This window comes from Clarias gariepinus, chromosome 23 (assembly GCF_024256425.1).
Source record: "Clarias gariepinus isolate MV-2021 ecotype Netherlands chromosome 23, CGAR_prim_01v2, whole genome shotgun sequence".
Lineage (NCBI taxonomy): Eukaryota > Metazoa > Chordata > Actinopteri > Siluriformes > Clariidae > Clarias > Clarias gariepinus.
This window is the reverse complement of record NC_071122.1, coordinates 15917440-15989528: the sequence shown is the minus strand read 5'-3', so window position 1 is coordinate 15989528 and position 72089 is coordinate 15917440. Positions and strand designations below refer to the sequence as shown.

General features: G+C 37.6%; 2 protein-coding genes across 3 annotated transcripts in view; one reads left to right on the top strand and one right to left on the bottom strand.

The window, feature by feature from the left end:
• Nucleotides 1-7465, top strand: part of cxxc1b (CXXC finger protein 1b) — an 8048-nt gene extending 583 nt beyond the window's left edge. The window contains exons 2-14 of the mRNA XM_053483594.1: nt 1220-1335; nt 1435-1535; nt 1906-2033; nt 2196-2351; nt 2831-2968; nt 3120-3227; nt 3326-3504; nt 3608-3815; nt 5429-5539; nt 5654-5703; nt 5801-5897; nt 6864-7016; nt 7151-7465. Coding sequence (XP_053339569.1) covers nt 1220-1335; nt 1435-1535; nt 1906-2033; nt 2196-2351; nt 2831-2968; nt 3120-3227; nt 3326-3504; nt 3608-3815; nt 5429-5539; nt 5654-5703; nt 5801-5897; nt 6864-7016; nt 7151-7297 — 1692 coding nt within the window. The 3' untranslated portion in view covers nt 7298-7465. The remainder of the gene's footprint in view (nt 1-1219; nt 1336-1434; nt 1536-1905; nt 2034-2195; nt 2352-2830; nt 2969-3119; nt 3228-3325; nt 3505-3607; nt 3816-5428; nt 5540-5653; nt 5704-5800; nt 5898-6863; nt 7017-7150) is intronic.
• Nucleotides 7466-13682: 6217 nt separating this feature from the next.
• Nucleotides 13683-61249, bottom strand: kaznb (kazrin, periplakin interacting protein b). Of its 2 annotated transcripts, none has more exons than XM_053484263.1 (8): nt 60803-61248; nt 28073-28177; nt 26735-26923; nt 24104-24240; nt 19623-19793; nt 17262-17433; nt 15249-15382; nt 13683-14370 (listed from the first exon to the last, which is right to left on the bottom strand). In XM_053484263.1, exons 1-8 carry the CDS (start codon nt 60945-60947, stop codon nt 14197-14199), a joined length of 1227 nt encoding a protein of 408 aa, XP_053340238.1. In that variant the 5' UTR covers nt 60948-61248; the 3' UTR covers nt 13683-14196. The 2 variants fall into 2 exon arrangements, with proteins under 2 accessions (XP_053340238.1, XP_053340239.1); XM_053484264.1 differs by having other exon boundaries at nt 14199-14370; nt 15221-15382; nt 60803-61249.
• Nucleotides 61250-72089: the final 10840 nt, after the last annotated feature.

Sequence of the window (72089 nt, the reverse complement as noted above, 5' to 3'; positions counted from 1 at the left end):
ATCATCATCATCAAAGGCTCTATATTATTAATGTTACATAATAGCCATTTGTAAGTCTACATGGCCATGGAAATTACTAAAATCATTAATATAACATAGGCATAGCTAAATACATAAATAGTTTTCAGAATAGTGTATAAGAAATTTTATGTATAACACTGTCCATGTAGTAAAAATAATTATTATTAATAATAATTATTATATTTATTTACATTTTATATCCATTTCAGTAGTGCATTTTTTGTAACGGTATAAGATTTTGTCTCAAAAGATTTCAGAGGACTAATATTTACACGAGAGCTGCAACAGGTATCAGAGATGTTTACTAGGGTCACTAGGGTAACACTGACTGCGTTGGTGACGTCTTCCGAATTGAGGAATTTTGTTGCTGGTTGTTCCCTTAATTTATATTCCCTGAACAGGGAGTAATATTCATGTACACTGTAGTATTTATGTATGAACCTCTAATGTAGCTCAGATATTTTAGCTTATATAATCACCACTAGGTGGCATGTGGTTTAGTGGTGGGCACTGTCTCCTCTCACTTATAAGAGTCTGTATATGCAGAGTTTGAATGTTCTTCCCGTACGTGGGTTTCATTAGTGTACCCCGGTGTTCTCCCACAGTCCAAAGACATGCAGATTAACAGTTCTAATTGGAGTTCCCAAATTAGCCATAGCTTGTGGGTGTGTGTGCCCTGGGATGGACTGTCACCCCGTCCAGGGTGTACCTCTACAAGGTCTCCTGGATAGTTTCTGCTTACAAAATAAGTGGTATAGAAGAGAAATGAATGAAAAACCACCAGTGATAATAATTAGAAGGGCTGAAAATAAACTGCCTATTATACAGCTTATAAAGATTAAGGCTCAGAATCAAATAAAATATTCTTTACACACTCTTCTTACCAGGAGTCCTCAAGGCTGGTTAGATGATTCTGCTATTGTAATGTCAGTTACATCTCACTTGTTTTACATCCAAAAATCTGTTCGTAAATAAATGATAAAAGACATTTAAAGTTTTTAAGTCTAGTGAAAGAAAGAGCTTTATGCATTTTTTTCATCCAGACAAAATCCTTAGCCAATGCTTCTTTTTTTTTCTTCATTTTATTCAATTATGTCTAGAGTGTAAATAGTATACATTTTGTTTATAATATTTAAACTAATGTGTGAAAGCATCCAAAATAAACCTGTTTGCTTGTATTATGTATTTCAACCATAAGGATAGTGAAATGTCAGATATGGACCAAGTGCCAGCAATGGACAACAGCAGTGCAGAAGATGAGAAGGCACCACTGTACTGCATCTGTAGGAAACCAGACATCAACTGTTTCATGATGTAAGATCTATATGCAGTATATCTTAAACGAATTTACACTCTTTGTACATGTGTATTTTTGGCTTTTGCTGTAGTTTAATCAGTTTTTTTTCTCTACAGTGGCTGTGATAACTGTAACGAATGGTTCCATGGACATTGCATAAATGTGACTGAGAAGATGGCCAAGGGGATTAGAGAGTGGTATTGCCGGCAGTGTCAGGGTAAGTAGCCCATCATCATCTGTTTATTCAGAAAGATCACAACAGAGAAAATTTTTGAATGATTGCTACTTTTTAAAATATCTGGAAAAACTGAAATTGTGATTAATTGTTCCCTTTCTTTTTTGTGCTGGAATGCCAGGCCCTTCCAAAACTTTTAAATGTACTTAATGGATCATGTTCTGTCAAACAGCCATTCTATCCTTAAATCTTAGCACTTCATATGCATATACAACCTCGGGAGCCATCTGCTAATGTTGCATCATCATGCACAAAAAAGCATTCTTCCAGTCTAGAATGCTTCTTGGCTATCCATTGGATTACCCATGGTAAATAGAACTACATTCATAATTAGTGTTTCTCTTTCTAACAGAAATGGATCCCTCCCTTGAAGTGAAATACCGGATAAAAAAATCACGTGAGAAAGAAATGGAACCAGAGAGAACTGAAAAACGATCAAGTACTCCAGACTTCAAACTGGATAAACGCCGTGGATCTAAAGTAAGTGTTTACAGCTTTTACCCCTGGACGTGGCCCCACACGCACATGCACACATCATTATTTTTGTGATCTGTCCGATAATAAGGTTTTTCTGCTGTAGAAAGGCATAGTTTAAAATACCTGTTAAATACTCATATGTGCATTTATAAAAATTTGTTACAGGTGAAACGTTCTGCACGCATGTGTGGCGAGTGTGAACCCTGCAGACGTACTGAAGACTGTGCGCAGTGTGACTTCTGCAAGGACATGAAAAAATTTGGGGGCCCAAACAAAATCCGGCAAAAATGTCGACAGCGACAGTGTGTAGTTCGTGCAAGGGTAATTGTATACATTTCTATTTAAAGTTGGTCATTAATGATGAGGGAAGATGTGACGCACCTTGTGTAACTGGCAAGGTTACGGCCAAATATTCTTACTTGACTCTTAGACACAGACTGTGGAATCAACTGGATTTGAATTTGCACTCTTTTAATGTTAGGGCAGCTAGGATTTTTTTCTCTTGTCATCAGGATCCAAAATGAGGGACAGTGGGTACGATCAGCATACATACTTGCATGCTGGGATGGTGCAAGGTGGGAAGATAATTGCTTGGTTGTGTTGACGTACAGTAGCAAGCCCATGTGGAAGACACTAATGTTCAAGATTTTTCTTATTTGTTACTCAGCTATAGTTAATGTAATCCTGATGACTAAAGACAAAGCAGAAAAGGTGTTTCATGAAGTGGTGCTTTACATCACTTTTCATATTTGTACTTTGTAGGTTTTAAATGCTGTGTCTTTAAATGTGTTCTTTTTAAGAAAATGCTGCGTGTCAGAGATGAGGAGTTTTCCTTGCACGAAAGAACCGAAAATAGGATGCACAGAGACAGACGATATTCAGATGACTATAATGATAGTGAGGTTGAGCTGTACTCACGATACAAGGACCAGAACATGGTAATGTAATTGCAAAATTCTTCAAATTACTCTTAGTTATTGATTAAAGCATTATTTATTTATCTGTCTATCTATTTGTTTATTTATATTTTAGAAAAGTGTCATGTATTATGTAACATTTTAACTTGCTGCTTTTGTCACTCTTGTGTAGCCATGGAGCAGGGAGGAGAAGGAAAGTCCAGTTTACAGCTCTGGCCAGTGCAAGAAAGCTATAAAAGTCAAACATGTTAAGCATCGAGAGAAGAAATTTGACAAAAAGGTACAAAAACCAAGTGTTGTGACAGAGCATGCATGTGGTAATTTTTTTTTTTTGTGTCATGATATATAGTGCATTGGTTTGGTGTTGTCTCTTTGCAGAAGGAGGCTCGTAGGCATAAGCAGAAACAGAAGCATAAAGACCGTGTGAGGCACAGTGACAGAAGTGATGTTCATTACACTGGAGGCTTGCACCAGTGCTTGGGCCCTACCTGTACTGAAATGGCACGTCCCAACTCAAAATACTGTTCAGAAGAATGTGGCATGAAGCTCGCAGCCAAGTGGGTCTTGTCTCGCTTTTTAAATTTTTGAATGTTTAAATTTGACTTAAAAAATGAATCCCTTCATCATATAAGCTTGTTTCTGTGCTTTTTAATCCGGCAGCCGGATTTACGAGATCCTTCCACAGCGTATACAGCAGTGGCAACAGAGTCCGTGCATCGCTGAGGAGATGGGCAGGAAACAACTGGAGCGAATTCGTAAGGAACAGCAGGCTGCTCGCATGCGTCTCACTGAAATGGAGCGACGCTTTCATGAGCTGGAAGGAATCATTGCTAAAGCCAAGCAGCACGTTGTTCAGCAAGATGAAGATGTAGGAATTCACTGGCCCAGAGGCCATTTGTTTGTTTAAGAAAGTGTTAGTGATGATGCTAATATTCTATAATTTAATTTTATTTATGTAGAGCTTTTAACAGTGGATGTTGTCCCACAGCTCTAATATTAATTAATTAAATAAAATTCCAGGAATAAACTTGCGTTCCAAATTTATAGCTTCATCAATGTTTCCTTAATGAGCAAGGCAGAGTACAGGAACTCATCCCCTTTTGGGTGATAACATGTAGGGCAGTTATAAAAGGGATTTATCAAAAAGAAATCCCTTCTATAACTGTTAAATGGTCAAAGGTGCAAACCATATTACAAAAATCCCTTTCATTGAAGTTGGTAACTAGAGATGAGCGGCGGGAAATCAATTCATTTATGAATCGCGATTCTTTTCTGTGGTGATTCATTACATAAATATTTGATATTTTTATGTTTTTAATAGTGATTAACCAGTTGATCAGCCAGGAGCCAGAATTGCCCGTTTTCAGTTTAATTGGCTTTGACTGATGAATGGGCGATCGGCCTTAGATATAAATCATCCTGTACCAAGTGCAGCAGGTTCCGAGTGGAACAACAAAAACACAATTTTATGGCCAGCATTAAAAGCTTCCGATCTGCCTCGTTTTTCAAACTCTATCACAAACCCACTTATTACACATGGTTACACAAATCTTAATACACAATCCGAATGCTAATTTGTCAAAATATATATTTTGGAGTCAGCGTGGTGATGCATGAATCGTGAGTAATAACTGAAGCAGTTTTCCCCCATTCCTAGTGTCCAGAATACTAATTGGAAAGCTATTTCATAACTATAAGGCTTTATAAGAAAAGGCTCTGGCCCCTGTAGTCTTCTTTATACAAGGTAAACACAAATATCCAGCACCTTCTAATCCAGCAGTTCACAGTTTCCTCCGAGCCAGCCAACCGCATGTTTTCAAACTGTTCGCTCACGCCTGCGCCACACTCGGAAGACTGTGCTATCTGTTCCTTCCACTTGCATGAGTTCACACCCGCCCATTATTTGGCTTAGAATTGGAATTGATGTGAGAGCGCTAGAGTGCCTACCTCTCAGCCAGTCAGCTCTCTCCAGGTCCCTGGCTTTGAGAGGTGACAGCATCATCTAGGATTCAAACTTGCGACTTCTGGATGATGGAGCAAGCTTATTACAGATGCGCCACTAAGAGGGTATAACAGTAGTATTTTAAAATTTCACTGGGAACTAGTAAAGTGTGGGTAAAATTGTGGTGATTTCATAATTTCTGGTTCTATAAAATATTCTTTTTTTATAATAAATAAATTACACTTTCAGTTTGCACTGAAAAATGCAATTGTAATAAGAAATAAAATGAAATATACGCTGGAAATTAACTTAGACTTATATAAAAAAAAACAGGAATATAAATTGCACGAATATAAACTGAGAGTACTTGTCTAAAATGGTATGAGGTTAGTTATCAGCAGATATGAGACAGTCTAGTGCTTATTATTATTTTTATTGATATTAATATTGATATTTTATGCCCAGATGGATCCAGGTGGATGACTTCTGATTGCTGTCTTTAGACCACAAACAAACATGTATTCTGTGTCTCTTTGTAGGTAAATGAAACTGAGAGTGAAGACATGGATCTTCAAATCTTTTGCATATCTTGCAGTCACCCCATCAACCCTAAAGTGGCAATGAGACACATGGAGAGGTGTTACGCTAAGGTAAATATATAGAGCCTTTAATTTTACTCTGATATTCGTTTACCTCAGTCTTTTGTTGGTTCTCTAGATATCTTGAGTATACAACTTTTTGTTGTTTATTTTATTTACGTACAGTATGAAAGCCAGACGTCGTTTGGCTCAATTTTCCCTACACGAATAGAGGGGTAAGAAGGATTTAAGCATTAAAAACTGATTTTTAGGAAATACCTTTAAATGTTTTGTCAATTGCGTTTACAAATAATATCTCTGTTGTGTTACCAGGGCGACAAGACTCTTTTGTGATGTGTATAACCCTCAGAGTAAAACGTACTGCAAGAGGCTTCAGGTGTTGTGTCCAGAACATTCCAGAGACCCTAAGGTGAAAACCTAGTCCCATAGCTGGATAATTGTGTGTGTGTGTGTGTGTGTGTGTGTGTGTGTGTGTGTGTGTGTGTGTGTGTGTGTGTGTGTATGTGTTGCACCACATCATTTTGTTTATAAATGAAAATTCTGCACCACCAAACAGCACTTCTAACAAAAGTGGACTTTCTGCAAAGATGATGATGATGATGATAAATAATTCTGTCTGTATTTTGTACAAAACAAAAGCCAGTGAAGCACTTTAAGGGGGGAAAAAGGAGCTGGAATAAAATAGAACAGATAATTGTCTGCTAAATGTTTGTCCTTATCCATGTATGTAATGATAAGATGGCTAATTATGTCCTAACACAAAGGAAGATAATGATGTAACATTGTTGGCTAACATAATGCTGATTTAGATTCAGCTTTGGCAGTAAGAAAAAAATTAATTAAAGGCTTACACAAGTAAAGCATTGAGCCAAAATTAACAAGAAAAAAGCAATAATATATGGTTGGATGTCACTATAAAACACTAACACAGAAAACCTTAATCTCTTTAGTTTGCAGTATAGAAAATTTAATCAATTAATGAATAATTTACTAACAAAGAAAATATACTACTAATTTGCAGTAGCCTACGAAATCTGGTTTCTGTCTAGTGAACACAGCCTTTCATCTGTCTCTCCGCATTTCCCTCTTACCCAAATATTCATTAGAAACTTTATTTATTTATAAAAAAAAAAAATTAATGTTGTGTCCACCTGAAAGATAAGTAGTTATCAGAGTATTCAAACTGTGAAACTCTTCAAACTCTTGCTACAGAGCCAGCTGCATTATCACTGCAAAGCTTGAGTTGGGATGTTTACAATGTATGTATCAGTGGTTACATTTTGGGTTTTTACCATAGTGTTCCTTATGAGTAGCCTTGCATTATTTGTCGTTTTCTCTCTCTCTCTCTCTCTCTCTCTCTCCCTTTCTCTCTCAGGTGCCAGTAGATGAAGTGTGTGGATGTCCTCTAGTGCGTAATGTCTTTGAGCCAACAGGAGAGTACTGCAGAATGTCGAAGCGCAAATGCAACAGACACTACTGCTGGGAGAAACTCAGACGAGCAGAAGTAGACCTTGAGCGTGTGCGAGTGGTGGGTCAAATGTTAAACCAATTTACATTTAACTTGTACTCCGTACATGTTACAGAACCTGTGTATTGCTTTTAAAAATATACCAAGTCATCTTAAGGGTTTTGATTTTATTATTATATATATTTTTTTTACAGTGGTACAAGTTGGATGAGCTGTTTGAACAGGAACGTAACGTAAGAACAGCGATGACTAACCGAGCGGGACTGTTGGCCCTCATGTTGCACCAAACAATACAGCATGATCCTCTGACCACCGATTTACGCAGCAACAAGGACAGATAGTGATGCGCCATGTTACACCTTCTCTTTAACCTTTGTATTCTTATTGATAAAATTTATTTTGTGTTGTGTATTCATTTCCTCTTGTGGGTGGAATTGTTTGGACAAAACGTTGTAGGTCTCACTTGTCTTCTGTACAAATACAAATTTGCTTAAAATTATCTAAATTTCTTTTGGATGTCACGTGTTAATTTCTTTAGTGTTAGAGGCTACCTGAATAAGCATACCTTTTGTGCCAGGGGATGCGATAAAATATTTTCAGTTGGCTACAAAATGAACAGTTTTGGGGAAAAATGCTTTTTTTTTTTTTCTGAGCATTTGTTGTTGCAAGCCAAACTTTAGTGGTTCTTATTCACCGTTTCATACTACCTGGGGTGTAATAATTAACTAGAAGTTAAGAGTTCAGCTGAGCTTTGCTGAAACAAATCCCCAATAAGTATAAAAGTGGGTTTATGTTAAAGTAATGCAATATGTTTGTCATCTATTGGTCCAGGGTATGAAGGAGTCTAGAGAAGGCACGATTCACTCTCAATAGGGTTTCTTTAAAGCCAGTGGCGAACTGTGTCTTTAATACAGTCAGTGCCCTGCGTAAAAAAAAAAATCTTAAACTAGTCAATTGTACTTCAATAATAGTCAGACATTCTGTAGTCCATGTTTTGCAGCATAGGCAGGCTCTGAAATATGTTATTCACAAACAGTGGATGTTGTGTAAGTGTATGTTATTCACAAACAAATTGTAGTCATAGATGTGGTGTTTACAGAGTGCAGCGGAATGATGCTCTGCCCCTTTATTCATCAAATGCAACGAAAGAATATGCTCAACATGACATTCATAAGCATTTAAAGATCCAGTTTCCAGTGATTGTTAAATAACACTCAAAAAAATATTCCACCTTAAAATTGCTGGTAAACGTAATTACAAGAAATTTTAAATCTGAAAATTCACTTTTTCACCTAGGTGAGATACTTTAGCACCAATTCCCTCATTTTGCCCTTAGTTAGTGAAATAATGAGGTAACCTCGCAAATGAAATGCATCACATGGTCATAGAACTAATAAGCAGCTGATCTGGTCCTTAAAAGAGTAGGGAAATCAGTTATTTAGCTCTAAATATAGGTGCTTATTTCTTTTTTTAAATAATAATTTTATGACAAAAGCTTTTCACAGCTTGCCAGTGAAGATGGTGCTGTATTAGCAGAATATGTCATGAATAGTACAAGCTCCATATGGCAAAACACCAATAAATGAAACAGGCCATCACTCCAGGGGTAAGTACATGCCAAAAATAAACAATTTTCGGTGTTCACTCTATGCCAAAACCTAAAAAAAAAAAAAAAAAACACTTACACAACATCCACTGTCCTCTCTCCTTACCTAGTTTAAAATCAGTATGAAATAATACAATCATAAAAAAGGCACTCATCCCTCAACTCAAAAGCAAACATTTTAACACATTATTACCCAATTCTGCTTCTCAAGATTATGTAAAATTTAGGTACCAGTTTTAGACAGGAGGTCACAAACAAGTCAGCCTCATGATATGAAAACTAGGCAAGGACTTTTTCTTGCTTTTGGTTTATTTATATACTGCAACAGTTTCCCTCAGGTGGCTTAGTGGTTAGCATTCCGGGTTCGATTCCTGTCTGTACATAAAGTTTGCATGTCCAATGATCAAGAAGGTTTAATCTTAATTAAACTGCTAACAGTGATAAGTTAATGTGCATGCGTCTGAGCATGTTTCTTGGCTCTCCTGTGGGTTTAAGTGAGTTGATTAGTAGGCAGCACAGTGGCTTAGTGGTTAGCACTGTCGCCTTGCACCTCCAGGTCCTGGGTTCAATTCCCATCCTGTGTTTGTGTGCATTCAGTTTGTATGTTCTCCCAAAAGGCGTTCCCAAATTGGCCATAGTGTGTGAATGTTGACCGGAAGTCCTACCACGGTCATACAAAATGGGAATAAATACAATAGTGACCATTGGTCTCCACTGTCCCTAGTTGGACTACAGAGTGTCCTAGATGGAGGTCACACATGAAGAGCTTAGGGATATTTCTAAAGGGCAGAAATCTACGCACACACAAATCTTTCTGTTGCAGTATTTCCGAAATGATTATTTTTATTTTATTTTTTTTTAAATGGAAACATTTGTGGTGAGCTCATTAATCATTTGGTACTATCATATTTCAGTGGTTTGGTCCTTTTTGGGGTTCCCAAATACATGTACAAATCATACACACGTACAATCAGGATCAAAGGCAATAAGAAGTTGGACATGGGCGTCAGATTGTTTTATTTTAAAATACTGTATACAAGCTGCCCTGAAAGTAATGCAAATGTGGACACAACTTTATCAACTGACAGGTCATTCCAATCGCATATGATGATAGAGTAACTCCTCTAATACACAAAGTAATACTCAAGATGCACCCAAGACGAAAGCCATAAGACACTGGATACAGATGTGCTTGGTGTTTCATGTGCATGCAGCATCAATTGATTAAAATTCTTCAGGGTCTACTGCATGAAAGATTTTCCCAAGTGTATTTCACATTGATCTGATTTTGGAGAGATTATCAACATTTTTTGGCTCCAGATTCGCATGAAATCTGCTGTTAAACCAAGATAAAGACCTTCCTCATAGGACCGGTACATTCTTGATCTTGGGTATGTAAGGAATGACATCATTATATTTATTTCTAGGAGGATCTCAGTTTCCTGTGATGTCATTGCCAGATGCCATTATTTATTTATTTTCGGCATGTATTGTGCACTATTTCATGCAATAGATAGGTGTATCATTCACACTTGGCTACACTATCATACAATTAAAAAAAATGCACAAAATAAAAATAAAATGTTTTTACAGTAAATACCATGCAATGTGTGCAATGGTAACATAAGTAAACCAATTTAAAACCAACAAAATATTTCCAAAACTATGAATTTGCAATAATAGTATGACTGAAAAGTAGCTGGTGATGCATAATGTCCAATTTAGTGGACAAATGAGTAACCCAAATTTGCTACTTACATGAAATCAAATATTGGGGGAAAAAAAAACAATAATATTATTCCTTAGAAGTTGTTTTTTGTCATCTTTTTTTACAAGAAAAAAAATTATGAATGCAAGAGCCTTTAACCTGCTCAATTATTTTTGTTGGGACAGGATATAGTTGATTCGGATGCGGTGTTCACCACTGGGAGATGTCCTTGCAGCTTTGGTGGTTGAAAGAATGTTTGGTTGTTGGTCTCCGTAATCATCAGATCTAAATCCAATTCAGATGGTTTGGAAAAGCAGGCAACAATTACTCAATACTTCTTTAGAACTCCTTCAAGATTTTTGGAAAAGCATTCAGGTGACTAGCTCATGAGGCTGACAGCAAGACTACCAACAGTGTGCAAAGCTGTCATCAAAGCAAAAGAGGTCTACTTTAAAGAATCGTTAACATATAATATGTAACTGGGTTACTTTATACTATCTACATTAAAAGAAATTAAAATTATGATACAAATATGAAATTAGTATCATTTTGTTTTCAGTATTAATATACAATTTGTTATAATGTTTTCAGTATTAATATACAATTCTGAAAACAATAGAATTAATTTTTTATGTGTATCCAAAATTCTGACATATATACTTTTTATTTGTGTCATTATCAGTAATCTTACTTACAACTTACAAACAAATTGGAACAACAGAAGAAGTGCTTCAAAGAAAAATCAAAGAAAAATGATGTTTGATGTAACATGAGAGAAGCATGGTGTCATTGGTTTCTTTAATAAATAAATTCAATTCATGGTATGAAACCACTCCAACTTTTTTTTTCATGTCATTTATTAGATCTGTTTGAAAAAGCAGTCCTACACAAGTTAAACATGGCAATTCTCCTGAAGTTTTGGAACCTCTCGCACACGCTTGAGGTTTAGCAGTCATTGTCAGGAGAAACTTAGTAGTGTACAAACTCGTCAGTGCTTCAATATGTATTCCATTTGAGCTCATGAATCAAAACACAAGTCCCAATTAAGACATTTCATAATAATTTGTTCTGTTTGAGTGACAAGTACTGCTTATAATAAAATGTAATAAAATTAAAAGTAGAGAAGACTTTTTTGTTGGTACTGCACCAAGTTACAAACTGACAGTCTGATCCAGCCATCCACCCTCCAAAAGAGTGCTGTATTGTTTAAATTCTTGTTACATCTGTACATCTTGTTAAGAAAAATTGTAATATAATTTTTTTATATGATATGTTCCCAGACTTCAGTGTGACTTCGTGAAGGGATTTAATACACTTAATTTGTCCCTATTGAATATCAACTTAGCACGGATACATAAGGTAATAAATAACAGATTTGTGTTTTTAAAAAAAAGGATACAACACCAATTCCAAAAAATTGGTGATCATGTGATACACATGTGATCATGTGTATCTGTGCTATATATTTGCCAATGCGACCTATTTTTTATTTTTATTTTTTAAATTTTTGCTCAGTCATGGTTGGGAAGATGGTTAAAATGAACTAAAATTCAATCCTATTGCCTATTTTGTGCAAAAAAAAAAAAAAAAAAAAAAGATGCACTCTATACTACACAATCCTGAGCTCTATATATGTTTATTAAAAAAAGAAAAAACAGCAAAACAAGTAATATTAACCTAAAATGCTTAAGGGCTAATTTATTTTAATTGTAAACATGCACTCATTTCAAATCTGGCGGCTGCAACATCCTCCAAAAAAAGTTGTGATAGGTGAAACAATAGTACAAGAAGCTTCAAAGAAATGCCTAGTCCTTCTAGAGCAAGGATAGGGTGAAGCTTGCCGATTTGTCAAAAGATGCACCAGCAATGTGCATCTTTCCAAAACTTTCAGGTTCCCTCAAATTTAAGAAAACCCATCAAATCTTAATGTGTAAAGGGCTGAAAGGGATCACTTCTGATTTCACATGCAACTGTGCAGCTAAAGACCTTTATAATGAAAGAATGGGGGAAACTCACACTAGCTAAACTTAACCATCAGATGTCTTTATAGCCCAAATGCTTAAAAAGTGTTATTAGCAGAAATAATAATATTACACGTTGGTAAAATTAGTATATATCAATTGACCCAATTTTTTGGAGGATGTTTGCAGCCACAAGATTTGAAATAAGAGCATATTTTCAATAAACAAATAAATTCACATGGTAAATCAAATAATGAGTTGTTGTAAAGGTTTCAACATAGTACAAAGTGAAAATCACAAAGTGACTTCACAGATGACTCCCTCTTTGTGTCCATACTGTCCTAACTAATTTTGGAATTGGGTTTGTAAATAGCAACTTGGCGATGATGGCATGGCTCTGGACCTTGGGGGGATCTATTAACAGAGTCTATGAACTCCAGATCATTAAAAATATGAATTTAGGACGGATGTAAAACGAAGATAAGGTGCACAAAACTGTTATTACCAGCACAGCAGTAATTAAAGTGTCCAGTTTATAAAAAGAAACATACGTTACGACAAGTTAACACGCAAATGAGCTTATATAATATATTACACAGTACTGTGCAAAAGCCACACTTTAAATCAAACCTGTCTAAAAGTCATTAAATCAATCATTTCTACATAAAAATGTAATATAGAAGATTTTCTTTTACTGTTTACTATTAAATAAACAGCTAACAAAAATCAAATAGAAGAAATCAAATTTAGATGTTTTAAATACTGTGTGAGTTCTTGTATGTTAACCATTGCACAGTTTTCTAAGGAAATCAGATGGGTGGATTTTTCCAAGAGTTAAAAAGAAAAACTTTCACAGTTTTTATGGAAACTTTACTAGATCTAATGTTTCTGTATATATTACCAGACTCCCTCTCCCATGGTTTAATGGCTTATCATTTATCACTATTAGCAGCTTATAATTTGTTATTACTTTCTTTAATGCTATACAGATGATTCTCTCTAAAACATTTTTTATATTTTTTAATGAATAATTGGAAACCTACAGTTTACTCTTTTTGACAAAGTGATGCAGAAAATACGTTTTAATGCAGAAATAAACATCTAATACAAAATGTATGAAAATAATCTCGGGTGCTAAACACTTGCGCAGTACTGTATAAATTATTTGCATGTAAACATACATACATATGCCTACATATATAAATATATATATATATATATATATATATATATATATATATATATATTTCATTTACATACAATATTTTTAGTGGTTTATTTACATTTCGATGAGGCAGCAGGTCTTTCTCTGAATTTTTGAACAAATATATATCATACAAACAGAGCCATCCCATCAGAAACCCTAATGTTGGATGACCGTTGACTTTGATAAAATTACACTGAGATAACGTTAAATGAATGACCCAAACACAACTAAATAAAAAAGAATTTATGCTAATTAACATGTATTTTTACAACATCTGACCACATGATGGTCCATTGAGTTTCGAATTCCAGAATTCTGTATCTTTTAGAGCTTTAATGGTAACTCTTTTCATTTTCTTTAGGGAAATATAACTGTGAGGTGTCCCACATTATTATACTGTAATATGGTATTTTTTACACCCATTTACTGGCCTTAGCAGCATGTTCATTAGTGGTCCACTGGTAATCATGGAGTTCTCTCATAGTGAATCCTGCTCAGATTGTTAGTTTAGTATTAATGTAATTTTTGCAGCATTGTGTTAGGGGCATTCATTCAACGTTATTCCATCTCATATAGTCAACATTGTTCTGATTTTATTTCATCAAAATAATTCCAACTTTCAAAAACAGCCTAATTCCAGCGTTGTCTTAATGTCCATGACAAATGCCGAAAATCCTCTCATGATGTACTCAGACATGAATTTATACATACATACATACAGTACATGCTCAATCATGCAAACCCACAAGAGCTTCCAATCACCAGTCGACGTCCTCCTCAATATAATAATCAGTGGTAAAAGTACCATCGAACAAGCCAGGGTCCAGAACCTTCTGTTGGGATTTTCCCCGGGTGAACACTCGAGAGAGCGAGCCCAGGCTCATTTTTTCCTTCTTCTTCTTACGCTTCTGGTCCTCGAGGTCCTCCATGGACTGAGCCGACAAAAGCAAAACAAATAAGTAGAGTTTGAGTTAGTCAGAGTTTATGTGTAGATTAGCAAAAACTGGCTCTTATCAGCCTCATCTTGTCTTTTACTTTTGTTAATGCTACATAAAGGTTGTGTTCAAGGAGTTAAATAACGCCTGCAGCAATAAGATGAAGAAACCATATCCTGTAGTATCATTCACAACATTTTGGAGAAACTTTGGCCTGTTTAACTTTGCTCCTGTTTACTGACGGTTGGGCCATTCCTTTTATCTTCTTTAAGATTCTGACACAAGCATTTAAATTAAGTTGGAATCTTTACTTTGTGTTAGTCATTCCAACGCCTTGATGTTTATTGGCCATTCAATTTTCACTTTGCTGGTTGTTGCATGACTCCGTTTCAGCCAAACTTATATAACTTATCCAAATTCAGCCAAATATAAATCATCAGCCCTCCATGCTTTATAGTTATTATGAAGTGTTTCTAAATGTTGGTAGACTTTTTGGAAATAAAAAAAAGACTACATACTGAAAAAAAAAAAACTGAAATTTGTTGTTTGTTTGTTGATAGAAGTTGGAGAGGACCACCCAAGTGGTTATTCAAGCCATGATGAATAAAAACAGAATTAAAATAAGATATCCTTTCCTTTTCCTACAACTCTATATAAGTTGTCATGCAGGACGTATGCACTGTAGGTGTCATGTAGATATATGAGCGCTGGCTCCTAAGTAGTGCCTTTCCACATTTTTCGAATAGCCATTTTTTAACTCAAGGCTGAACCCTAAACACTGCTGCTGTGCAGAGATCAAAAAAAAAAAAAAAGGAGAAAAAAAAGAGAATTTGGGAGGGATGATTACTTGGTCGAGGGTGCCAGGCAGCTCTTACATTGCAGAGAGAGTGAGTCCGGTGGCGAGGAGAATTCATGTCACTGAGGGTAGATGAGTGGTCACCATCAGCTGCTGATGTGTCTGAGAGTATCGAGGGCTGACGTGAGTGACATGGGCTGATTCGTAATGCAGCTGTAAGAAACAGACAGACAGCTAAATCATCATGTCAAGCTTAGGACTGTCTACTCAATGTCTAGCATTCGGATATGGTCTCCAGTTTAAATCATTTTAAATCAAAACCGAGAGAATGTGATGTTGCATGAGATCTCTTTATGAACAGCATTAATGATAACATTTTTGAGAGAACTGACACATAACTGCAATCTCCAGAAATGTATTTTCAGATTGCTCCACGTTTTTTCTTTCTTTCTGTACACCACCACAATGGATCTGAAATAAAGCAATCAAGTTAAGACTAAAAGTTTAGCTTTAATTTAAGAGCTTTTAACAAAAATATTTAATATATTTAATAAGCTCAAATCCATGTTCAAGGGCTCAAATTTAATTGGACCATCTAACACATTCAGTTTTAATACTTGGATAAAAAAAAAGCATTGCATTGAAAAGGAAATTGTTAACGATTTCCTGAAGTCTGAGACCCATGGACATCACCAAACGGTGAGTTTCCTTCCTTGAGCTGTTTTGGCCTTCACCGCTGCACTTTCCTGTTCCTGCTGGTTTGTGGTTCTTTCTGTTTAACTTTCCTCTTTAGTAAGGGAAAAGCAGGCTTATTTGGCTTTAGATCAGGTGACTGACTTGTTTTTCTGTTTTATCTACAGCATTTTATTTAAAGCAAAGCCTTATCTTGACTTTCTATCCTAAGTGTTATTAGCGGTTTGCATATTAACATTAACCATTTCTATTCACATTCCTTTAAGGCATGTATCTATTGTAGACTTTAACAATAATACACCTACCACCTACACCTAGATGTTCTGGAAGGGATTTCTCTTTACCAAAAAAAAAAAAAAATGTCTTTCAGGCTTTTTGATGTTATTGAGTCCTGAAGGCATTCCTTCGTTTTAAGAATGTACCAAATTGATTTGATCTCTCCTTTAGCTTCTGTTAGGTCGGTGACATCTCTGTTTGTTTGCTTGTTTTCAGGCTGGTGACGGCCTTCTTCACCTACATCAGTACCAGTTTGGACCACCTACTAAGAATTTCTATGAACAGCTACTATTTACCTCAACAATTCATCACTGACTACGACTTGCCATTATGCTGATTTGAGTGGGGTGTCCAATTTTTTTGGGGGCCTGTGAAAATAAAGGAACCTGTAATAAAGGGGAAAAATGGTTAAAACACCTAAAATTTCGAATGTAGTATTTCCCCCTTAACTTTAAAAATATCAGGCTGACTGCTAAATAGTGGCCCTTCCTTTTTGTGTTTTCACTGACCACACTCCCACCCACTTGTTTTAACTGGTCACAAGATGAGTCCCATGATTTCCCATGTTAACGTTTATCTAGATAAACACAGATAAACTGCAATTGTGTAACTGTAAGCAAAAACAAATGTCTTTCACATCCTGTATTCCTTTATCCTTTACCGAACTGGCTTATGCAACCATATTCACATGTGTTCTTAATACATTTTCAACGAGAATTAGTAAGGACAAATACATACACAGAAACACACACTACATACATACACACACACACATTATATATACAGTATGTTGTATCAGCTCCGGCTATTATACCTTTGTGCATCAGCCCACCCTAATACTAGCTATCATCCCATTAACCATCACCTTTTAATTCTCTTGAAATACCACTTACACAGTGCAGGAAAAGTACTGAAAGTGATATCAATCTCAACTGAAAAATGTAAAAACCGTACACAGGAATGTGCTGGGTGATACATTTCCACATGGTCAGTGGCAATTTGGCTTCAGTTTTGAACATTTCTGTTTTAATACCCACTTATGCACACGGGCTAAACGAGAAGCAAACTTGGCAACATTGGTACAGCATATGTTCTGTGTAAGTGTGTTTGTGTTTGTGATTACCCTGTCTGTCTGCATGGTACAGGGACTGTTGGCTCTGCCTGATGGCTGCAGTGAGAGGAAGCTCGGCCTGAATCACCCACTCCTGACTCCCGTTCACCAGTGGCTCGGAGGGCATGGCCACCGAGTGCCGTTTTGGAACATCTTTAGTGAGGGTGGCCAGAGATTGTTTGGCCTTGTGAAGAGCAGACATTTCATTAACAATGTGACCATTTTCGATTACGATGATAACAATTCTGCTGGCTTCATATTGGCCTCCAAATAAAAACATTTCATGATATAATAATTCATAAATCCCAATGAACACACCTAGCCCAATTAACACATGTTGGTAATAGGTCCATTCGTATCTGAGAAAATCCATACCTTAAATGTTTCTTAAGTCGGGGATTTACTGTATAGTGTTTATAAAGATATAGTTTTAGTATAGTACTGTAGTATTGGTTTCAATACAGCCATGATTAAAAATATGCGCATCTGATAGATTGTATAAAGCATTTTTTTTTTGGGTACAAAGTAAAACTTGACATAGAATTATGTGAGAGATACTCTGTTTGATCAAGTAAGTGCTCTATGTATCTCTGAGTGCAATTTGGTTCAAAGCAGCAACGACCATGTGTCTAGAGTGGAGTACTGTAGACTGCCTTCCATTTAAAAACCCAGGAGTCATTTCATTTGTCTCGTTCTCTCTGCCATGTCTCCCAGCACAGGTTTCTCAAAGACCTGTTAGGGTGTGCGCACGTGCTTGTGTGTGTGTGTGTGTATATCAAGGGACAACGCTAAAGATGTGAAACTCTGATAGACTGTAAAGTTATCAGTGTACAGCTTGTATAATGGTGTAAAGCTGATGTCCCCTCAAAATAACTCAACACACAAATTGTGCCCAATTAGCCCCTTTCCCTTCCCGTTGTCATTTCACTTGTTAGTGTTACAAGGTCTCTGGTGTCCTTGGGGAGCAGGTGTGTTACATTTGGTGTTATCGCTCTCACACTCTCATACTGGTCACTAGACGTTTAACATGGCACCTCATGGCAAAGAATTCTCTGAGGATCTGAAAGAAAGAATTATTGCTCTACACAAAAATGGCCTAGGCTATAAGAAGATTGCTAACACTCTGAAACTGAGCTGCAACACGGTGGCTAAGACCATACAGCGCTTTAAAAGGACCGGTTCCACTCAGAACAGGCCCCGCCATGGTAGACCAAAGAAGTTGAGTGCACGTGCTCAGCATCATGTCCAGAGGTTGTCCTTTGAAAATAGACGTGTGAGTGCTGCCAGCATTGCTGCAGAGGTTGAAGGGATGGGGAGCCAGCCTGTCAGTGCTCAAACCATATGCCGCACACTGCATCAAATTGGTCTGCATGGCTGTCGTCCCAGAAGAAAGCCTCTTCTAAAGATGGTGCACAAGAAAGCCCGCAAACAGTTTGCTGAAGACAAGCGGACTAAGGACATGAAATACTGGAACCACATCCTGTGGTCTGATGAGACCAAGGTAAACGTATTTGGTTCAGATGGTGTCAAGCGTGTGTGGCGGCGACCAGGTGAGGAGTACAAAGACAGATGTGTCTTGCCTACAGTCAAGCATGGTGGTGGGAGTGTCTTGGTTTGGGGCTGCATGAGTGCTGCCAGCACTGGGGAACTACAGTTCATTGAGGGAACCATGAATGCCAACATGTACTGTGCCATACTGAAGAAGAGCATGATCCCCTGCCTTCAGGAACTGGGCCATAGAGCAGTATTCCAACATGATAATGACCCCAAACACACTTTCAAGACAGCCACTGCTTTGCTGAAGAAACTGAGAGTAAAGGTGCTGGACTGGCCAAGCATGTCTTCAGACCTAAACCCTATTGAGCATCTGTGGGGCATCCTCAAACGGAAGGTGGAGAAGTGCAAGGTGTCTTACATCCATCAGCTTCGTGACGTGGTCAAGAAGGAGTGGAAGAGGATTCCCGTGGCAACCTGTAAAGCTCTAGTGAACTCCATGCCCAAGAGAGTTAAGGCAGTGCTGGAAAATAATGGTGGCCACACAAAATATTGACACTGGGCACAGTTTGAACATTTTCATTTAGGGGTGTACTCACTTTTGTTGCCAGCAGTTCAGACATTAATGGCTGTGTGTTGAGTTATTTTGAGGGGACATCAACTTTACACCATTATACAAGCTGTACACTGATTACTTTACATTCTATCAGAGTTTTATATCTTTAGTGTTGTCCCTTGAAAAGATATGATAAAATATTTACAAAAATGTGAGGGGTGTACTCACTTTTGTGAGATACTGTATATATATATATATATATATATATATATATATATATATATATATATATGTGTGTGTGTGTGTGCGTGTGTGTATCTTACCATGGTTAGCTCAGCTTCCAGCTCTTTAATTCGGTTCTCCTTCACGTCGATCTGTGAGCGCAGGAGGCCGGCCTGCTCCGTGGCCTCTTTGGTCTGCCTGCGCAGGTCCCACTTCTCCCTCTCCAGCAGATCCTTCTCTTTTGCCAGAGACTTCACCGCATCCTCGCTCTCCTACAAACACACACACAAATCACTTTTATAATGACTGAGAAATTTACACAAACACTAAAGAGACTTTAACAGCAGGAAATTCGTCCCAGCTTCACGAAAATGCAAAAAGTAAATAAATAAATAAATTGTATAATTCGACAAAACCCTGTCATAAATGAAAAACATAAAAACTAATGCCTGCAACAAATCAGTTTTTTTTTTATTATGATCTAATGTGACATTGCTGCAGACAGGTGTTGAGAATAATTCAGTTCCCCGGTTCCCCTTCAGTGCAAGCAGCTTACGTGTTAGTTTATAGCTTTATTATTTTATTTTCATAAGCATAAGGTTATGCATTCATAGCATGAACATTTCAGGGTGTTTGTTAGTAGTTTGCATTTTAAAGACTAAAATATACTGTCAGAGGTTTCGCAGCTCAATCGTTAGTCAGATACAATTCTTTCACTTTCGCCCTGTTTTAGAGTATCTTTGTAACAGCCAGAATTAACTCGCCATGTTTAACTAATCTGTCTCAGGTATAGCTGTAAATGCCCTTCCGGGGACATTCCCTTGTTTAGAACTTGTGAAAAAAAAAAACATTACACTGTCACCTCTGGAACACCTGTTGTACAGCAATACTAGTACAGTACTGTGTAAAATTGGTCTCCCTGCACAACACAGAGTGAAGATTTATAATGCATTTAAGTGATGTTTTTGAGTGTTGTCACACAGTCTACCAACAGGTACAAATAAGCATTTCATTTAATAAGCATTATTTTTATTGTCAAGAATTAAGACAACTTACACGTGTAGTATAATTATGCAAATACATAGTAAATACGGTATGGTGTGCACCAAAATATACAGTACTGAAACTCGCGCTTCTCGGTTAGGCATAGCTCCAGACACACATGTTCCCAGTAGTGAAAAGGAAGTTGTGTTTGGGTGGAAGTGCCTCATCTGATTTGTTATTACATCGAAACAGAAAGCACATATTGAGGCAGGGGACACCAAATGTTGGATAAGACCTTCATACTTAACACTTCAATGCTTTTGCACTTTTTCACAATTTTTTTAGAAAGTGTTGATTTCAAGACAAGGTCCTCTGAGAGATACCTGTTTGGCATTTTAACATCTGCTAGTAAAAAAGCGCGTACAAGACGTTGGTTTCTTTTTGAACGCCCACAATACAAGACTGGATGGATATAGTAAAGATGAATGTCTTTAGAAAAATCTGGTCAAATATAAAAAGCCATTACAGCCAGACTTTGTGGAGGTATAAAACAATTGATTTTGCCTTTCTGAATGAAAAATGACTATCTCTGTAATCTCTGTGGTTTACCTTTTCCACATCGGAAACCAATGGATTTTCTCCCATAGTGTCCATTATAGACCAAAAACAAACAGTTCACATTATTCAGTACAGAGTATGATTATTAAGTTTATAGTCGACCTCCCCCGAATTGTACAAAGATTATTGTTAACAATATTATTTGAATGTTATTTTATTTTGTTTATTCAATTTTTTTGTATTATGTTATAAAAGCAAAATTGTTTGGCAGAGAAAAATGTAATTACATCTGTTTGGAAACAATATACTGTTTAGGCTGCTACATTAAAATATAAAAAAAGGTAAATGTAAAAGAAAAAAAAAAAAGCATTCGCTCTAGCAAGTAAGTTCTTTGAATCTTAAATCTTGAATCTATTACCAGGAGATCGCTGGTTCGATTCCCGGGTGATGCTGTGACCTCTCACAGCCGGAGGTCTAGAGAGAGCTGATTGGCCGAGCTCTCCCAGAGGGGAGGGATGAGAGGTACTTAGTGCTCCCGCATATATCACGGCTCTACAGTCAATCAGGGGCGTCTACGCAAGCGGAAGGAGCGGATAGCGCTGTCCTCTGAGAGTGTTACGCTGCCCCCAACGGTGCGTGAGCGATCAAACAGATGCGGTCGGCTGGCGTCACATGGTTTGGAGGAAACACGTGATAGTCTTCAGCCCTCCCGACTGACTGACTGGTAGTAGTAGCCTTACTGTGGGAGCCCCCTAGTGACGGGGAGGAATTGGACACGACTAAATTAGGGAGAAAAATCGGGGGAAAAAAAATTATAATAAGATAAGTTGTGTTGTGCATTTGTTGTTGGAAATGGGTCTCTGAACGAAGGAAAAAGTGTTCATAGTTGAGTATTATTTCCGCTCATACGGCAGTGGTTGTGAATGGGTTGAAAAAATAATTCCTTCGTTGAGAGACCCATTCCTCCGATCATACACCACCTGATGCCTGCGTGTTCCGCATGTTCCAGGAGAGTGTGTTCAACTGTGAAGGTCTGCGAAGAACCTTTCCTGCATTATGCAAGCAAATGATCTCCTTTTGCAGGAGTCTGGAGCAACATTTGTTCTAGGAATCCGTGTTGAATGGGAATTGCGTGAACGATATGAACCCTGTCTACAGCGAGGCGGCGCACACACAATTCGAACACTTAAACTACACATACCACGGTAAATCAACATTCTAATAGTGTGTACAGTATGTTAGTGTCTTTCGGGAGAAATAAACTCACAGATGACAACAAGGTATTATTTTTCATTTATTCATTTCGGTACTGTATCTTTTGGTGCGTACTGTAAAACTGTACTGTCTTAAAACATTAAAAATTAATATTGTAGTAAAAACAAATAAAGTAATAATTAAACATGACTTAATTAGCAAATGTATGTGTGCATGGTGACCTGTAATTGACCAGCAGCCCATCCACCATGAGGACCATGACATCATTATATGTCAAAATTATTTTATATTTAGCAGACGCTCTTATCCAGAGTGACTTACATTTTTATCTCATTACACATCTGAGCAGTTGAGGGTTAAGGGCCTTGCTAAAGGGCCCAACAGTGGCAACTTGGTGGTCGTGGGGTTTGAACCTGGGATCTTCCAAACCATAGTCCAACGCCTTAACCACTGAGCTATATATCTATATGGATGAAACTGGCTGAATGAAGCCACTTCACTAGTTGCAGTAGTAAAACACTTCTGAATAACACAGCCAAGTGCAAAACTGAGATTCAGATCATTGTTCTGTTTGATGACCCAATTAAAGCTGTGAAACAGATGGTCCCATATTTGCCCTTTAAAATACATTATTACATAGAGGAATTCATGGTAAACTCATTGACTGCAAGGTGCCCACGTCCCTTGGCTGCAAAATGTGACCAAATCATCACCCCTCTGCCACCATGCTTGACAGTTGGTATGAGGTGTTTCTGCTGAAATTGCTGTTTGGTTTCTCCTTTGGTTAATTCTTAATTTAGTCTTATAAAAGTCTATTAAATTCAAACACCACCCCTTTGGTCTTATCTATCCATACATTATTCCCAAAAGTCTTGTGCTTTGTTCAGAGGCAGTTTTTTTAACCTCAGTCATTCTTTTGTGTCCTTTTTAGACAGTTTTAACATTTAACATGCTTACTGTTGAATGAGCTCAATGTTGACCCATGTAGGGTCTAAGATGTAGCTCTTGTGTTTTTTTTTATTATTTGTATTATTTGTCTGAGCATTGCACAGACTGACCTTGGGTTGAATGTGTTGTGACATCAACTCCAGCAAAGATTGGCAAACTATCTTTATTGCTTTCCACTAGAGAAATAATCTTTCTTATTGTAGAATGTGGAACTTCAAACAGTTTGGAAACGGTTTTATAACCTCTTGCAGCATAAGATGCTTCTCTAGGACCATTGCTCTTTTTTTCTTACATACCTCAATGCGGCAGACAAGCAAACCATCAAAGCTTTTATAGAAGGTCTGAACACCTGCTGATGATCAATTAATTAGGGGCTGATGATTAGAAGCACCTGGCTGCAACTTACCCTTTTAAATCCTGTGGATTTCATTATTAGTTAAATAATTAACTGCAAAGTGAAAAAAAAAGTTTTATATGCTATTGATTGTCTGAGGTTGTATTTGCCCAATACTAAAACACACACTATGATCAGATGATTTTTATAGTTTTTCCACAAAATATACATAAAACACACACACACACACACACACACACATATATATATATATATATATATATATATATATAAGAAAGAGAGTGACTAACATGACTGAATAGTCTAGTTGGCATACTACCTGCATAGACATGATGGAGAACTTTACTGACAGCTTTTATGACAATTTCCAGGCTGACAAATACTATATCACCGCAACAAATGACTGTATAGCTCAGGGTTTTATCAGTACAGTATAAATAATGTGAGGGTAACAGGATGGGTTTGGAGCTTCTTTTTTTTTTTTTACTAACAGGTGTAATGAGTGACAGTGATGATACTGACCTTTCTGTGCTGGTCATAGTTCCGGATGAAGTCTCTGAGCTGGTTCTCGCGACTCTCTAATGTAGTGTAGAGATCCTGCATCTGGTTCACTAAGTCTGCTTTCTCTGCCTTCAACCTTGTACGGTCGCATTTCATAGCTACAGTACACACCAACACACGCACATTTTATTTTGTAAAACCATTTTTCACTGTTTTTTATTTTAACAAAAAACAAGAGCCATTTATAGAGGTTTACACTTTATTTTTATGTTGAAAATGACTTGATGCTTTATTTTAATTGTAGATTGCACTGCGAACCAAGCCCTATAATCTATCAGTAAATTGTACCATAAGTAAACTCTAGTACTGCTAGAGGTCTATATGTACAGTAGTCCATCCTTAAGGATGTCCTACATACGAAGCATCATAACATCGGTCAACGTAATAACAGCTCACAAGCATAAACAACGGCAAGTGTAATACAAATCCTGTATGCAGCTTTTAATGTAATAGTCCTACAAATGTATTCAAATTTAAAAACCTTCAACTTTCAAAACTGTAATAAATTCTCAAAAATGTAATATGAAATTTATTATGTTTGTAGACTAATTGAATTATAAGCCTCAGAACCTAGAACCCAGAACCTAGAGCTACAAGGCGACACTGCTAAGCCACCGTGCTGCATGGAAGAACAGGGGTAAAATTCCTCAAAGCAAAACCTGAAAATTCAATGTAAAAATACTGACTTTACTGATTTGCTGAATTGTTTGCCACATTTGTTACTGAACGTGACTGTGTCACATTACCGAGCAGAGGAAAGAACAACCATCCGTATCACGTTTGAATGAAAAAAAAAAAGAGTGCATAGCACCGTTTTATTTTTCTGCCCGTCAGTTAGTTAGAAGTGCTGCGTTCCGACTGGATAAAATAGTGGGACCTTGGATTGCGAGTACCTTGGTCTGCGAGTGTTTCGTAAGACCAGCAAAAATTTAGAATAAATTTTAACTCAGTAAACGAGTGAGGTCATAAAATACAAGGAGTATTGTGGGTAAAATGGGAGGGTTGCATCATTAATGTATCGGGCATAAAACCTGTGTCAAGCTTGTACTGTATGTGCAGACTGGCTGGTCCACTGTGGCAACCCCTTGCTGGAAGCAGCCGAAAGACCAACAACAAAGTGTGTGTGCATTTGTGTGAGTAAGAGTGTCTGTCCATAAACCTTTGTGTGTGTGTGTGTGTGTGTGTGTGTGTGTGTGTGTGTGTGTGAAAGAGAGAAAGTTGACCTACACAGTAGCCCCCTTCCTCCTCCTCTCTTTTCTCTGGTTCTATTGGCAAGTTGGTGTGTGCGTGTGTCCATGTGTCTGTGTGTGTGCATGCGTGATTGTGTAAGTAAGAGTCACTATTAGTAAACTGGTGTGAGTCTGTGTGTGTGTGGGGGTGTGTGTGTGAAAGTTGACCTACACAGTACACATATTGACTGGAGTCTACCTAAACCTCCAATAATAAACTAGACTCCATATTAAGTTAAACACACCTCCTGTTATATTGAACTTCCAGCCACCTAAAACACACAGTATGACTGCACTACAATTCCTGCTATCTGTTATCACCCAGATGAGGATGGGTTCCCTGTTAAGTCTGGTTCCTTTCAAGGTTTCTTCCTACTGCCATCTCAGAGAGTTTTTCCTTGCCACTGTCGCCGCTGTGCTCGGCTTGCTCATCAGGGACTATCTTATCATTTTAATTTATACACAATCAAATTTCATACAAACTTCCATAATTCTTTTGATTGTGTTAAGCTGCTTTGTGACAATGTAAATTGTTAAAAGCACTATACAAATAAAATTGAATAGAATTAATTATTGATAATGCCTGAAATCCTTGCACTCACATCAGTCATAACCAAGGACCTTTGGACACTTTAAAGTTCTGCTAATTAATAGAACCAGTTATAAATTACATAGTGGTAGCCACAATGTTTAAAAATCATATATTTAAATTTACATTTACTTCATATTCGTACTTATTCTGCTTTAGAATATCAGCTAATTTCTGGGTTCCAGGATTAAATTCCAAATAGTGTTAAATGGAAAACTAGTACACTAAGATGTAAGTAGTGGCCTTAGAGAAGGGTTAGAGAATTCTAATTAAAATTTAATTTGTCACATTTGACATGTGAAATGTTTAAACAACCGCCCGTAACCTAAAAAAATAAAAAGTTAAATTACATTTTTTAAGATTTAAGATCTGGAAAAAAGTGTAGATAGTCCTCTGTTAACTTAAAATGTCAATCTGTCTTGTCCCAGCTAGCCGACTAATTAGGTCTCTAATTTAGCTAGTACGTTTTTTGTTAATTTATGATGTTGATTTATGTTGTCATGTCAATCTGGCTTGCTTTAGGGGCCACAAATCACTTTATAAAACTAGAATTGCATTTAAAGCTGGGTGCTTATGGACATACAATATTTGTGTAACAGAGTTTTTAAAAGTTGATAACATTTGTACTTCATGCAACATCAAAACCAGTTTAAGAGGTAATTTACACCTCAAGCACATTTGGTTAATAAGAGACAATACTTTGAACTTTAGAGACAACGGAGTGTAATAATGGCACAGGTTTTTGGGTGTCTGACACTAAGGTGAAGTTCAAACCTTGTAAGGACTCTTTGGCACAATTCAGCTCCCGTTCTTTCTCTGCCAGCTGTATGTGGAGTGCAGTAGAGGACAGTGCATTGGCCGAGCAGCTCTGCGTCTCCTGCAGGTCCTTATTTAACATTTCCTTCATTTGTCTGAGCAGTTGCACCTCCTCCTGCAGCTGAGTGACCTCCTCTCTCAGCAGCCCTGCATACAAAGAGAGAGAGAGAGAGAGAGCTTATGGGAATTTTGGACCAGTAATTAGTGGAACTGTCTGTTTGGTTTTGTCCAATCTTATTCATATTTATTCAATTGGCAAACATAACAGAGTGATCTACAGCTCCTGATCTCTGCACCTGATCCCTGGCATAGATCTGAGTACACTGGTTAACTTTAGCATGGCTTAGCGAGCAGTTCTTCTGGCTTTATCACTACTAGAAAGCATATAAGCTGCCTATTGCATATTAACTTTTGAATAGATTTTTTTTAAGTTAGAAGTCACAAACTTTTAGTTTGTCGTGATAATCCCGCCCTCCAGCCCCTGATCTAAGAAGTTCTCCGTTCCAGCCCACCAAAGCGTAGGTGCCGCTATGTAACCGTTTTTTTCTGTCTGAGCGCAGGTGCTCTGGCTGTCTGAAAACAAAGAACTGCTTCCAAATTGGGCACCGGCTCTGAACTAGCTCGAGAACTACCTTGGCGGAAAACAGGTCGCAGATAGTTACATCCACTAGCCTCATCTAAATGGCAGAGCAAGAACTGCTGCAATTTACAGTATAATGTAATAAAAGTGAGTGTGGAAATGGTCTTATTTTTCACTTTTAAACATACAGTAGCTGTGAGTTCTACTAATTGTTTAGGTGATCTTAAAATCCACTTAACACATAAATTTTTTGCTGCACACACACTGCTAGGAAGAATGAATAAAGCGCAGACACACATGATTGTCTATTACCATTATGATATATAGAGAATAGAATAGAACAGAATAGAGATATGGACAGGGGGGCTGACGTAATAATGTAAAGGTGAATTGAATTGAGTTGAAGAAAAAAAGACTAGCCTAGAACAGAATTTTACAGAAATATAAAAACTAAACTAAATAAAATAAAGAGTACAATATATATGAATTAATCAATTTATCCCAACAGTGAATCACAGAGATCATTAGTGGCCAGAAAACAGTTAAAAAGACAGAGATTTCCTCCTAAGCACTGGCAGTAGACTTTACAGTAATGCCCCCCCCCCCCCACCCAAAAAAAAAAAAACTTTGGTTTGATGTATGCTCACCATGGCTCCTTAAATTAAAGTGTAATACCTGTATAAGGCTGTATGTCATGAATGCGAAGGTCTCCTTACCTTTGTCCAATGTCTCGGGTGTGCTAAGGTCCATGAGACTTGACATGCCTGTCTGAAAGAAGATATCAGACACGACTGCCTTCTTTCCGTTGTAAACTGTGGATTCTGTTGAGAAAACAGGACACATTATTCTCAGCGACCTGTACAGATTTTAGCATGTCATGTGGTTAATGTTGATCTCGTAAAATCTACAGTATGTATATAATCAAGTTATTCATCTGAAGATCTAGTATTCATTCCTGGCAATAAACTGTCCCGGAGGTCGGAAGTACCCTAGAATATGAAATGATCAACTGTCTCTTGAGCATCATTGTTCAATTTTGCCACATGGGGTTTTCCCATGTACTGGAAAAACAGCAGAGATAGTTGGAATGCATGAGAGACAATGTGTCACCGTCTCTCTTCTATTATTGGTAATGTGTAATATGTGTTTATGGTGACAGAGAAGAGAATGCTGTACATCCTCTAAATAGCTCTTTTTATATATATAAAAAAAGCAACCAGGAAGCGCATTATTATGAGTCTTCTGACCCATAATAAGCAACCATCTTGTTGGATGTTGGAGGTCAATGAACTTGTCTCCTTAAAAGAAACAACTTTAGGTTGGAGCTGGGGATGGTGGTTTCCCGACATGTGGGCTTCATCACATTTATAAGGAATGTAAAGACAATTTCGTCAAAGAGTATCCAGAAAGACCAGCCTCATGTACAGCTTAAATAACCAGCCTTCTGTACAGGCATTATGTGGTACTTTAACAGGGGATGAGTGATCTTTTTTTTTCTTAAAGCATTAATGCTGCAGTTCTGTACCCACACATCTAAACTGCTATAAGTACAATATGGTTCTCTATTGTTTAAGCATAGTTATTATTTATGAACCGCTCATCTTCCCTCTTCAGATATTGTAATTTAGCAGCTCTTCAATGTTGTCTTATTTCCTTTTGCCTGTTTACAAGAACAATTACAAGGTGTGCTTTGAGAAACTCCTGAACCCGCAGGAAGTACCTCCCTTACAGGATGTAGAACTGAAAGCAACAGGTGAGTCTGAACCCATATCTTGAGATTCACTCAGAAATGCCAAAGGCTTTAAATGTTGTTGGAAGATATAATTTATTATACATCAGTTAGTTCCGACCAAGTAATCTGCTTAGGCCGAGTACTCTGATTAGACCAGCGGCATTCCACAAGTGGTAATATCGAGCATAACAGTACTAGAGTGTTTAACTACAGTATATGTAGTGTATCACACATGTACTGTAAGAGGTGTCCTAACAATCATTAATTACTAGTTGATGTGGTCCGCTGTAATGAAAAGAGTCGATGACATTTGGCTGCAAACACTCGTATTTAAAACCAGTCAAAGTAGCACTTTCAGCAAGGGAAAACACTGCGTCTCTTTAGTATTTGGTCATAATACACTTTTATTAGTATAAATAATTTCAAAATGTATGTGAACCATCTATGTTTTTTTGTCATGGTTAATGCAAGCTACAAAGCTAACTAGCTTCTAACACAAGGCTGAATCCCAAATCCCTCTCTAACCCCTGATCAAGAGCACCACTTGGTGTGTGGAACAAGGGACTGCACACCCTTAATCGTAAGCTAGTTTCCATTTTACACCATTTGGGATTTAAACCCGGAAACTCCGAAGTTCGCTGACATTCTTATAGTAGAGTAAGTGGACATATAAAGTAAGTCTCGTAAGTCTCTCAGCACTAGTCACCACCTCCACTACCACCTTCTTGTTAGATAATAGAGTTAGATCATTTTAAAATATTAAAACTACTTTCAAGTAGTAGTAATTACAGTAACCTTTGGTCACTAGCTATTGCCAGGTCAACAAAAGTTCTGCCAGTGTTGCCAGAGCAAAGTAACTGGCAGAATATAAAAATAAGCATTATCAAAAAAGCACCATCACACTCAATATCTACAGTACAACTGCCATATGGACAATGACCGCATCACAGCCATGCTTATCTTCAGTACAACAGCACTCCCATCAATCTGCACACCATCAAGCTTCAGTTTTGACTCTGCAGACAATGTGGGGAGATGGATGTCAGAGAATTAATGAGAAAAGTTCAAAGCCAGATGCCTAATTCAGAAAAAGAAGAAAGAAGATGATGCGAAATGGCCACATGATAGTTATGCAGCTATGTTATGTTTAGAGTGTAATTATGCTGCATGTAATAAAAATAGGCTTTCATAATTGTTTGCTGTGATCAGTCAGGGGAATACCCAGTGCCATTATGGTGATATTTTTTTTATTATTTTTGGCGATTCCTCATGCTCTCAGAACTACTTGTCCACTTATCCTACATGTCTGCGCCACCAAAAATACAGTACGTTTAGGTTCTCAGCTAACTTCATTTTCTTGGCATATACAATAACATTTCTGCTGAGGATTGTCACATATGGTCTGCTTAAAGATTCATGTGATAACTGAATATTTCAATTAATAACCATAAAAATGGCTTGGATTGCATTAATTCCAGTGTGACGGATTATGACAGCAACCCCTTGAATAGTTTGAGGACAGAAATCGGCAGGCAAAATTTTGTCATTAGTCAGCTACCTAAACAAAGTTTGCCAATCATTTTTCGGGCCAAACAAGTGTGTAGAGTTATAAAAGATTGAAAAGAATGGTTCTTTTGATGTTTTTTGCACAGACACTGAAGGGGATGCCATACATGCTAGAACCACCACTGAAAATGAGCTGGGCGTGCTCAATATCCACTGTGCAAGTTGCATAGAGCCCTGCAAATCAAAAAAGTCTCTTGTAATTGTGTTTCTTGTTCTGCCTTTCTTGCCACTAAAATACAGCTATTTATTACATTTATTACTTGAACATGAATTTACATAAGCATTAACAAAATGCAAAACGCAGCAGCAACCTCTGTGAAGCCCAGCCCAGACAATATATAGTTGCAATGGTACACTTCATAGGGGCACTACATTTCAAAAGACAGTGATTATCTTCATTAATTCATTATATTATAATATAATGTACATTTGGAAATCCAGGGAAATCAGTTTGAATGGCTCTGTTGCAGCCGATAATACAAATATGCACAAACCATTTACACCGGTGGCAGGAGTAATAAATAAACCATAAAAAACAATAAAGGAAACAATGTGTATAAGACAAGCCTGCTTATAAAGCCTTAATCCAATCCATCCATACAAATATAGACATTAACATTAGACATTATGCAAAATGTTTTAAACCGTGGACAGATATAAATATTATAGACCACACATTTCTGTAGTGCGCCGTTACAAACGAGTGCAAACACAAATAGCTTTGATGTGGTTGAAAGGGTACAACATAAACTTCACATTTTGAAAACAGATTGAGCACCAACAAGAGACTGGAGAATAAAATAAAATGTCCAGCCCAATCCCGATCACAGCCCAATCCCTCCTTCTATACAACACGCATTAAATGTTTAAAATTGGCTATAATAATAATATTATAAAGAAGATGAACAAGCAAAAGAAGAAGACAGTGACCATTATTATTATAAGTACTATACAAATAAAATTGAATTGAATTGAATTGAAGGAGTAATAATTGCAACTCAACTTTCAGCCCTATAGATACAGAAGAAAGATGAATCACCACTTTGCCTGAGTAAAACATTGCAAACGGTTTTTGTGGTTTTGGTTATACTCATCTGGAGTTTAAGGAGGTTTAAAGGTGTTACCACTTGGAGGCACTACAGGGGCACAAAGGTGGTGTTCCCCCCAGGCTGAGGTATCATGCTTGCTTTGCAAAGTATGGTGGTCATGAGATTAACCGTCTGGGAGTTATGAAGCATATACAGTAATAATAATAATAATATTTTGGCACCAGCATCAACATTTAGTGGTAATGTATTAGTAGGGGCACCTTACTACCAAATGTTGCTACTGGTGCCAAAATAATAATAATAATAATAAGAAGAAGAAGAAGTAGAAGAAGAAGAAGAAGAATTTTCAAAAGCATCCATCAGAGCATACTGACATAATAGTAAGACTGGAAATTACAAGGTAACCACAGAAGTTAAAGAAGATATCCGAACTGAACCTTAAGAAACTTAAGAAAAGAAATCTTACTTACACTTTGAAACTCACATCTTATGGCCATAAAAAGCCAGAAATGGAAAAAGAAGATTTAGAACACAATACAGACGAATGCTTTAAATCTGCTATCTATTCTGCGTAGAGTAGGAATGATAAAGAAGTCTCCGCTTTTTCTCTATACAGTATGTGGTGATCTTCCAGGGTGATTTCACAATGTCTGAAGATGAGGCAGCCTTCTTCACAGATATGAATATGAATAATAGCCCAGACATACCGGGATCCACCTACTGAATCTGGAGGTATGGCTAAATGCTACAGAGCGCTCAGCTGGATACTAATGATCCACAATACTAATGATCTACTTCATAAGGGCCAGGAGGATAACAGAGAAAGGTCACTTACAGTAGGCTTGACATTTCAGTCACCAAGACATAGTGGTGCGTTGAACACCTGTAGCTTTTATAGCAAGGGAAATAAAAACACTAGGAGCAGACAGTTTGTGCTTAAGATTTTTTAATTAAATATAACATCAGCTTAATAAGCCATTGCATTGTGAGAAAAAGTTATTTGCACTTAGCCCAGCTCCTCCCCATCTGTTTGACCATCACCACAAATTTATACCAACATATTTTCCCAGAATGGTTTCCTGTATAAACCTTTCAGGTTTTGTGCGAATCCATGCAACGAAAGATTAGTTACAGATGTAAAAAAGATGTTTCAGGTCTGCGTGTTAACAAGTTCTCCCAGCGCTTGGTGGGTTTCCTCCATGTACTCTAGTTTTTTTTCCACAATCCAAAAACATGCAGATTAAGCTAATTGGCATTTCCAAGTTGCCCATACTGTGAGTGAGTGTCTTTGTGAGTGTGAGCTCTTTGATGGATTTGCAGCCCAGAGCGGATAGGGTCCAGACCTCCCCATAACCATTTACAGAATCGAGAGAATGAGTGAGTAAATAAACATTTACCTGAGTAGTTTGACACTAATATCGATTTTATAAAGATCCGTCAAAAATCCTAGGAGTACTTTGCAAAATAGGTTTCGCATATTATCCAAAGCTCAATCTTATCTCTGTCAAAACGCCACAGAAATTCACATCCAGATTAGCACATAAATGCACCATATTAGTATATTATTAGGGTTCCTAGAATAACTTAGGGTTTCTAGAAAAAATTTGCAGCACTTCAGCAGACGAAGAAGAAGAAGAAATAGATTCTCAAGCAGCTCTCTGTGGGGACAAAAGACAGACCATTTAACTCGTAGCTAATTCTCACCAAGATGTATTGTACATCAAAGCAACCACAGATTTGATTGAATGACTGCCCACGTGATTCTTAAGTTCAATTCAATTAAATTCGATTTAGTTAGATGTTTTAACGATGGTCATTTGAAATGGGCAGGGAAGATAAAAATGATAGGATTGTCCCAGATGAGCAGCCAAGGGCGCAATCAGTGGTGTCAAAAGTATTCACATTCATTACTTGGGTAAAAGTATAGATACTAGGGTTTAAAAAGACTTCTTTAGAAGTTGAAGTATCAACTTAAGCTTTTTACTCAAAAAAAGTGTAAAAGTACTGGTTTTAAAACTACTTAAAGTATAAAAGTAAAAGTAATGTATGGTGGGAAAAAAGCATTAAGGATGAGCTTAGGCTGTGCAACGGGCCTATATACTGCACTAACACCTCATAAAAAAAAAAAATGTGTTGTTGTTATTATCGACTGACAAAATTCCACCCTACCTCAATATGCTTTTTCAAATTAGATGGCGAGTTTTTGAAAGCCATTAGCTCGTGGTACTTGGGTGCACAGAGCTTGCAGCGCATTCGAAACGAGCTGTTTGGCGCCCAACCATTTGGAATAATTATTTCAGGTATGGCCAGGGATGTATAGGAGTTGGTTGGTCTTCCTGGCTACCAACCTCCTCGTGCTTGGTTGTGATATTTCGCTCAAATCTTGAGTCTCTATCACGGACATCTTCGTCTACTTATCACAACCTTATCAACTGAAAATGCTAATTTATTCAGACGTCCTTGCTGGAGTGTGTGACGTGACGTCATGTGCAGGTGCGATGGATCGCGTACCAACCAATAGGGTGTCGGAATGGTATGTTTATACTTCTCATCCAACCACACAATCAAATTCGCTCCATCTGGATGTCGCGATTTATCCAGATGTTTTTTTTTTGTTGTTGTTTGTTTGTTTGTTTTTTAAATGACAAGCTGAAATAAAATAGGAGTAACAAGGCTATTTTTAAAATGTAAGGAGTAAAAAGTACAGATAATTGACGTGGTACTGTAGAAATCCACTCATGACAATGCAGCCCATACTATATGCAAGTTATTTTGGCTTCACTTGACTTACAGCCAACGAAAGTATTTGACTCTTACCCTACTGAAATGGGTCTTTGTTTGCTCTGTCACGGAATAAATTATTGTTGTGGAGTAACAAAGTTCATGTTCAGATATTAATTTATGTAAAAACTGATGGTGGACATCTGCAGAGGAAGACTTTGTTGGCAGGTGTAATGTCAGCAGAGCTCCAGGCTCACATTTATTTTCAATGTGTTCTGGTACACACGTCTCCAAAACTCAACAAAAAAGAACAAACCAACCGAAAAGAGGCCTGTGGCTTTTATCCCAGTTAGGATCAGGTTCTTATGTTTGCCATGTAAGCTCTGACAGTATGCTAAGTTACATCAGTTACTCAAAGTACAAAGAAACACATAAGATAAATAAACGCACAAGAGAGAATCATCAAGTATTACCTGCTAGTTCAACTCAGTCCATAGATGATATGTGACCACACCCCTGCTGCCACATACCCCCACTGTACAACTCAGGCCGGGAATCACCTGGTTTAAAACAGACTCCCTCTGGGAGAGGGTAGCCCCATTCATGGACCTGCCGTATGGACCACCTTGAACTTGAAAAGATGATCTCCCAGATGCCAATGAGTGGTTGGAATCATCCATAATCTAAACTGAAGGTAAAGGGGCATCCCAGTAGCTAGCATCAAAAGATGTGACCTACCCATTTCATGGCTAGACACTCTTTACCGATCGTGCTCTAGGCTACTTATATTCTCCCTTACTCAGAGCTTCTGCCTGAGCTGCTTCTCATCTCCACCAGCTGGGACAAAATGGCCCACAGCCTTCTGTTTAATGTGTCAGTCTACAGAATGAAAGGAATAGAAAAGTCAGGAGAATGCAACAGTGTGTTCACATCAAGCCACGTTTACATGGCGAAAAGTCCACTTGCACGACTCTGGCCACTGGAAAAGACTTGATGGGTTTTAATGAAGTTAGTCAGCTGGCTGGTGACATCTAAAAAAATCAGTTACAAACTGTTCTGGTTTCATGCAGACTCCAATTACTTTTGTCTTAAAATTTTGAATGCCCATGGCCCAAGCACAAGGCCAGATACTGTACTTCTGTGTTTCATTGTGTTTGCTTTGGAGCCTGTCTGTATCTAGGATTTCATGACACGCCTTTAGATGTTGTATGTGTCACTTTCAATAACTTCCATGAGACATTAGTCCCTTTCACACGGAAATCACACTACAAAGGAAATAAGAGAATCCTGCCATAAGGAGCTTTGAAGTTCACACAAAACCTAGGACTTCTTCTATAATCCACCTTAGCTGGCTTTGACATTGGCTGAGAATTTGGAAAATCACCAGCAGATGAACCAACCAAGAAAATTATGTACCGCACAGATTGCAGGATATACAGAGGTGAAATGGTGAAGGGGTCTATTTTGTCTTGTAAATGACCATTAAATGGCAGGTGGTCATATCAGAAGCATTGCAATTAAATAGGCCAAGACGACTAGTTTGCTACAAGATAGTGTGGCGGCAAGATACCTGGTTCTCATAATGTTGGCCAAACTTAGGTAGTGAAAAAATATTTAATATACAGTACCTCTCTCCTTCATGCTCACATTTATTGTGCTGCACAATTAATGTAAAAAAAAAAATCTAATCTCAATTAATACATACTGTACATTCATGTGCATGTATTTCCGTGCATTCATATCATGCTGCATTCAGATGTTTTCTTATTTACTTAACAACTATCCCGGATTGCTATACAAATCACGCATATTGCTCACACTGTCTAGTGTAAAACAAAACAGTATTAATTCACTGATCAAGCCAGAGATAAGAGAATGATTCAGGAATCTATCTCAACTGGTTTTTCATCCTGCTTCCTCGTTTATGGTGTTCCAAAATTAGCGTGCGCTGACTACCACAACAGCTGCACAGAGGGTTAATGGTTCGCACTGTCACATGCTGCACCAGGACTGTGTGCATGGAGTTTGCACGTTCTGCTTGTGCTTAGTGGGTTTCCTCAAGGTACTCAAAAACATACATTTAGATTACATTACAATTGGCTAATTGGTGTTCCCAAATTACCTGTAGTGTGTAAATGAGCATATGTGTATATATGTATATAAGGCCTCAAAAAATAAGGAGAAGTGAATGTTTTGTTTCAAGATTTAAAGTAATGTGTAGACTGCATAGGTTTTTTTTTTTTTTTTACTTGAGGGAAATAAATGTTTTGGTTGAAAAAGTGAGAATCGTGTGAAAGAATTCCCATGGAGAAGAATCATGATTCACGTTTTAGCAAGAATCGTGCATCCCTAAAGCAGAGAACAAAGGTGAAGATTTGATGCATCTAATGAGGAACGAGTACCAAAAAACATACAGAAAAAACAAAAGGGTGTTAGCTAATGATTTCTCTCTTTGTCCATCCCTCCTCTGATTCATTGTTATTGTTTTTAAAGCTACAACCACTAAAGGCATTATGAGTTCACGCTAATGATTCTTGTTGTAAGAAGTGTTTTTCTACATTAAAATGAAATGCTAATTTAATGGTTCTTTTATATACTGTATATATATATATATATATATATATATATATATATATATATATATATATATATATATATATATATATCCCATTGTTTATTTGACCTAGTTGACTATCATGATTGATTTTCAGGGAAAATTTCAAACAAACAAACAATTTTTCAGCATGGAAACAACATGGTCAGGTGGTATAACTGGCTTAAGTCAACTGGAGTAACCATCCTCCTGGATACAGCTACATATTACCTCTGTCTAACTCGTAGAGGAGGAGCATTCAGTTACAGTATTGATGATGACAATATAACTGTTACAGAAAATGTAAATTCTTTAAACTAACCATCTATGTAGCCACAAATAATAAGTCTGCCCACTCGGTTCTGCTAATCATTATTAATAGACCGCCAGAGCCAGTTGAAACATACAACTATGGAGAAAAGCAGCCAGAAGAGACACACCATCTTAATACAGTTGAGGAAGCGTATTGCTTTGGTCACTTCTACGTTGGATTACTATAATGTCTTGATTACTGTCTGGACAAAAATCATAGCTATGTTTAGTAGTAAAAGCAGAACATTCAGAACATTTCCACTCATTCTCAGTGTGATGAGAACTGGGACTAAACAGCTGTGCGGCCATAAGAACACCACTTGTTATTGAGACTATTCATAAAAAAGCTTATATTTGCTAGGGAGCATAAATATTGGACTTTGGAACAATGAAAAAAGGTCATGTTATCTGATGAGTGAATATTGACCCTATTCCAGAGCAATGGGCATGTCAGGGTAAGAAGGGAAGGGCATAAAGTGATGCACCCATTATACTGTACTGGAGCCACTGAAGGCGGTGTTTAATCTGGGGTTGCTCCAGTTGGTCAGGTGTAGGATCAGTAACATTATATGGCAATAAAATTAAGTAAGCTAATAAACTGAATTTACTGAATGACCAGGGCATTACATCTACTGAGTTTTCCCTTCCCTGATGACACATTCCATTACTCAAACTGTGGTTCTAAGGTTATGTTAATAATTTACCTCATGCTAGGTCTGTGGCTAATGGTAGCCATGTTTGTGCCATTTTCCTTTTCTCAGCTCAACTTCTTTAGTGCCTTTTACAGTAGGTTAACTTTAGCATTTGGTTAGCAATTAGAAATCAAACACATGACATGCACGAGATTGCACAGCCACACACACACACACACAAACACGAGAGAGAGACGTGCTTTTCCCTTCAGTGTCAACATTGAGACCTTCTATTGGTGCAGATTGTGATATATAGAGTGTTTAAGTGAATGATTGTTCTGTACTGTTCTGTGCATTAAAGCTGACCAGCATAACCATAACTTTCTCTTCTTTTCTGAGTGCAGGCAAAGAGATTAAATGCAAGCAGACACAAGTTGGTCAAACTTTTTTACTGCATTACTATGTTATTTATCAAGGTATTTTTTGAATTACTCTTAATATTTAGGGTTTTCCCCCCTAGTTTTTAGATTTGAAGGCGGTTATCTTAAGAAAAATATTTCCAAAACTTGTGAGAATGAAAAACATTTAACTAAGGAACATAATATGTTGTGAAATGTAATAAGCTGTCATTTCTTCATATTAAATTGTATTAAATTCATTTAAGTACATTGGCCAAAAATGTTTTACCTGGACAGCCTGCCTAAAAAGCAATCTCAGTTTACCTCTCTTCTCTTCCAACCACTCAGCGTTTAGCATCACCAGTATACTAATCATCGGCCTGATGTATATAATCACCTGACGTCATCTGCACCTGTTTTTATCTTTTCTTGCCTTAAGTTAGATGGTTTTATTTTTATGAATGATTTATAGGTCATTGTGTGGCACAACAAGCAAAAACATTTCCCTGAAATTGCTCAGGTACAGAGACTGAACTGAAAATGAGGGCCAAAAACTTGCCAAAAATGAGAGCCAACACAGTCATTTAGGAGAACTACCCCTCAAGACTCCATTAAGTATACATTACTGTAAGTCCCCAACTTACAAACATTTAAGTTACGGATTTCCGCAGATATGAACAGGCTGCGGATCTTCAAACATTCCTAAATGCGAACAAATGGCAGCAGTAGCTCATGTGTATTGTACAACAATAGACACTATAGTCTAGCAGATACCTATATTTACAATTATGTACAATATTTTAAGTGTGTAAGTGAATGTATAGAGAGTCCAAAGTCCACTATATTTTACGTGTGTGTATGTGGGAGTGCGGGAGAAATGAGTCAGCCTCAGTCGGTTTCAATGAATCAGTCTGGGAGCACAATAATGTGTGAATGGTGAATAATCCTAATTTAAAAAAAAACTCATGTACAGTACATTCACGAGTGCAGTAAACACCATGTAGTGTTGTCCTCCTCCCAATGTCTTCCCAGGGCTGCCTTTAAACAAGGTAAGATGACTCCGCTGCGTCACCGGGATTCTTCTTGTGATTTGGAGGCGTAGTCTCGCGAGAGTATAATGTAAAAACAAACACCAAATCTGTGTATTGTCTTTTATGCTTTACATTGTATATTTGTGTCAAAGGTGTAAAAGACCCACTTTATTAGACTTACGAACAAATCCGAATAACGAACATGCTTCCAGGACGGATCTTGTTCGTAAATTGGGAACTTACTGTAGAAAGTCTGCCTCTCTGCAAGCAAGACATGAAGAATTAAGCAGTGGCTCAAGATTTTTGCACAGTACTGTATTTTCTCCATATACACATCACAGTGACCAACTACACAAGCTCAATTTTATTTTTCTGTACCTGTGTAGCATTTTCAAAAACGCAAATGATTGAATGTTAGAATAATTGATTAAATGTCTGCATGTACAGCATGATCAAATGTACATGTGTGTGCAGTGTGTATCCCAGGATCTATGGATGCAAGCACAAAAGCAGTGGCGATGAAGTTGGTACTGCTAAGAAGTGTTAAGCACTAACAATTAAGACAAAAGTGGAAATAATTTAGACAATGGCACGAGGTGAAAAGATAGCAAACATTGCTTGTTCTTTTGACATGAATCATTCAACCATCTGCATAGTTCTAAAGAAGAAGGACAAGATCATGGAACATGTTAGTTTTATACTGTGTATAGCCAATTGTGTTAGTACCCTAGTACCTAGACAATATTCATGGACTTATGAACAAATTGGACTTAAGAACAAGCTCTCGGAACAGAACTCATATGTTGGGGACTGTATTACACATCACTGTGGTTATGTAAATTTACTTTTAAAGTTACCTTCCACATAAAAATCTATCATACAGAAGCTTTCATCTGAAGCTTTCGTTGCAAGTCATGTGTGGATGTACACACTTGGTTCCACCAGCTATACCACTCTCTTACAGCTTACAGAAGTCACTGATTGCACCAAGAAACACACATAAATAGGCCAACAGTAATAGGGCAAAGGTGAGAATCATCATGGAGACACAGTGGTGTAATGCTTAGCACTATCACCTTGCTAATCATCATGCCTTACCAGCCGTTTCAAGGTGCTAAGAAAAAATACATCACTTTGCTGTGTTCATTATTGCACATCCAATCTAATTATGTAAAGTTTTATGTAAATCAATCATTCAGGGACCTACTGGGCAGGTGATAAATGTGGAAAATAAGGCATAATCATAAATCGGCTGACCCCAACTGTTCCTATTTAAAATGTATTATGTGCCCTCTAAAAATTTGCATAAATTTTAGATCTGTTTTTTGCCGATATTGAATACGCAGAAATATTCCACAAAGTTCATATGCAAATTTGTTCAAATAATCAAAACCATTAAGGATAATGGACATTTTTGGATGCCTTTACACAGTAAACTTCCATGCTTAAGAGGTCACTTCAGGACATTCTATTTATCCATTTATTTCCTATATTGTTTATCCAGTGTAGGGTCATGGGGAGCCTATTCGAAGGGTGCCAACATAGCCACACATACATCACTGTATGTTACATTTAACAAAGGGATCTCTCTATACACACAAGCATTGTCTGGCATGACTCTGCCTGACTGCAGACAAAAGCTCAGTTTGTTTTTGGATTATGACCAATTTAAGACCAACTTACTGTGATGCTTGATAAAAGCTCCTAATGAATTCTCTATTTGTGCAATCTGAGCGACCGTAAACACATAAATCATAAGTCTCTTGAGAGGTTGGGATTGTGCTTCCTATGTAGAAAATCACTTCCTGACCACCAGTAACAGTGTGCACCATGCAAAGAAGTGGACATAATGTCACGTGCAAACAACCTACTAAACTAATTTGAAAAAGCATCGTGGATTGATTATTACATAGAGACATTGATTAAGTTATCATAATCTGGGTAAGGCATTTGAAATTGGACTGAAGATTGGGAGGTCATAAGTTCAAACTCCTGCAACAACAGGTCTCCCACTTTGGGTCCCATGCATGAGCGAGCTTTGTAGCCTGCAGATGTCTACAAAGTTTTATGATGATTAGGATGTCCACTGTTTTCATCAAATTTGAAAGTGTTCTGTGGTTGAATGGAACTTGGCGATTGATTAGATCAGCTGAATTTTATTGATCATAAAGTGGCAGCATGGGCTGTCTTTCAGCTCAGTCCTCTGAATGAGGATGGTGTCTTTGCTAAAATCTTGGAGTCTGCTAGGATGGTGGCCAACGGTCAACTCTGTAGTCGTTCATAACATTTTTTAAACCATTCCTTACCATAATTTATAGTGTTGCAGGGCACATTATCATGTTGGAAGAGGTAATTTGTCTTTAGTGAATATGAGTCTAGGTAGGTTTTAAGCATCATCCATATTTTGATGTTATGCCAGGACCCAAGGTTTTTTCCTAAGGGCTATTTAAAGACTCAAAGATAGAAATATATAATATATTAAAAATTATGCCTTAATGAAAAAGTTTATGTTTATTTCTTACTATTTTACTCAGCAATAAGTCACTGTTTGAAGGAAAAGTGAGTGATTTTTATTTACACCCTAATAATGATGACAGTCTCTTTTGCTGCAGTTTAATATGAACCCAAAGATCACTTTTTAAAAGCATTTTAGCATGGGTGCCTGCTCAAAGTCAAGGCTAAATTTAGGCTACATTCATGTTACAAGCCACATTGTCCAATTCCAATTTTCTGGTCTGATTGGATTTACATATCATGGCGGCTCACATTAATAATTACAAGTGACTTCTACCGAGGGGAAAATAATTATGTGATCCCCTGTAAGTTTTGTAAGTTTTCCCTTTTTCCAAAGAAATGAAGGGTCTATCATTTTTATCATACTGTAGGTTTATTGTAAAGGATAGAGACCAAAAATCCAGAAAATGCAACCATGAGTTAAGTCTGGTAGCGCTTTCCCTTCCCATGAATATAATAGTAACCAAGCCAACTGTCAAGTAAAGCCACTTTATGACTGGAAGGCTCCCGGTGGTACACGAAGCCGTACAGAGGAAGACACAACATCGGCGTCACAAATGCGACATCAGCCAAAACCAGCCGTTAGAATGAGGAGGGGAAAGAAAAACTTTTTGGGTGTCCCTCTGTAAAGGGAATGAGAAGTGGGAAATGGTGCATATCTGAGGAGAATGATGCAAATTTGTGTCTGGGTGTTGCTGAGAGCCAACTTTTTATTCGCAGTTCTCCTCGATGAACATTTTTTATGCGAATCACATAAAAAAATACACATGCACAGATGCTGTTGCTGGTTTTTCAGCTCAGAGCAACACACAAACACTTATTATCCACATTCTCCTCAGCTGAATAAGCAGCGCTGGACTATATCCCTGCCACCACAGACTTTATCCAAGTTTCCTTAATCTTTTACCTTAACGGCCATCTGCCATTTTAAATTTTAGGTAGTGTAATTGTGTTTTCATTTAATGTAATTATAAGTGATGTTTTAAAAGAAGCATTTATCTTCATTGACTTTATTGTTGGTTGATATATGACCAAAGCAACCTCGACCTAAATGTAAAAAGCTGTTTAAAAAAAGAAATGTAAAAGCTAAAAAGAGCCAACAGGTTTTTGTACAATTTTTAATCTAAATAGTTGATTATTTGTGTCTATAATCGATAAGATAATTCGACTATCAAAACAGTCCTAGTCCTGCTGCATGGGGCCCTCTTTTCAACTATTTAACATAGCTTACTTGCTGGCACAAACCAAGAAGACTTAAGTTTAAAATCCATAAACAGACTCGTGGATGCAAGAAATAACATTAGCAAATAATAATGATAATTTTATGACCATTGATGGTTAATGCCAATTTATATATGATGGCACTTTTATGTCTGTGGCCGTATAATATTCATGCATAGATGTGGGCATCATTAAAACCTATCCTGATTTTCTCTAAGCATATTTCATTTAATATCTACTTTTGCTCATTTACATAAGGTTTAGTATATCCTTACTGCATACACCATGCCTAGATTTTTGCATTCCCCACTAAAACTGTTGCAACATATGAAACCCCTTTACCCTTTAACTGTATCCATAAAGCAAAATTCTGTAATGTGCATGCCCCAGAAATGTCAACATCATCTAAGTCAGATTAGTCTGAAGAGTCATTTTTCAGTCAGTGGAATCTGACAACGGTTAATCCTGTTAAATGAAACGGAAAGATTACATTTTTTTATAGGCTGCTGTTAAAAGTCTTTGCGCTGCAGTATTAACATCGCGTAAGGACAGGTTAATTAGCGGCTACATGGAAGAGAAAGACACTGATTTCCAGTTGGAGCCCAGATGATGTCACTTGCATGTGATTAATAAAGACCTATATAATTTATAGCTGAGAGATTACTGGGGGTTGGTGCATTTACTCTTGTGACATCTCGCTCTCATTGTACCTCTCTCAGGCTAATTATCCCACATTTTGTTACTTTCTTGTACCATTAAATGAGCTGTGTCTTACCTGTGCTAAATTTGCATGCCCACTTATTTAATTTTTCAGGTCTGAATGCACAACAAAATGATTCGATATGTTCTTTGCTCTGCACACATGGAATAATGTATGTATGTATGTAGAATATGGAATATAATCCCTGCCTACTCAGCTACATAAAATATGCACAAAAATATTTATCTACAAAAAAATCTATAAAATTATTGTACTTAATGGTTTATCTTGTTTTTATAGTTCTGTCTGTCATTCGTCAGCAATGAACAACTTTAAAAGAAACTAATTTTCAAAGACATTTATTAGCAGTATTAGCTTGTGATAGGATCTTATCATGCGAAAAAAAGTAATTACTAATAACTGGATTTCTTTTCATCATTAAGATACTTTCTGTTGCCACACCCTTTTTTAAATACAGTAAGTCCCCTACATACAAACAACCTCCGCTCTGAGAGCTCATTCATAAGTCCAATTTCGTTGTAAGTGCAACAAACATTGTCTTGCATACTGACACACATGTATATGGCTATACATACTAAAATATTGCAAAAAAGTATGAGTAGTTATAAATGAATAAGCAATGCAGAATAGAATAAGCAATGTCTGCCATCTTTACATGTCACTCCATTTTCACTTTTGTCTCCATCGTTATTGCTTGGTGCTTCTTAGCCGTTCCAGCTTTATCGCCGCTGCTTTTACGCATGTTTCGGGACATCCTGGGTTGCACAATACTTTTGTACTCTATACAGAACACAAATCACAAGGAATACTAGCCAATATTTTTGCTTTGTAACAGTGACTTGCATTACGGAGGAAATAACTATGGTGCACTTTAATCCTATTTATCACTGTAACCTTATATGAAAAGGCCCAAGGACGAGCAAGACCTTTCACTTCATCACGTTCACATGGTCAACCTCTGAACCTAACAAGGATCATCCTCTGTTCTGAGCAGTTTCCATCTGCCCTGTAACCTGCATCAGACTCCTCAGGTCCCCCTTAAATAACTGCAGCATTTACATTTTAAAGTCCTCGCAGTTTCCTTCTCTCTTCCAGTTCCGAAAATCAGGTTTGGCTGGTTGGCATAATTTTGGATTGTAGTGCATACTTTCTTCTTTGGACATCACCTTAATTAATTTGTTGGGGGAAAAAATAGATTGTTTAAAAATCCCATTTCCTATTACTTTCAGGCATTGTATATTATTAATAATTTTTGGTGTAATTTTTTATGTCTGTCAACATGACTACAAAATATAAATTATATCGACACTGCCTGGCCAAAAACGTTTCAAAGGAATACAGAGAAAATTTATGAATGAGAAGATTAAATATATCACAGTCTAGGGCTTCATTATGTCATGATGTGAGATGGTTTCAAAATTAAGCTATATATTTGATAGGAAGATTACAGTTCTTGAGGCTAAATTCAATTTGGCGAAACGCTTTGTCCCATAAGAAACAATGTACTGTACATGCAGATAAAATGTTCCAGCCACCCAAAAATATTACCAATTTCCAAAACTATAATTATATCATATTAAAACAATCAAATCATTTAGAAAATACATGTAAATTAGGTAAAATATGAAATAAATAGACATTAAACCTTTTAATCTTAATTTATGATTCCTCTTAGCACCAGCTGCTTTAAAAACAAAACTGTCTTTTTGCTAGCAGCATTGCTAATACAGTATGGCAAAAAAGTATTTAGTCAGCCACCAACTGTGCAAGTTCTCCCACTTAAAAAGCTGAGAGAGGCCTGTAATTTTCATCACAGGTCTACCTCAACTATGAGACACAAAATAAGAAAAAAAAAATCCAGAAAATCACATTGTAGGATTTTTAAAGAATTTATTCGCAAAGCTATGGTGGAAGATAAGTATTTGGTCAATAATAATATTTCATCTCAATACTTTGTTATATACCCTTTGTTGGCAATGACAGAGGTCAAACGTTTTTTGTAAGTCTTCACAAGGTTTTCACACACTGTTGCTGGTATTTTGGCCCATTCCTCCATGCAGATCTTCTCTTACGAAGCTGGACACAGATCGTCGTCCTGGTCCCTTTGAAGAAAAACAGCCCCAAAGCATGATGTTTCCACCACCATGCTTCACAGTAGGTATGGTGTTCTTTGGCTGCAACTTAGCATTCTTTCTCCTTCAAACACGACAAGTTAAGTTTTTACCAAAAAGTTCTACTTTGGTTTTATCTGACTGCACTGTCAGATGACAGTTCTGGATCATCCAAATGCTCTCTAGCAAACTTCAGATGGGCCTGGACATGTACTGGCTTAAACAGGGGGACACGTCTGGCACTGCAGGATTTGAGTCCCAGACAGTGCAGTGTGTTACTGATGGTAGCCTTTGTTACTTTGGTCCTAGCTCTCTGCAGGTCATTCACTAGCTCCCCCCGTGTGGTTCTGGGATTTTTGCTCACAGTTCTTGTGATAATTTTGACCCATGTGGTGTTATTTTATAATTATTTTCTAATAATTGCTCCCACAGTTGATTTGTCACACCGAGCTGCTTACCTATTGCAGATTCAGTCTTCCCAGCCTGGTGCAGGTCTACAATTTTGTTTCTGGTGTCCTTTGACAGCTCTTTGGTCTTGGACATAGTGGAGTTTGGAGTGTGACTGTTTGAGGTTGTGAACAGATGCCATTAATACAGCTGGAGGACAGATGAGCCTCTTAAAGAAGTTACAGGTCTGTGAGAGCCAGAATCTTGTTTGTTTGTAGGTGACCAAATAAATATTTTACAGAGGAATTTACCAATGAGTTAATTCAAAATCCTACAATGTGATTTTCTGGATTTTTTAAATTTTATTTCGTCCCTCTCATAGTTGAGGTATACCTATGATGAATTACAGGCCTCACTCATCTTTTTAAGTGGGAGAACTTGCACAATTGGTGGCTGACTAAATTTTTTTTACACTTGGGACCCATGATGCTACGTTTTTACTAAAGCTTGCACAAAATAAAAAATAAAAATAAAAAAACATTATATGTAAACTTGCTCGTATGCCAAAAATGCTTTGTATATGATGGGGCAATTTTTATTTTCTTGAAAATTTGTGAGGCGGGGTACCCATAAAGTGTGAATCGTAAAATTAGTTGGGATTTATTTATATTTACACAGAAAATAGTACAAAAAACACTTTTTTTACTTCAGCTTGCTGCAGTTGCTGTTGTGATGTGGCACAAGAAGTTTATAAATAGTAAATAAATAAAATTAAAAAAAGAGATAAATCCTAAATCCACACACTATATGTACACAATGGCTAAGGTCATGCACTTTTTAGATGCTCCCTTATGGACTTCAATAATATAAAAGACTAGTTACACATATTTCTGAGAGGTTAGTTTCAGTAAATAAAAAAAGTAATTATTAATATTTTTTTAACGAAGCGAAATACAAACCAAATTGCATCTAGGTATCATGATAATATTGCACCGCGTGGTCCCAACCCCATCCCTAATATATTGGCATAGAAAAAAAAATTATAGGTTTTAGACAACATTAATGTTTTATTTTTCACATAAACGCGAGTCGGAAAGATTTAATAACACAAATCCAACTAATCATTGTAGTAAGTGTCCAAGTGTCCATGTTGTTTTCACATTTTGACTTAAAAGTGCAGACAACTTGGGGAAATGAGATCATACGTCTGAACAATTACACTTACAGGTAGTGTTAGCTCTCTATGCTAAATACTCAATACTCACATGATGAAGTTAAGGCAGAGGGGTGCCCCGTGTTTAACAGCTTGTAGACATCAGCTGGCAGTGTTCAGGACAAGACCCTGTAGCCTGGTCATGTGGAAGAGGGACAGCCTCCCCATATCGGCTGCACTTTCAAACACAGACCTGTGTGTACTGGCCTCATCAACACCATCTGAGAGGGTTTTCTTTTGTGCAGGACATGCAATGAGTCAGGAGAGGTGTCGTATTTTGCCAGATAAGGCAAATATGGTCATATTTCTTTAAAAGAGTTGCCGGATTTTGGTTTGTAGCATACCAAGAATACCAACTAGTTTGCTGTTTGTGGTAAATTACTGTGGTTGGGTTAGGTAGTATGTAATTTTTTTTTGTTTCAATAAAAAGCAGTTCTTTAATGTTATCCACCATTTTTTGTGACTTTAATAACTAATTAAATAATTAATTTCTTTATTTACGATTTGGCACCAGTATTGTAAAAAACAATCATTACACAGCATTATATTTTACATAAACCTATTCATTTGCATTTATGTGTTCACTTATTTAATTGACAACAATCCCAGATGCTCGTCATTCACAATCATACAGTGTAAAACAAAACACTATTAATTTACCAATCAGGACAGAGATTAGGAAATGATTCAGTCATACACCTCAAATCACTTCTCTCATCCCACTTCATGTTACATTTAGCTCATGCTAAGAAAAATTAAAAAATTTTGTGCTGTCAATTGATTAAACATTTTAATCTAGTTAATCACAGTCTCAGTCTGTGATTAATCGTGATTAATCACAATTTTAAAATACTCAGATTTAGTTGTATTACAAACGTGCAGTCTTAGAATAAAGAATTGCATGACAAACTGGTTAGTGGAAATATTATGCAGTTTTATAACAACCTCAAACATAACATGTTAAATTAAAATCTCTCAAATGGGACCAGCACTGCATGCAGTGGCTGTGTAGTATGGGGTGTGGCAAGCCACCGACGGCGGAGCTCAGATCCAAAAATCAAGCCTTAGCCACCACACAAAATAGTTCCCCTTAAAGGTAGCTCGAGAACACTTTGATTTGACCCAAATCACTCCAATATTTATACATTTAAATATCTAATATTTAATCCATCTTGAAGATTTATATAGTGAAACTTGCAGTTCAGCACACCTGGCGATGGTTTCCCCAGTCATCATACTATCCCCACTAAACATGCCATTATCACGCACAGCCAGGTAACCGCGCTATGATTATGGGAAGTCATTAGGGTCAAACTTGGTCATATGATTAATTTGCGTTAAAAAATAGTAATGCGATAAAATTTCTAGGTTAATCACAAATGCTTTGATGCATAAGGCTTTACTCGGCTGTGCATCAGCATGCTTATTACAAACTTCTTATATCATACTGCGCCGTCTTACAACCCACTGATATTTGCATTACTTATTACTGTACGTATATACTTAGACCACCGGTCTATATTTAATCCATACAGTTATTGAATGTTGTGTACTTAGTGTGTATAGAATCTTTTGTCTAACAAATGTACAGTGTTTTATGTTGGTCTGTACTTTGAAAGTCAAAGTCGAAATCAAATCCCTTGTGTATGTCAACATAGTACTTCCCGATTCTGAAGCCTAGTGTCTGAAAAACACAGGTGCTATTTAGTAGTTCTTCCTATTTATTATGGTTAACATTCTATTTATGTTCAACAGCTTTTAAGTGATTCACTTTAAGAGTCTTTTAAGGGTCTGGATCTTTTAAGGGTCTTTAGTTTAGAAATCTATCTGTGTGCAGTAATTGAATCTTAATAATTCTGTCTTTGTTTTACTTGACCATGGAAATTACCAACCAAAAGTCTTGGGTTGCATGAAGAATAAATAACAGAAAACCTCTATCATTCTCTTGCCACCGTGCCTGAAAAACACTGTCTATAATTTATGTTCACACCCTCTTCCTTCCACTTTTGTCCCAAAGGAAGATGGTCTAAAGCCAAGAATATTTTCCCATCAAATAAAAAAACAGTTGTGCATGATTGGAATCGAATTCAGGCTGAGACTGCGGTGGAAAGAAATGAATTAAACATTGGAAGGGAAAAACAATTATATATATATATATTTTTTTTAATGGGGCAAGTGGACAGAATCCCATGGCACTCTAAATACAGACCAGCAAGAATGAGCCACCGAGACACCCTGCAAATACAGGGCAAGAAGGCAACTGGGGTAAAGAAGGTCCCAGTAACTCTTTCCAACCAAGAGCCAACAGCCTAGAGCACAAAGGTTTGAGAACATCATTCTTACAGTTTTCCCTCTTAAGCAGCAAGCTTCAGCCTAGTCATAATTTATGCCTCAAACACATTAAATGGTCTCTTTTGTCCCATTCCAGAACCGTTTTTAGCCCAGTGCCAGGACAAGCCCTGCCTCTGTGCCCATCTTGAGCAACATGCTCAAGCCACTGTAAGCACCAACTCAAAGCCCATTAGGTCAGGGTTGTCCGGGTCAGGGTTTCCCCTAGCAGATACTGTAGCATTTACAGCCTTCTGGCTTCTCTGCTTTCTGTTTTTCTTTGAGGCATTTAGGGATTTCAGTTCCCAGCATTCTTGGTCTAGTTAATATTCATGTTTTGTATTTCATTCCCTTCACTGTGATCTGGATCAACTGGATCTTCTTTATTTTTTATTAGTTTAATTATTTAAGCACCTAAGTGTTCTGTTTTTTGGTCTGGTAACAGTTTTCATATTAGGAAATCTTGGGAGAGAGTCTTGAGAAGTCTGGAGAGAGTCTTGGGGAGTTAGCATGTTCTCCCAGTGCTTGGTTTCATCCAGCTACTCTGGTTTTCTCCCACAGTCCAAAGGGCTGTGCCCTTCAGGGGTCGCCACAGTGAATCATCTGCCTCCATCTAACCTTAACCTCTGTATCCTCTTCTCTCACACCAACTAACTTCATGATCTCTCACTACATCTATAAATCTTTTTGGTCTTCCTCTAGACCTCCTGCCTGGCAGTTCCAACCTCAGCATCCTTCTACCGATATATTCACAATCTCTCCTCTAAACTATCTAAACCACCTCAATCTGGCCTCTCTGACTTTATCTCCAAAACATCTAACGTGGCTCGTCCCTCTGATGAACTTATTCTCAATCCTATCCATCCTTGTCACTCCCAAAGAGAACCCTTAACATCTTCAGCTCTGCTGACATGTAGATTAGGTTAATTGGCGTTCCCAAATTGCACGTAGTGTGTGAATGTGCGTGAGTATGCATGTGTGTGCACAGCGATGGATTGGCACCCCATCCACTGTGTACCCCAACTTGTGCCCAAGTCTCCTGGAATACGCTCCGGGCCCCCAGGGACTCTGTAACACAGGATAAAGCGGTATAGAAATAATTAATCTTACAAAGAAGCAATTGTTGCTGCGGATCAATTTAGAAAGGGCTATAACATTTTAGTTCAATTTTCTACAAACAAAAAGATTATTCACAAGTGAAAAGCATTCAAGGCAGTTGCCAATCTTCCAAGGAAAGATGTGCCAGCACATTCACCCCCGATGTCAGACTTTACATTTCTCAGTGAAATACAAAAACCCAAGAGCTCCATCTCAGGCTCTGCAGGCCCCACCGGGCATGTTAAATGTTAAAGTCCATGACAGAACAATAAGAATAAGACTGAACAAGTAGGATTTGCTTGGAAGGGTGCCAGGAGAAAGCTTCTACTGTCTAAAAAAGCATGGAAGCTTGACTAAGGTTTGCAAAACTGCATGGGAACAAACCACAAGACTTTGGGAACAATGTCCTAAGGACAAATGAGACCAAAGTGGATGCCCAGTACCATGTTTGGGGAAAACCAAACAACATTTTAGGAGAAACCTATTGTCAAGCACCGCAATGGGAGGGGTGTTGATTTGGGCTTGTTTTTGCAGCCACAGCGCTTGGGCACTTTGTAGTCATTCAGTTGGAATGAACTATCCGGTATACCAGAGTATTTTAAAAACAAGTGTAAGGCCATCTCTCTGACAGCTAAATGGACGTACTGAAGGCTTAAAAATCAAATAATTTAAGTTGGCATATAGTCAAAGTCCAGACCTCAACCCATACTGATTGTATAAAGCATTTACACTATAATTCGGATGGAGACATCACAAAGAAAGAAATGACATGACAGCCTATTCATTTATTTTTATTTTAAAGTGATTGTTTACTGAAATGTGCAGTGCTATTAAAATTGTGTCAAGTGCACTACCTGCCTCATTTTAGTTATTACAACTTTTTTCCTTCAGAAGAACGTAATTTTTTTTGTGTGTGCACTTGTATTACAACTGCACTACTTATACGTCATTGTATTAATTATAGTTTTTTTGCTCTATGCAAGGCCATTAATTTTGTTTTATTTTATTTCAACGCATTATTGAAGTGTTTTTGCTGCTGTTATAACGGTACCTACCTCGTTTACTTTGCAGTACTTTCTTACTCTGTAAGGACATTTGCTTACTTTTATTTTAGCTAATTATTTATTGAAATGAAGCATGCTGATCTCATTATAATTGTTTGGCTGTTACAGGTCTCTAATTCTCTACGGCCATGCTTTTATTGTTATGTCAACTGATTGTTGGAATGTGTGTGTGGCTGTTATTATAACTGTGCTCCTGTGTTACATTTGCAAAATGTTTCTATTAATAAAAGTAGTGTTGTATATAAAAAAGACAATGTGTGTATTTGCAATAGTGACCGCAGTGCCTATAAATGAATATATTGTGCTTTAACATGCGCCTCTTTGCGCGTGCCGCTTGACATTCTGATGCCATACTGTATATTATACTGTACAGCAGTAACTCGGCATATGAATTTAATTCATTACGGCGACAATTTCTTAAGGTTTCTTATTGCAAAACACATTTTTCCTATCATTATCTATCATTATATCATTGTTTCATTTTTGGTTGTCCAGGATGGAATAGTTTATCTTTTACACTGGGGACAAACAGTACATAGCAAGTTTTGTGCTTTTTCATCAAGAAATGCTCTTCGAGCCTAGACAGATGAGGCCTTATTTCAAATAGTAAATAAAACAAGACAAGGTAATTTGTATTTCCTGCTCAGGATGCATTTGATCCCATTCCAAGATGAAAGTAATTAGCCCAATTGGGCAGAATTCCACACAATCTGGCAACCAGAAACATGGCTATTAAAGTGTCACTTCTTACACTGCGGTGATTTCTAGGCTCACCACACAGACATGCCTATAAGTAAATGTTACGGCATACTGTTAAGTCTTTTTCTGTTTCGAAAGTGGTTCACAAATGTCACAAGGTCAGCACTAGTAAGAATGTCACACAACCTTTTATGTGGTAAGTGCATTCAGACATGAAGCAGACATGTCTGTAAAGCTGCGTTGCAAACATGACCATAGGTAAAAGTGCTACATCAATAAAATTTGAATTGAATTGAAATGGATGCATGTTGAGTTGAATGCAAGGAGTGCATGTGTAAAAAAGCCTTAGGTGGGTTATCTCGCAAAAACTTAGCATTAGGTGAACTTTTAATCGCCCCAAGTGTGTAAATCTCTCCGGCATGGTGCTCTCCTATGGACTGGAAGCACAGACAGGATGTATAACTGCTTGTTCTGGATCCACTCTGACTGGAATAAACAGATGACCGGAGATAAACGGATTAAAAACATGCTATAAATTTGTTGCTATGACTAGATGTGTACACAAACTGCATGTGTTCCAGACACCTACATGATCACAGGACTCAAACTCAAATCTCAGCCCAGGCTATGCTTTACATATATGAAGTAGACAATGCATCAGATAGAAGTTGGATTGCAACCCCAAAAAACATAAAGTTAGTATAAATGGATGGCTGCTATGGTCAAAACCCCGTTGTTTATATCAGTCAGCACTCATCAAGCAGGCGGCACGGTGGCTTAATGGTGTCGCCTTTTTCCTCCAGGGTCCGGGTTCGATTCCCGCATTAGGTGTGTGCATAGAGTTTGCATGTTCTCCCCATGCTTGGTGGGTTTCCTCCGGGTACTCCTCCCCCAGTCTAAAAACATGCAGATTAAAATAATTGCCATTCCCCCCTCCCAAGAAAAATGTGTGTGAATGAGTATGTGAGTGTGTGTACGTGCCCTGCGATGGATTGGCATCCTGTCCAGGGGGTACCACACCACAAGCCCAAAGTCTCCTGGGCTCCAGGCCTCCTGCGACCCTCAATACAGGATTAAGAGGTATAGATGAAGAGTGAGAGAGTGAGTAATCTGCTTTCTGATGCCTTGATGTCAGCTTTGTAAAACTTGTGCTGCCAAAAGAACTTGGAGAAGATGGTTCAGCAATGCACTCAAAGCTGAAGTAAAGACACAAAAGAGAAAATAAGAAGAAGGGGAGAAGATTGAGCGAGAGGAGGAGCCGCCTTCCTGCAAGAATGTTATAATGTCTCCACTTCAGCAGCTTGTTGTTGCCGAAGATGAGGTAAAGATGAAAGACTTATCAAAAACTAAAATATAAATCCAGAACCAGACTGACAGAGAGCTAAAGATGTACCAATATATGCCACCAGCAATAATATCTGATGATACTGTAGATATTGATCTGCTGCCTGGTGGTGGAACAAAGGAAGCACACATCATGCTGGCCTTTTGATATGTGCGTGTGTGTGTGCAGGCCTTTTCACCCCTGAGTAATAGTTGTCTCCACTGTGAGGGAGACCATTTGCTGAGAAATCCATAAGCAGAACCGGAAGCAATAGTATTTAAAACAGGACCGGAAATGGTTTCACTTTCCTCGTATGCAAAGCTGCCCTTTTTCAGAGCTTGACATATGGGCTTAATAAACATTATGTTCCCACCAAGACACAGAAATGAGCTGAAGAATGCATAATGTCCCATTTCCTGTCCCGGGTCCTGTTACTCTTGTCCTTAGGGAAAATATGCACCATGTCACTCTTTATTGTGTTATGATGAGCAAGCCTGGGTAGGGAGGCGAGAAAAAACACCAGTTCGGTTGGTAGAAGAAGAGAGCTAGAAAGTCAGCAAGAAGGAGAAAATAGAGCGAAGTTTCATTCACTCTTAAGATAGAAAAATTAAAACTGGATAATGCTTTCTTATTCTGTTAGCTGTAACTCAATCAAGTTATATCAAGGCCATTACGTTTAATCCATAAAATAAATACTGATTAATGAAAAATATGCATTCGACAAAACAAAAAAACAAAAAACAAAACTTAACTATCCATCAAAAGGGTGTTTCTACAATTCACAAGTTTGTTTCACATAATATAACTCAGAAATTAGATCATGGGAATTCTGCAAAGGAAAATCCAGTGTGAAGTACATGATGTACTTTAGCAATGGGAAATGCTTCTAAAATGAAACCTCCATAAGGACTGTCTCATTACAAACTGCGTGTGTCTGGATAGTGCCAAGAACATAGTGCATCTGGTTATGTTTGCATTTCAGTCATTCATTCCCTTCAAAACCAACCGTCAATGCTCACACTGGGGAGCCTGCAAGGACCTCAAACAATGGATTATGTTGGTACAACAGTGCCAGAAGAGCTAATGGCTATGGCTGAATAATACACACACTGCTGCGCACAGACTAGTGGTGTAATGGACTTTAACCATTATAGTGTGAAATACAGTTTTGGGCATCATTGCTGTGGAAAAGGGTCTGTTTTTTTTTTTTTTTAACATACACAAATTGTATTTCCTGCTCGGTCAGTGCTCGCTCTGTGTTTCCAAGGGTTGCCAGATCCGACGACTAAATCCTACTTGTAGGAATGCCTATTCACACCCCCCCCCCCCCTCCCAAAGAAAAGGTAAATAACAATTATAAAATATACATATATAATTTGTACTTGACATTGTATGCACATAGGTTCACTAAAATTAGGCTGATTAGTTATTATTATTAGTAGTAGTAGTTGGCATTATTATTACATTAATAATCAAATTATCATCCTTGACTGTTCAAAATCATAAAGTCTCGTATTGCACCTTAATTCAACTAAGTATTCACTATTTTACAATTTTATTTTAAAAAAAATTTCATTTGCTACAATGTAAAAAGCTGCTTGGTTTAACTGTTCTATTAGTTTCATAAATAATATCTAAAAAGCAAAAAAGTCTCTACCTTTTTTCCTGATCAGTAAAATGATCGCATCTGTGACTCAGAAAAGGTGATCTGAACAGTAACACTAGGATTCAGGACTTAGGACTCATACGAGCTTGGCCACACACCCATATGAGAGATCTGATTTTGTTCCACTCAAGCCAGTATGATGGATGATTATAAGAGAAACTTGGATTAGAAGTGCAGACTGGGGCACTTTTTTTGTTTGTTTGCTTATTTGTTTTGACAGATACCACAGGGATCAGAGACCCAAAAGTGCTTCCCATGGAAACAGATTATATTCCAAAGAACTCTTTTATCCAGTTCTTACTGGAGTCCCAGGGGATGAGCTTGTATGTTCTTCGGGTCATTAGGCCTTTTCTATACTGAAGCCCAGCCAGCTCAGGGATATTGTTTGGACATATAGCACCAGTCATGTTGTAATAACCACAAACAGGGTGCGGTTTATAGCAGTCAGGCCCTGGTTTGAAGATGAGTTGAAAGGATTATTTTTCCTGCACAGGAGGAGCCGAAAGGAACACAGCTATTAAGAATTTAAAACAAATTTAAACCTGTTTTCTCTCCTTAGTTTGCATGTGCAGCATTAATGCACTGTGTGAATCACCCAGAACACACCAATTTGCCAATAAGACAAATTTGACTAAATTCAGACCAGAAATTAAAGACGTTTTGCATTCGAATGTGCCAATGTACCAGGGGTCTGTTCAGAGATCTGCACTGTTATTCGTCCTTCAGGCTCCCATAGCCAGCCGTTTCTACGGTAACAGCTGCCAGCCCAGCAGTCTTTCCCACTCCCCTGTCCTTTGGGTCAGTTGGTGCAGCGTGCACACATTAGAAAGCTTGAATGCCAAAGAGAAGTAAAATATAAGACCAAGCCAAAAATTATCCACTCTCTGGTTATGTTAAAACTTCTGTTACTTGCTAGTCTTATCCATTCAAGGTTACTGTCTCCTGGGTCACTGCTGTGCAGGTGTGTTACATCAGTTCATTTGTAACATGCAAAAAATGTATTCCCTCACTTGTGATTTGCACGCAAGTAGAGCAGCGTGCAGTGATTCTGTTTTGTTTCTTTTGTGCTCCGAGTGTGCTGAAACAACTTACAGAAGAGGATAAACAGAAGCTGGACTGATACTCTTAAATAAAATCACGACTGGTGATGAGACATGGATTCATCACTACGACCTTGAGAGTAAACGGCAGAGTATGGAACGGAGACATCCTTAATCACTGACCAAGAAAAAGTAAAAAAAAGTCTTAACCATCAGCTGGAAAAGTCATGCTGACAGTTTTCTGTTATTCTCAAGGAGCATTACAATCAACAATCAACACTGACCCAACAGTGCTATCACAGTGAGACGCTTATAGAAGAGCTGAAGCCTAAACTTCGGATTAAATGCAGAGAACTGCTGTCTAAGGGATACCTGCATGACAAAGCATGTTTGCACACTCCTGCCCACACTCTCGACACGCTGTAAAAACTTCGTTTTGAAGTGCTAAAGCATCCTCACTATAGTCCTGATTTTGCTCCATCGGACGTGAAAGCAGCCCTATGATGATGAAGATTCAGCTCGGATGAAGAAGTAAAGACAGCGTTTCATTTGTGGCTCACAGCTCGGTCTAAAGCATTTTTAATGAGGGAATGCAAAAGTTTGTTGACAGATGGACAAAGTGTATTGAACAAAAAAAGAGATTATGTCGAAAAAATAATACATCTGACTTTTCTGAAAAAAAAAAATAATTAAGATAAATTCTACAACCAGAGTGCATTTTTTAAAAACCCTTTATATAATATAATATAATATAATATAATATAACATAATACCAATATGATGTATGATATTATGCAGATATATAATATTATATACAACATCTGCATTTTTTTATAGCTTTGTAATGGATTTCATTTAAGTTTAGTGAGGCCTAATTGAACATAAACTGTGTAAAGAAATCCAGCCTTTCTGTAGCTGGAAAAATATGTAGGGTATAATTTGTGGGAATGTGCTAAACAACTTTCTATTCAAGTCCCTCTTATAAAAGAGAAGAGATTATGCTGCTGGTCAACTTGGTAATGTCAAGACAACACCACAAACCTAACTAAATGTGTCTCTTAAATAAAACAAATGCAGCATAAACAGAATGTATCGTTAACCATCAATATGAATTAATTAGAGCCGGTGATGTCTTTAACCTCTGAGATTTCTCCTATATAATGGAAATGTTTCACAACGCAATTACACACACTACAAAAGAATAACCCTCAATAAAATCCATGTTGACTGACTCAGTATTACATGGAATGTCCCTGTTGAATGGAATAATGTTTGTGAGTGGAGGGCAGGGTGTCTGGCTGTTTAAACTGTAAGAGCAGTTCCCATGAACAGCCTGGGGCAGGAATGCAGATGTGATTAGATTCTACACACTCCATCAGTAGCCACTGCGAAGTGTAACAGTTACCTGACTGCACCAGAATGTCAGACCCATGCATAAAAAGCTGCTACTGTACAGTACATTACAGGCAGGCTGGGCATCCCAACACTAAGGAAAAGACATACTGGTTAGAAGATGCACTGCTAATTATATATTTTTTCGAACAGTACAGCTTAATAACAAGCTGTGTGTTAATCATACTGCACCAAAATGCACAATGAAATAATGATACATAATAACTAGTGCTGTCAATTGATGAAAAATCTTAATCTAGTACAATCACAGTTACAATGTTTTAAATACTCAGATTTACCTGTATTATAAACGTGCAATGATGGAATAAAGACATACATGACAAACTGGTTAGAGGTTTAACAAATGTAAAAATTAAATCTCTCGAATGAGACCGGCACTGCATGCAGCGGTTGGGTAGTACAGTGTGTGGCAACCCACCGACGACAAAGCTCGAACCCGGTCAATCTTATTTATATGATCAATTGCCTTAATATTGCCAGCCTTAATAATAGTTGAACTGCTAAGTTAAAACAGAATAAACAATATATACATGTTTACTTATGATTACAAAGGATGTACAAGGACCTCAGACATGTAAATCTTTTAGAAACACAAAGTCCGAACTTTTCTCAGCCACTGCCATGTAACAGTTACCTGAATGGACTTAAATGTCAGAGACAGGCATAAAAGGCTTTTACATTACATTACATGCTGGACATGGGGCATCTAGAAACCTAGAGACATGAGTCAAAGAGAGACGCACTGCTAATGATATCTGTTCAAACAGAACAACTTAATAACAACCCACATACTGTGCTATACAGCGCCAAGATGAAACGATGAAATAATCAAATACATATTAAACTGCTCAGTTACAACACAAAAACAATGTATACATGTTTACTTATGATTACAAAGAATGTTTGAAGTTGAAGGAAGTACAAGTACCTCAGAAATGTAGATATTTTAAAAAACAGGCCTTTTTACAGCCACTGCCATGTAATAGTTACCTGACAGTACTAAAACGTCAGAGACACGCAAAAAAAAGCTGCTGCAACCCCAACACTAATATTAAATAGAAATGTATATGACAGGCAGGAATTTAAAAGAGAAATGCACTAGTACAAGTAATGATATCTGTTCAAAACAACCTAAAAACAAGACATATTTTAATCATACAGCACCAAGATGCACGATGAAACAATTAGATACATATTAACTAAACTGCTAAGTTAGAACAGAAAAACAATGTATACATGTTTACTCATGACTACAAAGGATGTTTGAAGTTGAAGGATGAAATGTAAATATTTTTGAAACACAAAGTCATAACTTTTCTCAGCCACTGGAACGTAACAGTTACCTGACTGCACCAAAATATTAAGGACATGCATAAAAGCCGTTACATTACAGCCATGCTGGGCATCCCCAACTTTAATGAAAGGGCATATTGGATAGAAAGCTAGATAAAAGACAGGAACTAAAGAGAGATACGCACTGTTTGATTGAATGATATTATAACTTAATAAGCCACATGCATTCTTTGTTATACAGTAGCTAGATGAAACAATGAAATAATCAGACACATATAACTTAACTGCTCAGTTAGAGCAAAAAAACAATGTATACATGTTTACTTATGACTCCAAAGAATATCTGAAGTTGAAGGAAGTACAAGAAGTACCACAGAAATGTAAATATCACTAAGTCAGAACTTTTCTCAGCCACTGCCATGTAACCACTGCCTGTTACCTGACCGCACCTAAATGTCAAAGACATGCATAAAACGCTATTGCAACACCAAAACTTATATAAAAAAAACATATTGAATATAAAATATATATATTCTATATATAGAAATGCAGGAATTTCAAAGAGAGATACAGCAGCAAGATGCACAATGAAACAATTACAATAGATACATATTAACTAAACTGCTCAGTTAGAACAATGTATGCATGTTTACTTTTGACTACAAGGGATGTTAAAAGATGTACAACCACCTCCGAAATGTAAATTTCTTTGAAACCCAGAGTTAGAACTTTTCTCAGCCACTGCCATGTAACAGTTACCTGACTGCACCAAAACGTCAGAGACATGGCTAAAACACTATTGCAACGCCATCACCAATTTAAAAAAAAAAAAAAAAGACACTGGATAGAATTATTGAAAGGCAGGAATTTAAAAGAGATGAACTGCTACAAGTAAGGATGTAGAACAGCTTAAATAACAAGCCACGTTTTAATCATACAGCAGCAAGATAAACAATGAAACAATTAGATACATATTAACTAAACTGCTCAGTTAGAACAAAGAAACAATGTATACATGTTTACTGTTGACTACAAAGGATGTTTGAAGTTGAAGGATGAAATGTAAATATTTTAGAAAGTCAGAACAGTTCAGAAGTTAAGCACGTGCATCTCATCCTCCTCTACATGACCGGTCTCTCTCTCTCTCTCTCTCTCTCTCTCTTTCTGCTACATCTGTCATTCCATCAGGTGCGCAGGAAACAGCATGACGCGTTTGCTTCCACACACTTCAAAACCACCATCAGTTGATGAAATCGCAGCACAGCCGCACTCACAAGCCAGAAAACTTTGCCTGCTTTATGAAAGTGACTGCATTCTTACCGCTCTGGTGGTTGTTCCCGATGATGTTTGCTCCGAGCTCAGCGAGTCTGCGGCTGGAGGATGAGAGCTCCGAGCACAGGCTGCTCACCTCCTGGCTTGTAGAGTACACGGCACCATCGGAGTGCTGCTTATTATTCTCCATCATCTGTAAAATCTCACCCTAGGGAAGAGCCAGTCCACGCAAAGGGAACATGGTGTCGAGCCGAGGGGGGAACAAAGTGCCCTCCTCCTCCCCCCGCTTTGCTCTCTCGCCGTTTAATCTGCAAAAAGGCTAAAACAATTCCAACAATTCCCCCCTCTTCTTTATCCTTCTCTGGTTGACCGAACAGACCACAGGTTCTGTCTCAAAAAGAAATGACGTGTAAAAGAATGAGCAAACAGCCAGAGTGCGCAAGGGTTCCTCCTCTCTTACGCAGCTGCTCCAGGAGGCGACCCAGTGCAGTGGAAGATGACATGCTTGCTTTTAGAAGGAACATACCATGTGCTGGGTAACTGAAGGGGGGAATAGGGGAGGAAGCCGAAGTGCAGAGTTCCTGCAAAACTCCACCAACTTTCACATTGTGCAACTCCATGATAAAGTGTAACGAGCAAACAAACTGCCCTAGTGAGATGGGGGATTGGGTCATTCCCCAAGAGGAACAGGAATCTCTGTGCTAAACAGCTGTCAGAGTGCTGGATCTGTGCTCTTCATAATGTACTGCACATTGGTACTGCTCAATCATGTCCAATACTTATTTATTAGTTTTTCCTTTTTTTATGTTTCCTTTTTATGTTTTTTTTTTTTAATATATTATTTGATGTTCATGTCATGTTCCATGAAAACTACGCTTTGTTGCATACCAAAATCAATAAGAAAGTGTGCATGTGTATAGTTACAGGATTTCCCCCCACACTCCACCCCATTCCAAAAAATCTAGAGGTTTGGAATGTGGCTGGGTCACAGAGAGAGAGAGAGAGAGAGAGAGAGAGAGAGACGGGGCAGGCACTGTAGTGGACTGCCTTGTAGGAGGTGTAGGAAATTACACTACAACAAAGCAATCTCCTTTTTTCATGCTAAGCTTTTTTTTCTCCCTGATTACCTCCAATTTCAAACAATCATATTTGCTGTATCTGTAAAAACTCTACACTTCATGCAATATTGTCCATATTATATATTTTTTTGTTTAGTGATTTATTTTCTACATTCTTAAACAATACTGGGGATTTCAAAACTAAAAAATAACACATATGGAATTAGGTAATTATGTAACAAAAACAACAGTTAGTTGTTATTTGACACAGAGGTCAGCCTTTCTGTAATAGTTCTTGCAAGAACAGTATTGTCAAGTGCATTTGCAAAATTCGTCAACCACCATAATGAAACTGGCTCTCATGAAGACCATCCCAGGAAGGCGAGACCAAAACCTACCTCTGCCTCAGACGGGAAGTTCATTTAGAGTTATCAGCCTGAAAAATGACCAATTAACAGCACCTCAGATTAGAGGCGTTATTAAGTCTTTACAGAGCATAAGTAGCAGAAACATCTCACCATTAACTGTTTAAAGAAGATTAATGCATTTTTGGATGCCTTCAGCATTCCTTTACAATGTAGAAAGAAATAAAAATCAGGAACATATATAATATATCCACATACACGTGAACAAAATTGTTGGTGCCCTTCGGTCAATGAAAGAAAAACTCACAATGGTCACAAAAATAACTTTAATCTGACCAAAATAATAATAAATAAAAATTCTACGAATCTTAACCAATAAAAGTCAGACATTGCTTTTCAACCATGCTTCAACAAATTTATATATTTTTAAAAAGCTAAATAAATAAACAAAAATAATGGTACCACTAGAAAAGACTGAAAATAATGTGACCAAAGGGACATGTTAATTCAAGGTGTGTCCATTAATTAGCATCACAGGTGTCTACAATCCTGTAATCAGTCAGTGGGCCTATATACTGTATAGGGCTCCAGGTAGACACTGTGTTGTTTGGTGACATGGTGTGTACCACACTCAACATGGACCAGAGAAAGCAAAGAAAAGAGTTGTCTCAGGAGATTCGAAATAGAATTATAGACAAACATGTTAAAGGTAAAGGCTATAAGACCATCTTCAAGCAGCTAGATGTTCCTGTGACTACAGTTGCACATATTATTAATTTAAGATCCATGGGACTATAGCCAACTTCCCTGGACGAAAATTGAAGGAGGAAAATTGATGACAAATCAAAGAGATGGACAATCTGAAGGGTAACAAAAGAGCCCAGAAAGACTTCTAAAGAAATCCAAGGTGAACTTCATGCTCAAGGAACATCAGCGTCAGATCGCATCATCCCTCGTTGTTTATACCAAAGTGGACTACTTGGGAGACAACCAAGGAGGACAACATTTTTAAAAACAATTCATAAAAAAAACAGACTGGAATATGCCAAACTACATGTTAACAAGCCACAAAGCTTCTGGGAGAATGTTTTATGGACAAATAAGACAAAAATTGAACTTTTTGCCAAGGCACATCAGCTCTATGTTTTACAGACGGAAAAATGAAGCATATCAAGAAAAGAAAACTGTCCCTACTGTGAAACATGGAGGAGGCTCTATTATATTCTGGGGCTACTTTGCTGCACCAGGGTGTCTTGAATCTGTGCAGGGTAAAATGAAATCTCAAGACTATCAAGGGATTCTAGAGAAAAATGTGCTGGCCAGTGTCAGAAAGCTTGGTCTCAGTTACAGGTCATGGGTCCTGCAACAGGACAATGACCCAAAACACACAGCTAAAAACACAGAAGAATGGCTAAGAGGAAAACATTGGACTATTCTAAAGTGGCCTTCTATGAGCCCTGACCTTAACCCTATTGAGGATCTTTGGAAGGAGCTGAAACATGCCGTCTGGAAAAGGTGCCAACTGGAGCAGTTTGCTCATGAGGAGTTTATTTTTTTTAATAATTTCGTTGAATCATGGTTGAAAAGCAATGTCTCACTTTCATTGGTTAACATTTATAGAATTGTATTACTTTTGTCAGACTAAAGTAATTTCTGTGACCATTGTGAGTTTTTCTTTCATTGACCAAAGGGTACCAACAATTTTGTCCACATGTGTGTGTATATAGTATATATATATATATATATATATATATATATATATATATATATATACCAAGTGGTAGGCCACATAAAATCAAAGAGCGGGATTGGCATTAGCGATGCTGAGACTCATGGTGCACATAGGTCCCCTACTTTCTGCATAGGCGATTGCTACAGACTACAAACTTCATATGGCCTTCAGATTATCTTAATAGTGCGTAGAAAGCTTCATGGAATGGGTTTTTATGGGAGTGCAGCTGCATCCAAGCCAAAGCATTGGATGCAGTGGTTTAAAGCACGCCACCACTGGACTCTAGAACAGTGAAGACATGTTCTCTGGAGAGATAAATCAGACTTGTCTGTCTGGCAATCCAATGGATGAGTCTAGTTTTGGCGGTTGCCAGGAGACCGGTACTTGTCTGACTTCATTGTGCCAAGTATAAAGTTTGGTGAAGGGGGATTATGATGTGAGGTTGTTTTTCAGGAGTTGGGCTCAGGCCTTTAGTTCCAGTGAAAGGAATTCTTAATGCTTCAGTATACCAAGACATTTGTGGGAGCAGTTTGGGAATGGCCCCTTCCTGTTTCAACATGACTCAGCACCAGTGCAAGCAAGGTCCATAAAGCAAGGTCCATAAAGACATGGAAGCTGCAAGTTTGATGTTTAAGTCCTAAACGTAAACGATATAACACCTTTGGAATGAAATAGAGCGGAGACTAGGCCCTCTCATCCAACATCAGTGTCTGACCTCAGAACTGCGCTTCTAAAAGAATGGTCAATATTTCCATAAACACACTCCTAAACCTTGTGGAAAGCCTTCCCAGAAGAGTTAAAGCTGTTATAGCTGCAACGGGTGGCCCAACATCATATTAAACCCTATGGATTAAAAATGGAATGTTACTCAAATGTGCATGTGAATGCAGGCGAGCAAACTTTTGGCAATATAGTGTAAATCTGAAATTTTTGTGGCAGTTATTTACAGAATAATTTTTCCAGCTCAATGCCCGATTGTATCTGAGCACTTGGGGTGAATATCCTTTCTCAAAGGCACTATGGCTTAAACCCGGGGACCTCCTGGTTGGCATTCCAATACCTTCGCCATTGAGCAAACCCCTGCACATGGCAATGCCATGCCACATTAAAGCCATAACCAATACTTGGAGACCTGACTAAGTATTAAGTGCTGGACATTTCTGTCTTGTAAATCTTTTTTCTGATTGATCTTAGGAAATATTTTACTATTTGGAGAAGCTAGATCTTTGATGTGGTACTGTGGCATAGTTTTTAGCATTGTGACCTCAGGTCTCCAGGGTCAAGCGTTTGATTCCTGCCTTGGGTCGGTGTAAGCGCGTTGTCCATGTGCTTGGTGGGTTCCCTCTGGGTACTCTGGTCTCCTTCCACAGTCCAAAAACATGCGAAGTAGGTTATGTGGCATTTCCAAATATCCAGTAAGTTGGGAGAGAATGAGTGTGTTTGTGTCCCCTGCGATGGATTTGAACCCAATCCAATGTGTACACTGCCTAGTGCCCTGGAAGTGCCCTGGAATAGGCACAGGCTTCCTGTGACCTTGTACAGGATAAGTGATGTAGATAATGAGTAAGATTTTGGACTTAAAAAAAGACACATTGTTTATTTTTTGTATTTACTTCAATTATTTTTACATAAAAAAAAATCATGTTACTCCACCATTAGTAGACAGTTGACTGTGCAACTACAGTAAATATACTGAGTAGTTTCACAGTCCTATTTGGAGAAAAAAACGTCCCCACAGCATAATGCTGTCACGACTATGTTTGTCTATAGGGGTGGTTTTAATAAGGTGATGTACAGTATCTGATTTCATATAGTCCAATCATTGTGTCATCAGACCAGAAGATTTAGTTTCTAATGGTCTTAGAACTCTTCAGGGGCTTCAGGGGGGAAAACTCCCAGCCATCTGTCGTGTGCCTTTTAGTGAGGAATGGCTTCAATTTGACCACTCCACTGTATAAGCAGGATTGTTGGAGTGCTGCAATGATGGCTCTTCATCTGTAAGGCTCTCTCATCTCCACAAAGGAACTCAGAATCTTATTTATAGTGACCCTTGGGATCTTGGTTATCTTTCTGACTAAGTCCCTTCATCCCTGATTACTCACTTTAACTGGGCAGACAAATCTGAGTAGACTATTAGTTGTTTCATATCTCTTTCAATCGAAAATGATGGATGCTACTGTGCTCTTCCCATATCTGAACCTTGACACAATCCTGTTTTGCAGGTCTACAGAAAATACTCTTGAGCTCATGGCTTTATTTCAACTCTGAGAAACACCATTTATGGTGACAGCTTATATACTGTAGACAGGTGTGTGTGCTTTCCTATTTATTTCCAATGAAGTCAGTTAGGCAGAGGTGGACTTTAATCAGGTTGAAGCATCTCAAGGTCCACTGATAGCAATAGGATGTACCAAAGCCCAAATGCAAGTGTCATAACAAAAGGTCTGGACACTTACAGTATGTAAATGAAGTTTTTTAAAGTTAACATAACATTACAAACATCTATTCAAATTTTTTCATTGTGGATTTATGTGTGACAATTATGAGAATATATGGATTTTAATCCATTTTAAGATGAGTGCAAAATAATAATAAAATCATCTTCAGTACATATTGATGGCGAGTTATGTGACTTCAGAAATGCATGAAATAATGAGAAGGATAATTATCCCCAGCGCCATGTGTGATCTAATGTAATCTAACTCTTTTTTTGCTACCATGACTCATCACCATGGCAAAGCATTTAATAAGCTAAATATCCAAGCAACAAAAACAGAAAAAAAACACCCATGTATATGACTACTGAATAAAAATGTGAATAATTAATTTAAAAAATTGACTAGCAGATAAATTTTTTTATTATTTTTTTTATTTTCTATTTTACATGTGTATGTACACATTTATAAACAAATTTTTAAATAGAAATCAAATGTAACACAAAGATAAGTCTAGAAATAGTTGCATTAATTATGTGGCATAGTTACACATTTTATAATCTGGTGTTCCTAATAATCCTTTAGATGAGTGTATATATATATATATATATATCAGTTTGAGGGATAGCCTATAGCCCTAGGTTGAAGAACTTTTACTAGATGTGATGCCAGTCAATCACACTAACACAGTGTATGATTAAAGTCTATCACATGACTCATCCAAATCTAGAGGCAATTTAGCATAGACAGTGGCCGTTTATCAATGTCACACTTGTTGTCTCACATTCATTGAAAATATTTGTTCTTTAGTTTTTGCTTATTTTAGTCTTAACAAACTATTTAAACTGCATTTCCCTATAGGCCTAGTTAAGTTATTGTGAATGTATGGCTACTGTACATTTTGCAAGTTTCCTACAGTAGACCTGCTGTATGTTCACTGTTTGAATTATTATTAATATTTTTACATGCAATTATTTCGAATTTCTTGACTTTTCTAACATCTAAAATCTGTTTCATTTTCTTTCTTTATTAATTAATTCATATTTCTTCTTCAATTATTTGAGTGTCTTAGTAGATAGATAAGTAGTGCAGGTTGTCATGTGTAGACCCTTTATTCATACACTGTGTTACTTCTCTTTGAACGTTATCATGAGTAATCACAATAAAAAATATATACATTTATATTTATCCTATATATATATATATATATATATATATATATATATATATACATACACACTTGTATTATAAATGTGCAATGTTGGAATTAAGAAATGCATGACAAACTGGTTAGAAGAAACGGATTATGCAGTTTTATAATATCTCAAACGTTAACATTTAACAAATGTTAAATTAAGATCCCTCAAACTGAACTAACACTGGCTGGTTACTGGCTGGTTAGTATGGGGTGTGTCAACAAATGTCTTGAATGTCTTGAACGGATGTTCGGATCCAAAAATCAACAATCTAGAGTCTTAGCCACCTGAGCCGTAATGTAATGCATTCTTAAAAAAATAGTTCCCCTTGAAGGTACCTTGAGCAAGGTACTTTTGTTTTATCCAAACCTTCTTCTAGAAGTTTTTTATAATAAAGCTTGCCATTCAGCACCGAGGTGATTTTTCTTTAGTCATCTTATTATCCACGCTAAATGTGCTATTATCATTCACAGCCCAGTTACAGCTCTGTAATTATAGGAAGCCATTGGGTTCAAATTTGGCCATGTGATTAATTTGTGTAAAAAAAAAAATAGTAATGTATTATAATTTATAGATTAATTACATGCGTGGATGAATAAAGCTTTAATCGTTTTTTCTACTATTAGGAAATAAGATTTGCTGATATAAAAATATAATAATAATAATAATAATAATAATAAAGATATATAATTTGTACAAATTATAAGCCTCCATACACACACATAAAAGAATTACATACAATTTTTCTACTGTCAAAGTGGCCCCTTATTTCAACCATCAGACATTCGGAATTCGAATGAAGATTTTTTTTAGGCCTATCTCACTATAGGTACACAGACTTTTTGCACAGGCCCTCTGCCTTGCCTGACTTCAGACAGGTCACCAGAGGTCACCAGCTCAGCAGACTCAAAGGCAATAACAGAGCTTTCATTTTTGTCTCACTCCTGAACAGCCCTTATTGTTTAATTATTAATTCCCCTACAGAAATGAGCTGAAAGATGGGCCATCTGGCAAATTCACTTTCATCACACATAAATGCTTAGGCTCATCAATAGATTCTACATCGAGCCCTGGGGCCATGTTTTTTTGGTATTGAAGTACATTTTTGGAAACGCACGAACAGCAGGGGTCGTGTTCATAAAGCTTCTAAGAATCCTCTCAGAGAGCTCTTAGCACAAAACCTTTTAGATAGGTATCATAAATAACAGTGGTTAAGGACCCCCTTGCTAGGTATGATGTACTCCTCTGAAGACTGTGATTTGTTATCAAAAATAAATAAATAAATGTTAGTAAATCACTCTTAACACAATCACTCTTAACACAATCAATCTTAACGTGCTCATAAACTCATGAAAATTGGCAGACAGGTTGGAATCTGCTGCCTTAGGATGCCTGAGGTTGGCCCGGGGCTCTCAGGGCCCCCCCACATGAAATTTTGGTGCATAGATCATAAAGACTTGCACATATGCACATGAAACTCTGTACACATTTAGAGCTCACGAAGCTGAACAACTTTCGCACTGCATGTCCTGGGCCCACCTCAACAGGAGGCTGGTTATTTTGGGTCATTTGCCAAAACACACCCGATGGATTTTGATATACTCCTCCTAAGGAATTTATACGATCAACACCAAACTGGGCCGATGTGATCTAAAGACATTAAGGATGCTGAATTGTGGGGAGATTTTTAATATCTCAAACGGATCAGCTGTGATAATGCCTTAAACTTATGCTGAAATGATTGATAACTCTTTGTGTGGCATTCAGTCACATTATACTGTATTCAATGACACGTTCAGTGACATCACATGGAGTTCATTTGTAGAAAGATTTTTAGACTGCTAACATCGTATAAGTTGCCACTTGGACAAAGAGGATGTTTAGGATATTCATGAAAATTCCATATTGCAAACAGTTGGCACAACTGAAGAAACTCTATAAGAAAAATCATTAGGACTGTGGGGGTTTCTTCGAATTTTGTCATTAGAAGCACTCACCTATTACTAAGGTAATATGTTTTTAATAAGTTAACAAAAGTCTCAGAGGTTCCCAAAATATGTCTGATGATTTTCCAGCTAAAATACCACTTAGGTCATGCATTTTGACATGTACGTAAATCAGGCTGTTTCATTCTTAAACGTGCACAAGAGTTGAAATTAAGTTTCCTTAATGGAAAATAAGAAACTGCAGGATAGCTCGGCCATTTTATATTTTATTCTAGTGTTGTAAAGGCCCTCGTTTCTTCAATTCCAGAGAGTTCCAGAGCCCCCAAAGCCTTCTATCATTTCTGTTCATGCTGTGTCAACAAAACACAGGAGTTTATCTTTTTTTTCCAAGAGAACTCCACAACTGTGGAAATTGTGAGTAATGCAATAAATATCTGAGTTTTCATATGCCAGTCCACTCATAACATTGTGAAAAAGAGTGATAACCTGGAAATATACCTGAGTTGTTCAAGTGTCTTTAGGTTTAAATGCTCTAGTTGTTGCTCCTCAGGGTACTTAGCAGTGGCATCCGTGACACCTGTGACCCTCTCACACCAGCACTCCTGTTGTTACCATGGTTCTGGCAAAGTCCTGATGAAAGGGGAGAAGCAAAATAAACTAAAATGGCTAGAACTGCAGCCAGAAACAGACTAATGATTATAGTTTATTGGGTATCCTCTGATGATTCCTTATGGAATCGCAGGTCGTCGGGGGTTAAACATAAAACAATATAAGGAAACCAATCAGATTTCACAAACAGAAAAACAAACAGTGACAAACTGAAAAGATGCAAGACAAAGATGGTGGACAACACTTGGGCTTAAATAATGATACCAATCCGCAGACCAAACGGAAGACACCTATAAAGCAATTGTAAAACAAGAAACAGCAGATGCTTGTGTCAACATGAAAGTTGCATAACACAAAAAATGTCCAAAGGGTAAACCTGACATAACCCCCACTCTGGAGCACTTCCTGGTGGTGGAGGACATCCCCCTCCAAAATCTTTCACTGGGCTTTCCAGCACGGAGGCTGTGGTTTAACTGGGCATGGGTATGGGGAAAGAACTGGGCCTTGTGGGAATGTGGGCACGGTGACAGAACTGGATCAGGACACAAGATAGTACCTGGATGTGTGCGTTGGGACAGAGCTGGCCATGATCATGGATTCAAGGCTGAAACTTGACATGTGGACAGAGCTGGAACTTGGCACAGGCACTGGGCCGGAACTGGGTGTGAGCTTGGGAACGGAGCTGGGTGTGGGCATGGGGACATAGCTGGAATGTGGAACAGCCACTTGACAAGGAGTTAAGATGGCACTTCTTGCTTCATTGGGAAATGCTAAGTGCTGGCATATCGTCCTTAAAGCCAGTTAGTGACACCAGGACAAAATCCCTGAAGCCAGGCGATGGCGGTGAGCTCAGGTGCGGTGCAAGCATGATGTTTTCAAACATAGGGTGACATTCCAGCATGACATTCACGGGGCTAAAGTACATTTTAGGAATAATTTAGCTCTTTTATTTATCCAATAAATGGGGAGAGAGAGAAAGAGAGAGAGAGAGAGAGAGAAAGAGAGAGAAAGAGAGATGCAGCTCAGTGGTGTGACTGGCATTCACGGCACAGGGTGCGGTCCCACAAAATCAGAATTTGTAGTTGGAGAGATGAGTAATGAGTATAGCTCACTGAACATGTTACTTCCTGAACTCAGGCGTGAATTGATTTTTGTAGAATTTTGCCTTACTGCTCCCTGTGTGCGTGCTGAAGCATTGGCCATGGTTATGAATATGTGTTTGTGTCTGTGTGGTTGCCCGAGGAAGCATCAGGAAGCATCTCACTGCCAAAAGGGCTCTCAGGAAACATTTGTGATATGTTCTCAATGCTGACCTCCCTCCTTGTCAACCGCTGTAACATCAGAGGAACAAACATGAACATAATCTGAACAGATGCAAGCAAAAAATGTGGACGGCACAGCACCAAAATGAACACTCGTATGAAGCAACTTGTGTCAACATCAGAGTCCCATACCACCAAAATAAGTCCAAATGGAGCACATGCAGTAGAGCTCCACTAGGGGGAACCCTGACATATGTCCTTGTATCATTCATATGACCTTGTATCATTCATAGAGATTCCCAAGTAATACAAGTTACCTATAGTTAAAGGGACTGCAAATCGGACAAAAAAATTGACTTGTCATTTACTGTATGAATATACCAGAGTAGTTTAGAAATTATATAAATTCTCCCCACACTCTGCATACTTTAGCTTCAGTGGCTCATCTTAGTGCACAGTTACCTGTAATGAGTGTCTGAATGTGTGGCCATGTGTGATAATCTAACACATCCAGTGTTTCTGGGAAAACATGTGTGTGTGTGTGTATGTGTGTGTCCCCTGCAATGGATTGGCACTCTGTCCAGGGTGTACCCTGCCTCGTGCCCTAAGTCTCCTGGGATAGGCTCCAAGCCCTCCGCGAAATATCTGAAATATGCTAAATTCAGGATTAAGCAGTATAGACGATGAGTGAGTGAGTAGTCTACACAACCCTAAGGTAAAATGGTTTAGTCT

Bases quoted from the DNA above. Each gene is read 5' to 3' on its own strand.
- kaznb (XM_053484263.1), bottom strand. From the start codon at position 60,947: ATGATGGAGAATAATAAGCAGCACTCCGATGGTGCCGTGTACTCTACA. The intron at 28,178-60,802 runs GTAAGAATGCAG...TTTTCTCAACAG, and splicing joins CGGGAACAACCACCAGAGCG to AATCCACAGTTTACAACGGA. The intron at 15,383-17,261 runs GTAATCACAAAC...TGTTTCTTACAG, and splicing joins GTACCATGCAGACAGACAGG to CTGCATTACGAATCAGCCCA.